We start from the raw sequence: 64,783 nt of genomic DNA, 5'->3' as shown, positions 1-64,783 counted from the left end.
AAGTGGAGGTACCGGAGTTCAAACCCCGGTCATGGCATCCGGCCTAACAATTTCGGCATTTTGCCAGTTGAGCTATAACTTGTGGATAAATAAGTCTTTTTTTATAAAGAAAATTAAATAAGTTTTTGATCGCTATGAATATTTTATTTTTCATTTTTGGAATCTCAATTTCAATTACATTCGTTGGAATCTCTCTTAGAAGCACTCCTTCTGCTAAAGGTCTTCCTCGATAGCGGAAGGAGGGGATGGGCAGGGCGGATCTACATCATGTTCATGTGTGCCTATAGCTACACATGATTTTTTTTTTTTAAAAATATATTTTTTTTAGCAACGGAAATAGTGACTGAAAATTCAGTCGATGAGGTAAAAATTGGTCTCTAATTTGTTTAACGACATAAATAGTGATAGAAAATTCAGTTGTTAAAGTATAAAATATTAAAAATCGATCGTTATTTTGATTTCTATTTATTTAGCCACACTTGAAATGCATTCCTAGATCCGTCCCTAGGGATGGGTGAATGGTTGAGGATGATACGTCAACCTATGAGTACGAGCACGAAAGGGAGAGTCCCTAAACTAATGTGAAGAGTTTTCTTCAAGGAACAGATAGTTGATGGTCTGCATGCCACTAGACCTTGTCCTCTACACATGAATCAAGGGAGTTTCATATTATTATTCTTCTTCTAAAAAAGAAAGAATTCTTGCTTTCTTTTAGCCTAGAAACGTGTTTGGAGAACAAACAATTAGCAAGAAAATTCAGAAAACCATAAAAGATGGAATATGAATGTGAAAATTACCCTTTTTGGCAGCTTAAGAGGTTTGAATCCAGGTGTTAGGCTTGGTATACCAATATTATACAAACCTCTTAAGTTTTTTTTTGTTTTTTTTTTTTATCTATACCGTTATACAATAAGCAATTCCAAATTTAGTTATTGGTAACTATTTTTTTGTCCAACTTTTTCTTTCAAAAGTTACCCTTATTAACTCAATTCATTTTACAATTTTAATATAAACCTAAACCATAATTGGGAAATGGGAACTCAAAAACTAATTGTTCTATTTTAGTTGAACATTTATCTATCACAAACTTGTCCTTCCAATTTTAAATATAAGCAAAACTCAAATGTATTAAGTTTATTTATTTTTTAAATTGTGGAAGGGAAAATTTTATTTTTTTAAACTGATACTAAAGATTTTTTTACAACCATCTTGAGGTGATTTGAACTATGCACCATTGTACCATAATGTTGCATAGTCAAACTCTTATCATTGAACTAACACGTGAAATGTTAATGTATTAAGTTCAAAGTTAGATCAAATACGCTTGACTCTTTGCTTATATAGTTGAGCAATGCTAAATCCCACGAAGGAATTTCTATGCGAAACACGAAATAGCAGTATTTCATATCAATCTCTTTCTTTTTTGTTTAAACAAAAAAAAATTAAATTAGTGTTTGGCGGAAAACATGGGTGGGTTTGTGATATTCTTGGTTTTCGTTGATCAAGCTTTTGTGGGAACAAGCATAATCCTATATAGTTTATTTTTTTTACAATGCTTTTCTTAACAGAGTATTATATACACGCAATTGCAAAGATTAATTCCTTGAGTAAGGCAGAACCACAATATATGATGAAAATCTCTCTCAGGAGATTTAATATTATGCATTCCCATTTGGAAGGCTCTATACATTACAATGCTTATATTTAATTTTAGAGTTAGATATTTTTTTCTTTCAAACTGAAACTTAAATTGTAACCAAAAATAAAAAATTCAAACTTAAATTTAAAATCCGATGAATTTAATGTTGAGGTGAAGTTTCAATAAATTTGGATAATATAGATTTTTTTTTTTTGTACAAAAGAGGGTCAAAACCCAAAGAGAAAGAAAACTAAGAAATTAAAAGGACGTTCCTAGGCATGCAAGCCCCGGAAATATAATCAAACAAAAGACTCTGAAGCTCACTAGGGGGATTCTCCATAATATGAAGATCTAGAGAATCCATCGAAATGTTGTAATTAGCAAGCCAATCTGCACTTCTGTTGCCTTCACGCCAAGTATGGGTAATTTTGACCGTCCAACTCAAACTCAAAAGCTGTCGAATACGCTTGACCAAGGTAGGAGTCGTTCCACCAAAATTGCAAATTTGGATAATATAGATATGATAAAACATAAATAAACAAATTAAATTAGATATTATACAATAATATGTTTTTTTCTAAGAAACTAAAATAGAATATATTACCACAAACCATGAAGTCTTCCAAGCACAAGAAACGTCAAAAAACATACTACTATGGACAATAGTAGCAATTACATAAAAAAAAAATTGGAAAAAAATCACAAACCGAAGGAAACAAGTTGGTCACTAAACAAAAGCTAAGCATATTAGGGGATTAAGCCATCAAAAGTGTTAGTCAAAAGCGAAGGCAATATATTTCGCTTTCAACCATCAAAAGATTGTAAATTAATTTTGTCAAAAAATGTAATGTTTCCTCCTTATGCTTGAAAATTCTAGAATTTCTTTCTTTCCATATAACCCAAACGGTTGATAGCCAAATTAATTGTAGAATTGAGGTAAAATTTTTTGAGAACCCACCTAAACAATTGAATTGAAGTCAACGATCCAAAATACGCGTTGGAGTAACCGTGACAAAATCTGGCCAACGAGAAACAAAAGACCAAACTTAAAAAAAAAAAAAAATCATACTTTAAAAACAAATGATTCACATCATCTTGATAAGCACAACTGCCCACCCACAATTGCTCTTCATTATGAAGAACTCGTCTCCTTACTAAATTATATGTTGTAGAAATGGGATAACGGAGAATTCACCATGCAAAAAGGCACACTTAGGAATGCCAGATAATACTATTGTTCTCTGGAATATTAACATAACACGTCGAGAGCAAGTAGAAATAAACACTACTAACTTTATATTTTTTTAGACGCATGTAAATACCTAATCCATCCCTCTTCCATGTTAGCTTGCAAAACAATAGAATTTAACAAGGCACAACACTCTCCCATATGTTCTTCCTCTCTAGCCAATAACCTCCTCCTCCACTTCCACGTCTCTCCCCCCTTACCCTAACCTAAAACACACATTTATGGCCTCCGCCACCAACTTCTTCTTAGCTGGAACAAATAGGTGACTGAACCTACCTTTAAAGCCCCTCCTTCCAACCACGAATATCTCCAAAACAACGTCGAAGATCCATTCCCCACCTCACGAACTATGCTGTCTTCAATCAATCTCTCCGCCCCTTCACCCACACCTTCTCCTATGACTTTCATATTATTCCACCAAATAGAATTCATCATCCCACCATCACTAATCCTTCCCCCCAGGGGCGGTTCTAAGGCCCGGCGACCCCGGGCACTCGGCCGGGCTCCGGGCCAAATTTTTTGCAATTTCTTGTGTAAATCTCTATGAATTTCTTATATAAACCCCTATAAATTGGGCAATTTCTTTACATTTTTTATTATTTGCTTGCAATTTCTTATGTACACCCTATAAATGTGTTGCAAATTTTTTTTTGCCCGGACTTTAGAATATTCCTGGCTCCGCCACTGCTTCCCCCTTCCTCCCATATCGAGCAGCTAAAACCTTATACCATAAACACACGTTCCTCCTTCAACCTCGAGCACCATTTACCAAGCAAAGCCAAATTAAACTCCCTTATTCTTCTCATCCCTAATCTTTCATTCTCCTTTTCAAACAAGTGATTTCCCATTTAATCAACGTAATTACGATAACATATATAGTTAAAAACAAATAAAGAATAAAAGAAAAGAATAAACATATAGGCGGTCAATGCACTATGCTAGTCAAAGAATAAAGTTTGTTTCAAAGTGAATAATTAGAATTAGAGTAAATAAAAAGGATTTGTTTTAAAATTGGATAAAATTTGAAGTATTTTACTTTAAAAAAAATTAGAAAATCATATTTTTAAATTTCAAAAGATAAAATTATCATTTTTAATTTAAAAATAAAATTGTATTAAACGAATTATTTAATAACAAAATAATATATAAATTAGATTAATTTATTTTGAAGGAGAAATAATATAAATAAGACGTTTGAGGGAGTTTTGACACTATTGACTTGTTTCCTCTGTCCCTCGATTTATCTTTGCAGCTGAACGCGTGAACTCCGTTTCCAGCATAGAGGTAACAACACTCTTTCACTTTGTCTCTTCGATTCGTTCTTGCGTTTTGTACGATGATGTTTCCTCGTCTTTTATTCCTTAATCTTCATGCTTTGACTTGTTTTGAATTGTTTTCAATCGGTGATTGCGATCCAATTTGTGGATTTATTTGGTTTTGCAATCGATTTTTCTTGTTACATTCCTAGATCTGGTGATTTTATATTGAGATTATGAAAAATTGTTTGAAAACTCATGATATTGTGATGTTTTAGTTCTGTTATTATGGATCTGTTTAAGACTATTATAAGATTCTTAATGCTCATCTATTTGGTTTAAGGGTTGTGATTTTGTGTCATAGGAGTGTTAATTGTGTGTAATTGTTACAAATTTTGTTTTGGATTTTTTTTTTATTGTTTGTGGATTTCTCTGATTTGAATTGTTTCTTGTATTTATTTGTTTTGATTTTGATTAAGTTTGAATTGTGATTTCCGATTTTCATGAATGGCCCTGTATGCTTTTGTTGTAATTCATATGAAAATATTATGTTTGTTGATCGAGTTTTATTTAATTTTGTTTAGTGCATGAGCAATGATGTTTCTGAATATCTCTTATTGATGGATCATTTTTAGGGTTTGTAATTGTTTAGTTGAATAGGAGAAAAACAGAGTGGTGCACCAATTAATTAAAATTTTATGGTTTGTTTGTTTATTTTCGGATACTGTTAGGGTTAGGGCACCTTTGCAGTAGATAGGATAAGGCTTTACCGATCTTAAAAATTGTTAGTTTTTCTAACTTGAGATTGATTGTTATGTTGGAGGAACGATTAGTTATTAAAACTGATATTTTCCTGCCAAAACTACTTATCATCTGTTGCTCATATGATTATGTTGTGCATTACATTTTCATTGTTTTGAGAGTCTGCAAAGTGTTTTTAGGTATTTGCATTTGGTTTTTAGTTTAACATTTCAAATGCATGTGTTTCAGAAAATGGCTTCAGGCGGAGCAGCTCCTCAAAGAGGAAGTGCAGCAGCGACTGCAAGCATGAGAAGAAGGAAGACACCCGGTGGCGGGGCATCTGGAGGAGCTGCAGGGACTATGCTTCAGTTTTACACTGATGATGCCCCTGGACTCAAGATATCCCCAAATGTGGTTCTTGTGATGAGCATTGGCTTTATAGCATTTGTTGCCATCCTTCATGTGATTGGTAAGTTGTACTTGCGTAAGGAGGCTTAGAGAATACAATATGAAGTTAGGTTCGTTTTGGGGATAATTTTTTTTTAACAGTATGTTTTGAGGATTTTAATATATACACAATGTTATGAATTCAGATTATCTGTTACTTGATACAATCATTCTTCTGGGAATTTATTTCTTCTTTTTTATGGTACAATGTTATGACCAAGGTTTTGAACTAGCTGCGACGTATTTGGTAACTATGAAATAGCCTAAAAATTGGTTGTAGCATGGATACATGAGTCCATATTAGAATAATATAAGGCAAAATTACTCGTGCGGTCCCTTAACTTAAATTTAAATAACGATTTGGTCCTTATCTTTTTGTCATGTTATTTTGGTCCTTCACCTTTGATTGCTTATGGATTTTCAAGCTTTAAATCTATGATTTTATATCCCTACGATCTCTGGGTCATAAATAAATATTATAACCCCAAAAGAAAATCATAGATATGAAGCTTGAAAATCCATATTTAGTCATGAGCGTAGAACCAAAATGACATAGACAAAAAGATAAGGACGAAATCGTTATTTGAAATTAAGCTAAACTCATGAGTAAGTTCATCAACAGTAATCCATATTGTAGTCAATCACAACCATTTTAATGATGATAGCTCCAGACAAACCACTTTGCAGTATGGGATACAATAATCCAACTATCGAATAACGAGGATATTCTTTTGGAATATTTGAAGTCATGTCAGACTAACTGTACAATAAATTTTAGTACAAAGAAAAATACACATGAAATGGGAACTACTGAGATAATTATATGACTAATATTACCCTCTATTAATGCATATGAAAGAAGAGGCGTAAACATGTTTTCATATTTCACCATCATTGTTTAGCTCTTCCATATGACAGTGAAGAGGGAAGACATACATAGTTTGATGCGTATACGAACATCATATTTAAAATCAGGTAAATGAAAATATAAGAAACATGTGTGCATTATTAGGGTCAGTATACATTTCAAAATAGATGTATATCGGTAATCCATTATTTTCTTTGATTTGTGCTTACATTTCATGCATACCCTCAAAATTTGTTTCCAACCATGTTAACGAGTGTGTTGCTCTGACCAACAAAACCCAAGTAATGAAGAAAATGAAAACATTCGAGCATGAAATTGAAAACAACCTAAGCGGAGGTATGTTACTTCAGTTCTACTACTTTTGTGTGTTTAGAAATTGTGCATAAGCTTGTTTCTTGTTTGTTCATGAGAAGGTGGTTTACAACACACACAACGAATCAATACCAAATAGAGTTGTAATGAAGAAATTAAATTACATCACCAATTCAAAAAATAACATACTATGTTCATTGCTCAAAGATAGTCCACATGAGAATATTGCCTAACTATTGGCGGTGGCAATGCAGCAGGAGGGGGTCTAGTTTTGCACAAGACACCTTACAAGAGTGTGGACTTTGTGACGTTCTGGTTTGAAATTTTGACCTTCATTTTTGGGGCCTCTCTCCATTGTCATTAGTAGCAAATATGCATCTGGTAGTGAGAATATTTATCATATGAAAAAAAAGTTAAAAGAAAATTGAGACAAAATAGAATAGAATAGTTTAGAAGTTCAAACTAGACAAAGTAAAATTTTCTTGCAACTTTTTAGTAGAAAAATTTCTAGACTCGCGGACATGGTTCTCAAGCTTCATGATACGGTACCAGCCTTGTTGGATGAAAGACTTCAACAACAATTAAGCAACATTCAATCTTATTTTTTATGCTGTCTCTCTAAGATTTCAGGTCTCTTCAATTTATGTTAACTGAATTGTCCTATGTAATGGATTGAAATCAATGAAAAGAGAGTAACCAAGAAAAAAAAATCAATGAAAAGAGCTAGAGAATTAAACAGTGTCTTTTATATATATTTTTACCATAGAATTATTAGGAGATTTGATCCCTTCTCGAGTTGGGTCACGTTGCATTAGAGTAAGTAAGTACTGTATTATTGATGCTTTCATTTCTATTGATGCCTCCCAAACCTTTCCAGAAAATGGAAGAAACCATTGGCGCAATTCAATCTCAGCTGAAACAACTCCATGTTCACATGAATGCCTCCCAATCATCACAAAACTTTATCAGTAATGGATGGTGATACCGCATATCTTGAAATAGACTAGCGGGTCAATATGCTGGTAAAATTTAACTTCATATTTTAAAAAATACGGCATTATATGACATCCTATTTTAATTCTATTTTTTAATATTTAAATATGCCAAAAATTAGTGCATGCTAGTAAGGAATAAAGACCTAAAAGATTTTTTGTGACATGCAATGTAATATTTATATAAATTTATAAATAAATCACTTCTAAACAAGCCTTAGTCTTGTCTTTTGTCAAAAAAAAAAACAACTTAGTTTTGCCTATTAAAAAAAATCCAATACAGTATGAGCCTCACATAAGCTTGTTTGTTTGGCTTTTCAGTACCAAGAAGTGATTCTAGAACCCTCAAAAGTGAAAAATTGAGTTTTCAATGGTGTTTGGTTTGACTTTTAAAAATTGCTTCTATCCTCCAAAAGCAATTATCCTTGAAGCTACATATCCTAGCTTTTGGCTTTCCTAGAATCAATTCTACATTAAATTTTATATTTTGATTATTACAACCTATTATTTTCCTTTATTGCCCTTTATCAATTCTCCTTCTTTTTGCTTTATAATTAATTTGATGAACACAATTTAATCAGAAAACTTAACAAACCAAATTAGCCCCCGAAAAATGTTTATGGTCATGAGTTACCAAATTTTGAATTTTCCTTTACGATGTCCCCATTCAGATTTACTGTATTTTTTCTTTTCCTTTTTTTTTTACGATATATTTTATCATTTTTGACAACTAACTCTAAATTATTTAACTTAAATATATTTTATCAAAAAATATAAAATATATGAACAAATATTTTGTAAAAAAAATTAGTTTAATGATGGTATTTATTATTTTAAATTAATATATAAAAAATTTATTTCTTTAAATTAAATAATATATCTACATTTAGTATCGATCTACATTTTTTTTTGAAGGAAGTATCGACCTACATATACATTCAACTATGCACATTTACCTGAATTTAACTATGTCCATTTTAGTAATTATACATTCAAAAACAATTTTGATAAAAACTATCCAAACAACATTCATTTTGTTTAATCAATTCTGCATTATTGTATTCAAACATAAATCAATTCTGTCACAATCAATTCTATCATAATCAATTATATCCAAAGCTGAACCAAACACACCGTATGTCCATTGGTCAACCTAACATATTTCCATCGCTAGAAGTACAACTATATATAAAAAGGAAAATGCTAGAGTTCCCGAAAACAATTCTCACGAGATTGTCCCGATAGTGCAAAATAACCATGTGGCCACCACCTCCTTTTTTCAATAACCCATGTATTCCAATAAAGAAAACAAATCCAACGGTTGCCAAATCTTCGGGAATCCGTCGGAATGATTTGTATCGTTCTAAATAGCATTGCTGATCTAAAAATTCACAATTGTCGAATTACATATGTGAAAATACAATATTTGGTGTATTGGCCGAACATCGATCCCACACCGAATATAATTGGATTGTATGGGCTTGGTGGTGTGAGAAGACAGACCACTTTATCATAAGAGACAATTATAAAAGGATAATGGTGTAGATTTGAGACTTTAGAGTGTATTTTTCTTAATGTCGTTGACATCCTCTCAACGCCAATCTGTGTGAGTTGGTTTATAAAGTTTTGTTCTGATTTCAAACAGGCTTCCAGTAATAGTTGGTGAAGTGGTATCATTGAATTAGTCCGTCTTTTGATCAGATGTCTAGTTTTAAAAAAGGTTAAATTAATCAAATGGTCCCTCAACTAATTACGAGTTTTCATTTTGGTCCTATAAGTCTTAAAATCGTCATTTTAGTCCCTCAACTTTTGCTCCGTTGTTCAAAAAGATCCTTCGCCGTTAACTTTAACTTTAAATGTCTAAAGTGGAACACAAAAATGTTGGTCCACCATAAACCTTATCAATTCTTTTAATTTTAACCGTTTGATCTTTTTTTTATAAAAAAGTGACGGCTGGATCATGAAGTACATTATAGCTTATGGTATACCGTCAGTAGCTTATTTTTTTTGCCAATTTCTTCATAAAAAATATTAAAAAAACCCAAAAAGAAAAAAAAAACATAAATTTTATCATTTTTCTTTCCTTTTGTTTCCATTTTCTCATTTTCAAAGAAAAAAAAAGAAACGATACCTAATCATTTTTCCATTTCTTCATCTTCTTCCCCCAACATCTTCATACAATCTTCAAGAACATTCATAAAAAAATAAAAAATAAAAACCCAGAAAATCTAAAATCTAAAATCATTCACATCTTTTTAATTCTTCCACCATTATCAATTCAGATCCAACAACATTGGCACCATTCTCATTCACATCTTTTTAATTCATAGCAACACATTGGCACTAACAGACCCAACAAGCAATAAAACTAGCATCACTATGTTTCCCAGATACTGCATACAAATTATCCATGATTACAACATGCAACACTTTTTCAGCAGCAAGTTCAGCTAATTGATTTCTCCATGATTACAACATGCACTCAGAATCGAACAATCAACGTTACTAGCTTTATTCGATTCAAACATCGATGGATCCAAACACCAATATCCAAAGCATGAGCACACAAGCAGAAACAAATAACCGACTTTCCAGATTAGTTGAAGAGATGAGACCAAGAAGAAGAGAAGAGAAGTAAATAATTGTGAATCACTTTTCCGGTGCAGTGGTCGCGCACTCCGGTGCGGTGGTCATAAACTAAGCTACTTAGGTCGCAAAATAAATTTACGAGTTTTGTTGAGGATTTCAAGAGGAAGAAGATGATGAATTTAGTTTTTCCGATTGTAGCTTGCAGTGGCCGGAAAAAAAGAGAGAAGGTGATGATTGGGGTTTTTGAAATTTCACAGATCTAGAAAATGAATGGGTGATTTTTGTAGAGGAAGAAGAGAGGAATTTAATGGTGGTTTTGGTTTGGTCATACGACCTCGGATGGCAGTTCTACGACCTCTGGAAGGGGGTAGCATGGTGGCAACAATGGTGGAGAGAAGAAAACTTCTCTCTGGTTTTGTTTTACACGAGAGAGAGAGAGAGAGAGAGAGAGGAAGAACTTTGGTGTGGTGTTGTGTTTGTTTTTGAAGAAAATAATAATCTACTGATGGTATACCATAAGCTATAATGTACTTCATGATCCAACCGTCTCTTTTTTTTTTATAAAAAAAATCGAACGGTTAAATTTAAAAGAATTAATAAGGTTTATGGTGGACCACCATTTTTGTGTTCCACTTTAGACATTTAAAGTTAAAGTTAACAGCGAAGGACTTTTTTGAATAACGGAGCAAAAGTTGAGGGACCAAAATGATAATTTTAAGACTTATAAGACCAAAATGAAAACTTGTAATTAGTTGAGGACCATTTGATTAATTTAGCCTTTAAAAAACAAAGAAAAATGACAGTTTCTTTCTCCACTGCACACTTCTCATAGGCCCTTGATTTGTCCAAATTTTAAAATCCAGACATGTAAAAAAGGAGGTGTTGTAGCTTTTTTACACGTCCATATTTTAATATTAGGAACTAACATTTGCAAAGGTCTCATACATTGGAAGGGCATGGATTTGAAAGGTTCGTCCTTAAGGCAGGAGTTTTAGAGGTTAGTGCTACGAGTAGCTCCTTGGACCCATTGATGTCTGATACTCAGTTGAGTGCTAATGAATAATGGTGTATGTTGGACCACTGAGCAGTACCTACAAATTGGCCGTTATAAATGGTGTCAGAAGAATGATCAACAAAATATTTGAATCAATGCTTCAAAAACAAAATTACAGTTGATAGCAACGTATTTGCTACTATTTCAACTATTTTTAGGTAGTATTTCAATTCAGACCTATTGATCCCAACTGAGTCAATTATTTTTGCATTGAAAATGTTATCTGCCATGACAAGTTTTTGCTAGTGTTGCGGTAAGTAAAAATATGATCTAGATCTAGTATATGATTTTAGAATGTAAGTTGTACTTAAAATATAATCACATTTAACTAGATTTATCTCCTTTTGGTACAACCACTAAAAATCAAGAAACTATTTCCAACATGAATTAATTCAATTGAATTGAGTTTTGAAACTAAAGACTCAAAATATGCTTGACCAAAAACATCACAAGAAGCAACAAAAGCATATAAAGGAACAACAAAGTAATATAGAAGCAATATTAGCAACAATGGAGAATTCGATGAAACACATGGAAGAAACTAAGTATGAACAAGTTGGTAAATGCAGCCAAAATAGGTGGCAAAAAAAGACCAAATGCTTAGGGTTAGGGGGTCCAAAGAGGAAGAAATGTCAGGATTCAATTGCCTACTTTGGAAGATGATGGATCACCAGCAAAGGATTGTGTCTTATGGCCCGCACGTGTCATAGGATGTTGTGATTAGCTAGCATATATGCTTTATATTTCTTTCAATATTCGAGTATATTGTTAAACAAAAAAAATTAAATCTTTCAAACATTTACAGGACATTTTTTTTCATGTGTTTGAATGATCTTATAATTTTCTTGCAATATAACCACTTATTCCATCCTCTTTAAAAAAAAAAAAAAAACTCCTTGCATAATTTGTAGGAGAGTTTTTTTTGTTGGAAAGCTAAAGACAAACAAAACAAAACAAAGAGAAATGAAACAAGCTCTTGGGAACCAAGTTTCCATAGTCTCACAAAGGAGGGGTGGACCAAGACATTAAAGTTAGAAGAAGCACTTATCTTAGCAAGGAAGTGTGCACATCTATTTTCTTATCGAAACATGTGAACAATGCAAACATAGCAATCTTGATGAAGGAGATTTTGATGTTTTGGATCAGAGTGTCATATTTGTGAAATCTTGGTGTTTGAACTTGTAGGATATCAACATAATGAAGAGAATATGTGCAACAAGCAATATCATGGTGATTCAGCTACCTAGCCAACAAAAGCCCATAATGTATTGCATGAAGAAAATCAGAGGATCCAGAAAGTACCCTCGAGAAACCTGAGGTCCACGTCCCGAAAGAATGACGAAGCAGACTATCAAACTCTGCTCTAATTAGTTGTTACGAATCGAAAAATCCCAAAAGTGGCCTCAAGAAATCCGAGATCCACATCTCGGAAGAATGACGAAGCAGACCACCAAACCCTGATCTAAGTAGTTGTTACGGATCGAAGAATCCTGAAAGTAGACTCGAGAAACCGGAGATCCATGTCCTGGAAGAATGACGAAGCAGACCACCAAACCCTGCTCTAATTAGTTGTTATGGATCAGAGAATTTTTCATTATAACAAAATAAAGAGTAATGCTAACAACACTCTCTACAATACTCACTCTTATTGATTTAAATCATTGTGGATTTACACTTTAAAAATTGAACTCGCACAAAGTGGTGGAACATACATTGATTTTATCCAATAAAAGAGTGAATGCTAGAGAAATTGTTCAAAATAAAATAAAATATTGGAGAGTTTTTGACATCTAAGCAAGGCAAGAAATTACCGTCCCATTTTTTTACAGAAAGGAATTACCATCCCTACATCGTATATAATTTTAATTAATTAATTACATGTTGGATATTTATTCTCTTGTAAAAAAAAGAAGTTCAACTTTCGAAACTAATTAAATTATTAAGACAGGAGACAATATAAGTTAAATATTTTCGCTTAGAAAAAATATCCGTTAAAACTGCTGATCAATGATCATATTTATTTCACTGGCATGACATGATCTATAGCACCATTATTTTATTGAGAAATTTTGAAAGAAGTTGATCCCATCTCCTTATTGTCCTTTCCTGTATATCTTTATTTGTAGGATACGTAAGTAGCTCATGTGAATCTGTTATCTCTGTCTTTCTTTGCAATTATTTTATTACATTACTTATTCAAAAACAAATTGAACTTCCAAGAGACTTGACATCGAATCCTACTTGACCAACGACGACACCAACTTACAAACAAAATTCAAGACATGAATAAATGATATTATTTTTGCATGAATTCAAAACGAGTACTATTTGTAATTGTATATGAGTTGCTTGGATGAATGTATTATCGGTGTATTTGTGAAAATATTTTTTGTTCTATTTTGTGTTGATCTTACTTGCTAACAAAGAGATAATAAACTACAATAATGAATAATATTTGAATAACATTTCATCTTCTCTCTATTACACTTTCTTTTACAAAACTTCTCTCTATTACACTTATTCACCTCAAGAGTTTCTCATACTTTTATTAACAAGTAAATATGAACTCGTATTTTAGAAAATGAAAAAAGAAACTGTTTTTACAAAATGAACCGATCTAACTGTGTTTATATAGAACAGTCGCATATCCTCTATTTTTCTATTAAAAAAAAAATTAGGGTAAGGGGTAGTGTCCAACGGAACTAAATCTTAAAAAATCTAAGTCTATCCCTTATCATGTTACCAATAGACCAAACTCTTTAGTTATTCACGAACCCTTTAATTATGACCAAAAGATGTCCAAAGACATGGAAAAACTCTAGCTTTATTATATTCTCCATGCATTAATATATTCACTTCCACATACTTTACACTAACAAAGTACTTTGTCTATTCCTTTTAATATCACATTTCAAGATTCTTTTTTCTATTTAACTATTGTGTTTAAAGTTCAATGCAACATTAATTAGTTATGAGCACCGGGCGATAAATAACAATGTGAAACTTTCACGAAACTTTCACACCATAGGATTTACATTTGGCGAAAATAATGGGTGGTGGGATGAAAAAGTGAGACTTTGCTGCACTAACTGACTGCTATTTGAAAATAACTACTCGGGATGCATTCATAATTGAAGTTTTCACTATAAATAGCAATACCAATTAATTATTTGCCAATATTTCTCTTAAATATGATTTATTGCAGAGAGGAATAGATAAAATGAGATAGTAATAAATAAATAATTGAGTTTTTTTATTATGAGCAAACTTACTTAGATTAAACAAATAAATAATAATAAGTTTGTCTTGGTATTTTATATTAAATTCATAATTTTGTACTCTTTGTGCTATAAACATAAAGAGTAATACTACATAATTATTGTTTTCAATTAAATAAAATAGTATATCATCTTTAGTTGTCTTAACCTATATAATATTATGTAACAAAAAAAAACCTATATAATATTATGTAAATAAACAAACTATGAATAATTAAGAGTAATATAGATAACATATAGAAATAAATAAGGCTTAATTGCAGTTTTGGCCCCCTATGTTTCAAGAAGTTGTGATTTTGGCCCCCTAACTAAATAAACTACAAAACCGCACCCTAAGTATTGACTTTTTTACAGTTTTGGCCCCCATACCAATTTTGACAAAGTCAATGCACACATGGACGCCACGTGTGTATTTATTTATTTTTTAAATATTTTTTAATTAAAAAAATATTTTTTATATATATTTTAATTAAAAAATTATATTTTTTTTATTTTTAATAATTAAAAAATAAATAAATACATATGTGGCATCCACAGTCAACTTTGACTTGGTCAAAATTGGCATGGGGCCAAAACTGCAAAAAAGTAAATACTTAGGGGGCGGTTTTGTAGTTTATTTAGCTAGGGGGTCAAAATTGCAACTTTTTGAAACATAGGGGGCCAAAACTGCAATTAAGTCAATAAATAAAGTAACAATATTTATTTTAAAGATACTCCATCCGTCCTAAATTATAAGTCGTTTTGAAAAAAAGTCTACTAAATTATAAGTTGTTTTACAATACAAATTAAATATTAATGTTATTTTTTCTTTTATACAATTAACTAATGATTTATATATCTTATTTCAATTCTTTATTTTATCTTTTTCATACCATTTACTCCCTCCATTCCTATATATTGAAGCACCCTTTTGATTAAAAATTTGTCTTTAAATATAAATCCATTTTCAAATTACTAGATACATTTCTTCATCAAAAAAAATTATTAGATACATTTGTTATTTTTTCTAAACACACCCCTTATTAATACTACCAATTTGTCCGAAAATATGAAAAGTCAAATTTAATACACATACAAACAAATGACAATTTGATAATATTAATACACAAAATAGACACAATAGTTGCACAAACAATTTTTTTGAGAAATGCAAATAATACAAAAGGTACTTACATAGAGAAACGGAGAGAGTATTAAAGAAATTTTTTTAAAATAACTTATACTCCCTCCGGTCCTTATTATAAGAAACTTTTTACTTTTTAGATTCATTGAGTAATTAATGTATCTTGTTATAAACATAAATTAAATACATTACTTATATAATCAACTTAAAAGTCAAAAGTTTTTTATAATAACACGAGGAGGGAGTAATATCTTTTTCGATTTGTAATTTGAGAAAGATGGAGCAGTAAATTAGATCACTATTACATTGAATATTGAAAAACTTAAAAAATTGAAAGACCAATTATGGGTACTGCAGCCTGTCTACTTTGATCACTGTGAGACAGAAGCGTGAACTTTCCACTACGAAGTTAATGGCTGCATTGGATTTGGCAGCGGAGTGCCGTTGTTGTGGTTCTTTGTCGGAAAATCTGTGCTTCTTCAAACTACATCAATGTTGACTTACAAATCATAGTTAACCACAACATGAGTGTCTAACAACTATTTTTAAGACAACTTTTTAGACAACTAAAATTTACAAAGAAAGATAAATGGTGGCACAAAAACTAAAACAATAGAGAAAAGATAAAAGAAGAATGTGAGTTTGAAAGATAAAATTGGCAAAAAAATTGTTAAAAAATGATTGTTTAAATATCATTTCTCGTTAAAACTCCCACATCCTATAATTTTGCAGGATTTGTTTTTGTTAAAAAGAATCAAACATGTTTAATAATCAATTTAAAATAAATTTGAATTTTGAATTTTTCTTAAATTTGATGAAAATGTTCAACTTGGAAATAATGATTTGATAATTGATACCTTATCAAGAGTGGACCTAGATTGTCTAACTTGGAGACAATTATGTGGTTGAAGACGGCGGCTACTCTACGAAGGAGTTAGCGCGCCAAAAACATGTCTCGAGTTACTTCTTTTGTCCTAAAATAAGTGATATTGTTGATTGTTTCACATATGTCAACGTAAATTTTTGATATATCTTTAGTTATGTATTAATAAAAAATATAAAATTAAATAGTTTGAAAACTAATCCAACAACATCTTATATGCTATAATTTGATTTTATATAATAGTAGAAAAATATCATCAAAATATATTATTTAGATAATGCACATTATCAAAAGAGTTCACTTATTCTGAGACAGAATGAGTAACTTTTATCGGGTGGAGTTCAAAGTTTCTCAAATGAAAATCCTTTCTGAACTAATTAGGAGACAATTGTTTACAAATCATGATGTGATTGTTGTCATATATGGTCCTGATAAGATAGATAAATGTAGAAGATATAACAAGTTAAATTATTTTGTGAAAAAAGAAATTAAACTTATGTCTTAATTATTGGCTGTTGATCATCACTACTATTTTAAAACACTATTCCAGAAGGACATAGTCAGTAAAATAGGAAAATACTTGGATGTCATATTATCATTGATCTTTGGTGTCATTGGTACCATTAGTTCATTTGAGATGAGTGACAATGAAAAATGAATAATTAAAATAAATTATTTAAATGAGAGATAATGAGTAGTTAAGAGAGAGATAAGTAATAAAAAAAAAAAGAGAGATAAAAACAATAGTACCAACCAATGACACCAAAAGCCAAATAGCACCCAAATGCTACCCATGAAAATATATGTGAGTGGTGGTGGTACCCAAAATTAATGGCGAGTAGATGTGTTTGCTTTTATTTTATATTTTATTTTCTTTTATGCTATTAGATGTGTATTTTTTTTTTTTTTTTGAAGCAATTAGATGTGTATTTTGTTGATGGTTATATGTTGAGATCTTTCATTATTAATTGTGACTTGAATTCTAGTTTAAAGTTCAGCAATTTGTAAAGATGTTGGTGATTTTTCTTGACTTTATACAAATTGTTCAATCAATAAAATGTTAAAATTGATTGGCTGAACATCGTGACCCGAGTTGAATCGAAATCCTTCAAAAAATTTAGGTTACTATTGTCGCTCTATTTATCAAAAAAATGTAAGAAGGAAACAATGAGCATTTTGTTCATAAATTACTTAGAATCTCAAATATCAAGTTATAAAAAATAAATAAAAAAGAATAACAAATATCAAATATCAAATGATTTTTTTTTGGATGAAGTGAAACTGAAAGCCAACTATAAATTCTAATGTAGATAACCCATAGAAGTCAAACCTTTTATCAAACGTTTAACCTCTGGATTTTTTTTTATCATTTCTTACATACTCAGCGAAAAAGATGGCTGGTTGATCATATTTTATTTGTGAAAGAATTTGGTGAGAATTGACTCAAGTTACTGCATTATTTTTTGTTTGTACTATTAATTTATTGCCTGCTTACATAAAATATTATGACCAAAATGTCGAATTAGGCCTTAAAGAGTAGGCTCTCATGAATGAATACTGTTATGATCATAATTTTACATTTTTCATCTCAAATAGGCCATATAGTAAACATTGTACTATTTGGCATATCTACACATTTACTATTTATAATTTCATTATTCTAAATAGAGGAGTGTTATTTGAACACCAATTTGCTTGACAACTAAATGGACAACCACATTTTTATCAAAAAAAGTATGTATTGGCACAAATATCAAAGTAATAGAGAGAGAAAGTTGTCACAAAAGTTTTTAAAAAATGATTGTACAAATATCATTTCTCTTCTAAATAATTAGTAATAGTATGATGCAGTGCAATCACTGCTATTTTCATTTTTGGAAAAATGTGGATTACAATGTAATTCACGGGACCCTTTTGCTTAACTAAAAACCTACCCCCCTATCATCAAAATTTAATGGCAAAACACCAAATGATATGTATCCTTTGCCTCCATAGTCTTATTAATGACATATCACTTTCCTTTTCCTTTTAATTTACATTTTCTAATTTTGTATTATTTCTTTTTCCCTGACAAAATGCCAAATTTGTACTTAAGGTTTAAGTATATGGTCCATGGCCCATGCCAACTATAGCAATAACAAATTAGTAAGAAATAAGGGATAATAAAGTGTGACACGCATTTGCCATTCCTTAGCAGCTCAAGCAATTCGTATTTATTAACATCTATTTATGAACATACTTCTAAAATCCACAATTTTCCATTGTAACAAACTTCATACATATAGTAATAGTACCACCCCCTCACATTAATAGTTTTTTTTTTTTTACTATTATATAAAAAATAGTTTTTGATTAATTAATATTCCAGCTATACGTACCCCTCACATGGAAACAAATTTGTCGATCATACTTAATCTTTGAATTGAAATATCATGACCATATCCGTATGTAATTGTCACTCGAAGAGATCGATATCATCTTATTTTCGTGTTCATACACATCACTTTCTCCCATATCACGCTATCTATTCCATGAACAAAATTATGTGCATAAATCTTATTTTTCTTCTAAAATATGAGTTATTCGTTTGAAGATTACACAACAAGTTGACCCCATGCAACTACCCTATCCGTTTCAAGATTGTGACTATTTTAGTACTTCTGTTTTGTTTTAAAATAAAGAGTGTTTTAGAAACTAATACTCGACAATATTTATTTATGAGATTGTTTGTGTAGAATATTTATAATCTTTACATGAACAAAATTTAGGATTTGTATAGTAAGTAATTAATGGTAAACTCTTAAGAGTTTGATCTTGTAATTTCAACGTACAGAAAAATTTAAATTTCCACAAAAACAATTATAAAATAGACATTGGTATACCACCTTAATTAAAAATAATTTCTCCTTCCTCATTTTATAAAATGGTGAATACAAAGATACTTTTGTACAATTATATATTAATTAAATAAAGTGGGATAATGCATTATGTATGCAGGGGCCGGGGTTCGAACTCCGAAAACCCCACTATTTTACCTTAAAGTTGAATTTCTCCGACCGTTATGCTACTTAAAGAAAAAGAAATATATATTTAATATATATTATGGACCAAATACATATTCAATAAATCAAAAAAGTGATAAGAGGGATCATGAGTGCATTTCAAATTATAATGGTGTTGTATTCCACAACTAATGTGCATGCATTGGAAAAATATTTTGAGCTTACATGCTTTATGCATTTAGTGCCTTTTGGTTAAACCATATTGACTAAATTTTCAAAAGTCAAAAAAAAAGTTATGGTTCCCACGTTGAAAAGTTCCAAACCACAGTCAAATTTATTTACTCCACAAAGGCCAAACCAGTAATTTCAACATGCAGATTGCAGAGTAACACTTTCCAGACACACACACAAGACAATATAACCAAACAAGAAGGGTATTATAGTACTTTAACTGGTCCCCTCTATGTTGTTGTCTGAGACAATGATTTTGAGTTCAAGAATGGCTTGGCTTGCATAGTTGGCAATGTCCTTCTTCTCTTTTACCTGGATCCGTACACACTTCACCTTCTCCTATTCACTCTTTGTTCTTTCTCTTTGCCACTACTAGTTGTTAGTTAACCTGCTTCAATCCACACACCCACCTACTTTCTCTCTCTCTCTCTCTCTCTCTCTCTCTCTCTCTCTCTAATTACTCTTCCATTTATTGCTTCCCTTTGCATTCATTCACTCTACAATCCACATATTCATTGCTTTCAGAGCCAGTTATTAACAAAATAAATAAAGGGTCATCTTCTTTTTGGTTTTTGAAGATGCCTTTGGTGAGGTTGCAGGTGAAAAATGAGTTTGGTTTAGGTGGGCCTGAGCTATACAGAGATGCTAATAGAGATGACCCTAAAGCACTTCTTGATGGTGTTGCTGTTGCTGGTCTTGTTGGGATCTTGAGACAACTTGGTGATCTTGCTGAGTATGTTTTTCTTTTCAATTTCTATTTTTATTCTTTCTGTTTTTTTTCTTTTTCCCTTCATGAATTAAATAGTAGTTGGGGTGGTGAAGGATTGGGAGCTAGGAGTATGTTCTTCTTTAGGTCTTACGTACGAATCGCTCGGTGCCAACAATTTTTGTGTTAGGCCAATTCATAGAGTGTTTTGCTCTGACTTGAATTGAGCCGCACCAGTGGACGGTGGGATTGGTCTCCAAGATTAGTCAGTCCTTGGCCGGATACCGGGATTTTTCAATAGAAATTATGTGGTTTTGAGTCTTTAATGGTTTTGAGCTTTGGAGGTTGTGGATTGCTGAAACAGATGATTTTGGTAGTGATTGGATGTGGCTCTTTGGCTGAGTTCTTGTTCAGGTTTTAGTTCCATTTTCATAGGTTTTTGGGCCAAATTTCAATTAATGAGCTTACAAAATGCTCTTTGACTTTTTATTTTATTTTTGTTGAGCTTTTCTATTGGATGGACTTCACTTTACAGTTCTAGACAATTATAGGTTGTTTACAGCTATACATTGGTTACTATTTGGATAATTACTCTAATTTTGTTGGCTTCTCAACAGTCTAAGTGGTACATCAGATGCAATGGTTAAGCAGAATGAATTTGTCTAAACATGCTTTCTTGTTCTAATATCATTAACTAACTATTGATTGGTTTTTCTTCCACTTCTTCTAGAGGTTCCTCCTTTTTAACCAAAATAACTCTGTTTTCTACTGAAAAAAACAGATGTAGATAATTTAGTCCATAGTAGGTGCACTATGACTAATCTGAATGCCATTGTGAAACTTTGTTAGTTTTGCTTGATATAAATACTTGTTTAGGGTAACAACATTCCATAGATATGATGCATATTTGATATCAGAATATGATTTTGGTTGAGAAATACATGACAAGTACATCTAGAATATGTATGTAGATGTGTGAAAAAAAAATGTAGAACATAATAAATGTACATTTTGCAATGTTAGAAATTCAAACTAAGAACAAACAACTTACACATTACTTTATGAAACTACGTGATTTCAATTGAATGTTGTGTTGTAGTGCAATGTTTAACAGTACCGGGACGTGAGTCTGGGTTCGAACTCACGACACCCCACCCCCCTCATGTTTATGTCAATAGCAAAAGAAATAAATAAAAATTAAAGTATTGTGTTTGTTTAGATTTTGGTATGAAAATATAACAAAAGGAAATGATAATTATGCTACAGATATAATTGTGAAAGAAGAAAATTTTGCAGTAAAACTCTGAAGCCACAAATATGCAACAACCTGAAGAAAAAAAGAGTTGTGCATGTTGAAACGGTTGTAGGCATAGAATAGAATTTTGCATTGGAGTATACTAACTCTGAAATTAGAAAATGCTGAGCTGATATTTGCACATCGTATCAGAGAAATTGAGGATTCCTTTTTCAAATTAAAGGATGTAGGTTGTAATGGAACCTTAAAGTGTCTCTACTTTATCAAAATTAGACAGATTTTCATTTTTCCTTATTTTAAAAGTTGATTTGGGTATAAGCCACAATAGATTGGTCCAAGAGGTAAGGGGGTATGGGACTTGGGCCCCTTAAGCAAGGGGTCAGGGGTTGGATCCTTGACTCTTATATATGGAGAAAATTAGGTTAGGAGGGGAGAACCCACCTTGTTTGACCGTGGGTTCCCCGATGGAGATTAGTCACTGTTAAATAGCTGTGAAAACTTTGTATTATAACATGGTATCCAAAAAAAAATTAAAGTTGATTTGGGTACTTCACAAATAAAGAACGCCAAAAGCAGTAGTTTTGAACATGTATCAAATACAGTATGCGAATTGCGAATAAAACGTAAGTTTGGTGCTTCATGCGTCAAAAGTTCTCCAATAGTCCTATCATGCTTTTCCTAAAGTCTTCATAGCTCAAAATGTTCCTAATGGACATGCCTGAATATGTGTTTAACACGTGCACCGTTCTCTTGATTAAACATGATTACAGAATCCCTGATAATTGTGACAATTTCTCTATTCTTCTTAAAACCCTGTCCTTGTTATGAGTGATATTTAATCTAAGTAGTTTATTTTTCTTTCTATTATTTGTGTTCATGTTGAGTTTTACCAATGAAACTTTTTTGTAAATGTAGTTTTGCAGCAGAGGTGTTTCATGGTCTGCAGGAGCAAGTGACAACAACGGCTTCTAGGAGTCACAAATTGATGGTTCGTGTTCAAAATATTGAAGCTTCCCTACCTCCCTTGGAGAAGGCTGTATTGGCACAAACAAGTCACATACACTTTGCCTACACAGCTGGTATGGTTATTTTAGACAATGATCTCGTCCTGCATGTGAATTTACTGGAAATATTATTATTATGATTTTTTATGTCTGAATTTAGCGGAAATATTGTTATATATGTTATGAAAGAAGCACATTAACTCTAACCTGATTCAGAAAATATTTGAGCAAACAAGTTGAAGTAGGATATATTTGCACAAATAACATATATCTATAGATTTTAATCCAAATTATGGAATATTACATTATTAAATGGTTGTGATTTTGATATTCGGACAATATAGTTGTTTTTAATGAAAACCAGTTTTCTTTCAGGTTGTGAATGGCATCCGCGAATAAAAACTGCTCGAAATCATTTCATATACAATGACTTGCCTCCCTTTATTATGGATTCATATGAAGAATGCCGTGACCCTCCGCGAATGCACTTGCTTGATAAGTATGTTGAATTTCTTTCGATTCCCTTCCTCCCCATATGTTGTTTTCTGTTTGCGAATAGTAAGATTAGCCAAGTACGAAAGCTTAAACAGTTAATTAATTTCTTCCTCCCGCTCTGTTGTTTTTCTGTTTTAAGAATAGCAAGATTAGTTGGTTAATAAGGCTTAAACAGTTAAACAACTTCCAAATTGTTTATGGTACTCGGTTAATCCTGGTTAAATAAAGTGTCCTATAGTGGTTAATGGAATATTTTGTGTCAATCAGATTCGATACAGGTGGTCCAGGATCTTGCTTCAGGAGATATTCAGATCCAACCTTCTTCAAGAGAGTATCTGCAGATTCAGAAGAACGATACTCTGAGAAGACTGAAAAGGCTAGGAAATCCCGTAAAATCAAGGTACAATATTGATCCAAGTATTTCAGTGGGAAGAGTGTTTTTAACTAAGTTTTGTTCCCAAAAGACGCATGCATTTAATTTATTTGAAAAAAGTTATTTTTGCTTATATGAAAAATATTTGACAGAAGAGACGGTCATCGCGAAGGAACAGCGGACTTTTGAGGGGTGAACAGATGCTTGGAAATAGTGGCAGGTGTACTTTCTGTTTCCATTGTATAAGTACTTATTGCATAGTGCATTCATATTATATATTCAGAATCAACACTTACAGAGTGCATTGACTACACAGTATGCAATTTATTTCTCCCTCAATCAATGGACGGACTTCTTCGCGAACAGCCTCCACAATAGACATGACAATGAGATCAGACGTGGAAGATCGTTCAAATTCTTTTGATTCAAAGTCTGGTGCTGGCTACATTGAATGTGTTTTCCATCCAAATAATTCCATGCAGCCTGATGAGCAGGATTGTAAGGAACCATCCTCTTCAAGGTTGACACCAAAAACGGATAATCTTAAGTCAGTATCTCCTCCTAAGTCGGTATCACCTCCTATAGATGATAATATTTCGAATGATTCTTTGGAAAAGCAAATCGCCTCTTCTTCATCAGGTGTTACTTGGGATGAGAAGGAAGAGATATTGGAATCCAATAGTCAAGCCTGTGAGGCAGATAAAACTCCAGAGAGGCTTGTTGAAAAATGCGACTCGGATATGCATGTGAGTGAGGCTGTTAACATATCAAATATTGATTACAATGATATTTTATTTAATGAAGAAAGAATCCTGAAACCAGTCTTCGGAGAGATTCAAGCAGATGATATTGACAGTGAACCTGATAATGATAATTTTGTGGATGCTCTTAACTCCATCGATTCTGAATCCGAAGTTGATCTTGACTATGAAACAAAACGAGAGGTACAGCAATTCGCCTCACATGTCACTCGTGAAATCGTTGAAAATGGAGGCACTGAATCTCATTCTAATTTATTAGACAGCGATATTCCTGACTCGCTACAAGAAAATCCTCCTCTCAAGTCAGAGTTATATGCTTCTAATTTGGGATCAGAGACTACACCAGATATTCCTGATATTGAAAAAGTGACAAAAGACACTTTTTACTCGGACCAAGAAGTAATCCATGGTTTGCCTAACTCGCTGCAAGAAATTTCTCATCTCACATCAGAACCACTTACACCTGATTTTGAACCTGCGAGTCCATCAGATGTTCCTTACCGCAAAGAAACGTTTGACAATTTTCCTGACACACTACCAGAAATTGCTCCTCTTACTTCAGAGCCACATGCATCTAATTTGGGATATGTGAGCTCATCAGATGTTTCTTCTACCCAAGAAATAACCAATAATGTAGCTGATTCTCATTCCTCTGATAGTCCCATCTCTGAAAGGGATCTTCACACACATGATAATTCTGTTTTGGATCACTTAGTAGGGACTCATACCTCCATTGATTCTCCTACCGTTAGTGATGCAGTGTCAACACCCATTATAACTGATACACCATCTTCTGGCTCTAAATTACCAGATGAAAACGCAGGTAAGATCAATAATATCTTCAAATATGAAGATGCACATAAAGAGTCTTTCAGTGATAATTCGGTTAGGTTCTGGACTAATGGTGGATTATTAGGACTTGAGCCATCAAAACCTCCTGACTTTACCATGTCAAGTTCCTTAAATCAAGGGTCTTTAAGCTTGAAAAATGATATGAATGGTGGTTCACTTGGCAATTCCATACAAAAGAGCAATGATTGCGCTCACAAAGAGGGACATGAATTATCAGAAAAGGTTCCTCAACAGATTCTCAAGGAATCAAGTTCTAGATATGATGACCAGGCTTGTGCCTCTGAATATACCTCCATTGGTTCTCAGCAGAATAATGGTCACACTAAGAGAAACAATTTGGTGGAAGCCAATTCGACTGCACCTAGAACTGTTCTAACTGCCGTCGCTGACACCAAGGATTGTGCTGAACCTAATCAGGGAAATGGTGAAAACTCATCGCAGGTGTTTGGACTTGGTCATAGATTATTAATAAAAAGCTTCAACCGCAAAGTTTCTTTTGATGAAAAATCTGGACCCTATAGTTCTTTGAAATCTGTTATATTGGAGCAGAGTGAACAAAACAGCGTTGTAAGACATTTACAACAACCTGAGACAACCTTCAAAGAGAAAGTTAGTTTCAGATATCCTATAGATTCACTCCCTCCTTCACCGCCACTTGAACATATGAAAATATCCTTCCAACCTCTCAGTGGACTTGAAACCTCAAAGCTAAAACTGCAATTTCCTGATGGAGGTAACCGTCATGAAAGTATAATGGATATGTTTCCATCGTTCCAATTGGTCCCAGACTCTTCGATTCCTATGGACGATTTGGGCTCTCACTCTGATGGTGATGACACTTTCTGTAGATCATCTCCCTGTGCATCAGATGATTGCCATACCCCTCGTTCTGACTATGATTCTGATCAGTGGGAATCCGATGAAACTCCCGAAAGCAGTGACCATGGCATACACGATTCTCCTCACAGAAGTTCATCAGCTGAATCTAGCTTGAGTACCAAAGAACATGGCAGATTGTCCAATAATGACACTGACCTAAACAATGAACATATGAATGGCGTAGAACCTTCCTTATCAGGGTCTTTACTTGATTTTCCAAGTTTTGAAAATGTGAATCCTGTACATGAGAAAGAAAGTAACAGACATCATGAATGCAATAAAGATGTTACATCACATAGTCATGCAGAGCCTACTCGACCACCACCACCTCCTCCAGTTCCTCCAACACAATGGAGAGTCACAAAACCGCAGTTGGATAAGTCAAATGAGACACAAAATTCTATGTCTGAAGATGCTGAACATCTTAGTGATCAAAATCTTCCAGAATCTACTATCTTCCAACAACCTAGGCATGCCAAGGTTGAGAAAATACAACGTAATCACGATGGTTTCGAGTCTTATGACGCTATTATAAATAAGTTGAAGGAAAAGGTACTCGTTTGGTCATGCATCTTTTTTTCCTCAGATATTACATTTATTTAACTATGATTGTTAATGGAATCTAACAAAGTATTCGTCTTGTTCTGCCTTTCCTGCAGCTCGGACCACCAAAGTTGAATGTTCAGAAAGAAGCAAACCAGTTGAGAATGGGAAAAGATATAGATGAAAAAGAAGATTTCCTTTATCAAATCAGAACCAAAGTAAGTAGTCATTAAAAATATCAACGATTTAATGGTAAACATTCATTTTTCGTCCTCCAAATTGTCAAATTTTAAAATAATAAAACCTTCTTAAAAAAAAAGTTATCTCTAATAACGTTAACTTTGCATGATGATTCAAAGTTACAAATCAAGTAATCAAAGTTATTGTATCTAACTTCTGCATTGCTTTATCATTAATTGGCTCAGTCCTTCAACCTGAGGCCTACAGTAACAGGAAAGTCAAATGTCACAACGGGTCCCACTACAAACGTCAAAGTTACAGCAATTTTGGAGAAAGCAAATGCAATTCGACAGGTACTCATCGTTCTTCTTTCTCCTTAACGTTTCCGGCGTTTGCATTTGATATCTAACATTGCATCCATAATCGAGAAAATTGCAGGTTGTCGCAAGTGATGATGGTGAAGATGACGATAACTGGAGCGATACATAATTTCTTGCTGCTTTCTTTTTTTAACATTCTTTTAATTTTCATTCATGAGTAGTCATCTGTATCTTTTAGCCTTTTCAAGTGAAGTTGCATGAGGCTTTGTTGTATGTACACATGTGTGAATAAATCTTATCTATTTTTGTTATTAATAGTGTAGCAGCGGTTAGTTTACTTAATTTCATTACCTTAGTATGAACTTATGTTTCATCAGTCAATAGTCAGGTTGAGATAACAGTGTTCCTTGAATCTTTATGCCTCACTAATTTGCCTACTGTGGCAATTGATAATTTTGGGTGGCAAACATGACTCAAACTTGTACAACTGGATTCCAGGTTCAAAAGGGATCCAACCTAGCAATATCAGATTGCCAGTTGAGCTAGGGTTTACAGAATATTGAATGGGTTCAATTCGTAATATACAGATCATTAGTCCTCGATGATAATTTTATAAGAAAAGATCATGATGACGTGATTAAATAAAAATAAAAACATGATCAAATAAGCACATGGTGTGAGAAAAACATCCAAATAAAATTACCATTAAACTGAATATTGATTGCAGAATACCAAGTGCAGATCAAAAGAACCGTAACAAAAAGGAAAATAAAAGAAAAGGAAACTACTGAAAGAAAACTTTATTCATTGACAACAAACACAATTCTACAACATAGAAAACATCATGGTATTCGCATGTTCATCAGCCTTTTCAAGTAGCTTCCTCTTTAACTCAGAAATGGACTCCATAAATTCTTCAAGCTGATCACTATTCATCTCATCAATAGATTCATTCCACCAGTTACCCATATTCCAAATCTTAGTCAAATTTTCAACATCAGCAAGTTTCTGTTTTTCCATTTCCAACACCTTTAGTGCCTCCTCATATTGTTTATTGTACTCTTTGTAGGTCGAAGAATTTCCCGTTGAGTTTGAAACATCAAACTCAATGGTTCCATTGATGTAGCTATTAAGGATTTGGTCGGTGTTTGGTTCACCGAAACAGTGTAGTTTGCCAGCAGGAGAAAACACGATGATGGCTGCATGAACATCACATAAAGTGCAAAGTTCACTCGCTTTTCGGAATAAACCTTGTCTTCTTTTTGAGAAAGTGACTTGCTTGTTGGTTTCTTTTTCAAGCTTTTTGATCTCAATCTTTCTACGCCCTGTGTTTTTCTTTCTTAGGTTATCCATATTCATGGTGAAATTTGAGTACAATATATTGCATTGTGAAACTTGAAAATGATTTATTTATAGGGGAAGAACCACGTTGGTCTAATCATGCAATAATGTGAGATCCTACAATTTCTCCCCTATCTAACAGATTCTAAATCAATAAGTATTAACTCTTACATATTGCCAATATTTTTATATTCCATTTTTTCATCATTTTTAATTGAAGGTAATGAAGCTCCTACAATTTCTCCCTATCTATGTGATTCTAAATCAATTAAGTATTAACTCTTACATAATACTAAAATAATATTTAAGGCAGATTTATAATGGCTTTAGAAGAAAAAATATCGTGTCCCTTCCAACAATACCATAATTTCAAATTGTCATTAATGGCATTACTAACCAATTATGCAAAACCCCTCCTCAAAGGAAATTATGCACAATCCGAAACTTTAAAGAAAAACACAAATACAGTAAACAATATTCCTAACCATTTTTTTCCTCAAAAATAAAAAATAAAAAATCCTAACCATTTTTATAATCATTCCCTTGAAAATAACTTATTTTTATAACTATATATATATATAACAAATTAAATCTTATAAGCAAAAATTCATATTTTTTGTTCATTGAATAAATAATAAATGTGGTTTATAACATAGACCTCATATATCATTTATTGAATGAACCTAAAAAATAAAATTTTGTTTATAATAGTGACTAAATGGTGTATAAAAAACATTATTTCTAACCAATTTTATTTATTTATTTAAACTTAATCAAACAGTACTACTAACATAGTAACAAGGCAGCACTACAAGTTTACAACCGAATTAAAGAGGTTATAATTTAGTAAAAAAAAGTTGAATTTTGCAAATGATGCATTAAACGAGTAATTCAATGATGAACATAAATGATGACCCATTCCTTTTTTTGTTTAAGGTAATTGCCCAATTCTTTTAATTGGTACGATATCACCATAACAATTTTTTTGGGTGTAAATCTGATGTGCTCGTGCGCAATTTTGTACACTAAATTTTCGAGTTTTGTTGAACTTAAATGAACCGTAAATTCTTTCTAAGGGTCCGTTTAGTTCTAAAGAAGGGATTGATTATAATGGAGGAAAGGGCAAAGGAGGTGTTTTGATTAAATTAATGTTGGCTTGGGAGGAGGAGAGTGTGAGGGAGTGTTCACTATTATTGGATCACTTTATTTTACAGGTTAATACTATTGATAAATGGAGTTGAACTCTTGACACTGTACATGGTTATTTGGTGCGGGAGGCATATCGCTTCATTACTAGTCATGGGATCATTTAGACAGGAGTTCCGTTGACAAGGTTTGGCACAGTTACATACCATCCAAGGTGTCTCTGTTTGTGTGGCGCCTCCTTCGCAATCGACTTCTGACTCGAGGCAATTTGTTAAGAAGAAATATTCTCCACGCAAATAATGTTATGTGCGTGATTGGTTGTGATGTTCCCGAAACAACAAGTCATTTATTTTTACGGTGCGATAATTCATTAATTTTATGGTCATTGGTAGCAACTTGGTTAGGCTTGTCTTTGGTTTATTCTAATGATTTACGACAGCACCACATCCAGTTTTGTTTTATGGCGGGTTTTCCTCGGTGTACACACTCATATTATACAGCTATTTGGTATGCTTGTGTTTGGTTGATATGGAAAGACAGAAACAAACGTATTTTCCAAAACGAGGCAACACATTCTGTCAATCTTTTGGACAAAGTCAAATGTAATTCTTTTTTGTTGATGAAAGCAAAGAGTACTTCATTTAGTTACAGTTATTATGACTGATGTACTCGTCCGCTCCTTTGTATGGGAGTGCATCAGTAGTTTTTTGTTATTTTTGTTGACGGTGTCGGTTCCTTTGGCACCGGGTTGTTTGTAAATACTTAGCGGTGTCGCACTCTTTGCACATCTTGTGCAGGGTGTTTCATGCGCAATTTTAATATATCTCATTTTAGCTTGTGCAAAAAAAAAAAAAAAAAATTAATGTTTGGTTCAAAAGAAAGGTCCTTAAAAAAAAAGAAGAGATTTTAATTAATTTTTTTTTTTTTTGTCAAGTAGTTTAGAGGCTAGAATTCATCTTTTTCAAGATGAATAAGTGGGGTGTCCTAGGTTCGAACCCCGACCTGCATATAACAATGCATGTCTCTATCAACTGGCTAGAATTAAAAATATGTTTTATTCACGAGAGGAGAGGAAGAATTTCAAAATTAATGTATCTTTTTACCCTTAAAATTAACTAATTTACAAAGGGAGGTTCGACAATCGATCTTACTCAATAAAATAAAAATTCTACATAGTCTAGAAGTCCTAGCTCAACTGGCAAATGCCAAAATTGCAAGGCCGGACGTTGTGACCCGGGTTCGAACCCGGGACCTCACAGTTGTGTGTGAGTTTATTTTCAGTGGATTACCACTTCATCTAAGACCAAAAAAAAAAAAAAAAAAAATTCTACATAAATATATAAAAATGATAAATATAATTTACAGAGATACGATAAATGAGTTAAGGAGGGGTTTTGCTCTATTCTCCTCCCCTTATTCTTATAAATTGAACCAAACACGTCGAGTTAAAAATATCCCCTCCCCACCCCTCAAAAAACATTCAACCAAACAGACCCTAAGGAGTTTAACGCTCATGCATGCTCAATACTGAATTCGAATCTAGGACCTTAGTTAAACTAAAAGAGACTTGTGTTATCTCATCAACACGCTCTTGATTATAACCATAACAATTTAAAGCAATTCACAACTTCAATCTATCATTAATTTAATATCTTATCATCATTAGTTTTTTTTTTTCGTTTGTTTTTGTGTTTTTGTCGTCTAGCACGACTTTGTTTATTTTGATTTTCCGTCTTTGTGCGGTGTATTTTTTATTTTACATCTTAGTTCGGTGTTTATTTTATTTAGGTTGAAAAAATAGTTTTGATCAAGTGCATATTCAATCAACGACTTATGTATCGTCAACATAGGTTCGAAAACATGAATATTTCGGTGACTTGAATATTTGAAGGCTCATGTACTCTTTGTATTATGCTAATAACATAGATGTTGTGAATTTGTTCGCATATGCATCCTTTTGGTTTTTAGCTACTTTGAGTTTGTATTATATCGATGTACTTTATCATTTTGAATGAATGAATATCATCTATTTTTGTAAAAAAAAAAAAAAACTAACATTAAATATTATCAAAATGAAAAAATAAAGGGTTAAATATGTTTTTGATCCCTATAAATATACCAACTTTTCGTTTTAGTGCCTTTAAAATTTTCCTTCAACTTTTAGTCCCTATAAAATTTTCAATCACTACTTTTGGTCCCTATTTTTAATTTATTTTTTGTACTTTTTTAATGAAATTGTGTAGAAATGTGTAAAATATTCTAAAAATATTTCAAAAAAAAAAATAGAATTTAACAAAACACAAATTGAATATTAATTTTTATCCTTAAAACATAAAAATACATATTAAATTCATGTTTGGTTATAAGATTCTAACTTTTTTTTGGGAGATATTGTTATTATATTATGAATTTTCCTGCAAAATTTTATTCAAAAATATGAATTTTCCATAAGAGTTTACTTTAAAGAAGGGACCAAAAGTGAAGATGAAAATTTTTTGAGGACTAAAAGTTGAAGAAATTTTTTAGAACGACTAAAACAAAAAGTTGACATATTTATAGGACCAAAAACATATTTAACCCAAAAATAAACTAGCATTATAGTAGTTTTTGATTTTGAATTAGAAAGATTGGATAAATTAAAATTAAGACATTTTTTTTTTATAAACTTAAGATATATTAAAATAAATGAAAAATAACAAAAACTACTGGCACAAAATCTAGCGCAAAAATAGAAAAATTGGTAAGCGAGTGTAAAGCGAAAAAGAAATGTATAGAAAAAGAACGAATTCGTATAAGAAAAGAATTGAACTTGTAATGCATTTTTGCGTCTGTCTCTTCATCCACATTTTTACCACCCACCCATGCTCACCAATTACTACCCTCTATTAACAACTCCATATCTCACTCTTATATCACACAAGATGAATCAGATGCACTTCCATTCCAGTGATACATCCCTTTTCACACTAAAATGAATCTGATGATGTTCATTCTTCGGCCTTTAGTATTAATAAGGGGTATATTAAAATTTAAAATAATAATAATAAATATATTTTGAAATCAACATTATATTTATAAGGACACATTTTTAATGGTATCCCAGTATAATTTAAGTCAGCATCCCTTTTGCAGATATGTACCGTCAAAACGAAGCAAACGTTAAATTACAGTCAAACACCATGCAACCTCGACTTCATGCAACGAACTTCATGCTCTTATCACAACATCATAATGATAAACACTCAAAGGTGTCAACAGAGTAGCCTTCTTGTATGCACACCGCAAATTCCTAGCTTATATCTGCTTCTCTTCACTGCAAAACATAACTTTTGTTAAGTTAAAACTAAAACCCAAATACCAACTGTTAAGTCGGTACACATAGTGTTAGAACACCAAAAGAATACAGATATGAAAATACAAAACTAGATTTGGTCACAGAGTTCGGTCAATTATGCCTACCTATGCATTTTCACCTCCAACAGCTCCTGAAGATTCCACCTTATGTTCCTCATCTGTTAAAAAACGAGGTAAGTAATATTATTCACTTGAAAATTATAAAGAAAATAGCCAAGTTTTAAAATAACAGCAAAATAGGAATAAAGTTTACTGGAAACCATGATGAAAATGTTAACACTGCAAAAAAGATCGCTTAATTGTTGGCTAAAATGAGTAAAATATAGAATGCCCCTCGCTTGTTCTGTTGTTCAGAGATTTTAATCTTTCTATACAGCAGAGCTAAACCTCTTCCATAATATTTAAAAAATGTTTCCTAAGATGCTTCGAGCTTAGAATAAGAAAGTACATCAGAAACTGAGGCATTTGATTTTGAACACGTTAAGGATACAATGAATGACACGCCACTACCAGTTACATAAACAAATTGCATGATTATCAGCTTCCTACAACAACTCAAATCAAAATAAAGCTAGAAGGAATAAATATTCTGGAGTTTTGATCAAACATCGGGACAAATCAAGATCTAGTTCCCTAAAGTTGTTACCATCTCTACTTTTGGACACTGCTATGAGACATGATAAAGAAAGAATCTTTATCAGGTCAGTAAGACAATGTACATATTGTGTTACCCATAACACAGTCATGGAGGGGCCACCTGAACTAACATGTCATCAACATAAACTTCTTTTAGCTAAATAGGCATCTAAAAAAGTCTTAGCATTGTCTATTTAAAAAACAGCATGTTCTAGCTTGGGGTAGGGCCATTGGCCCCCGTCGGTTGGTTTGACCTATTTTCATCCTTAATTCTATCAAATAAAGATAAATGATTTGGATTTACTTCATTCACATTTCAGATCGAGTCCAGCTAACATACTAGAAAAGAATACTAATTTCAATTAATAATTACCTCCATCTTCAGGGATGTCAGAAGTCCACAATGTGAGGTTGTCCCTTAGAAGCTGCATAATCAATGTGCTGTCTTTGTAAGACTCCTCATTAAGAGTATCCAACTCAGAGATTGCTTCATCAAATGCCTGCTTAGCAAGGTGACATGCCCTGAAATATGAGGAGTGTCATGCTAAAAATATCACCGAAGTTTCAGGATAGTTCAAATTTCATAATAACAATAATATGCATACCTTTCAGGAGAGTTCAAAATTTCATAATAAAAGACAGAGAAGTTCAAAGCCAAGCCCAATCGAATGGGATGCGTGGGAGGTAACTCCCCTTCTGCTGCAGTGGAAGCAGTCTGCAATATTTATGAATTATCAGATTAACAGGACTTGGCGGAAAACTACTTCTGACTACTCAAAACTCAACAGCCAACTTCACATTGGTTGATGCCTTGATTCAAATGAGTGTTACAATGGGTAACTGAAAATCTTATCAGAGATCATAGGTAGTTATAGGATAAATATAAAGGTATAATGAATGTCATATTTGAAGAATAAGCACTACCCCCTCTTGCTTTCCCACTCCTTCTTTTCTTCTCCACATGAAACACATTAAAGTGAGTGTTTACTTTACTCTAACATTATCATTTATTTGCCATAAAACAAACTACCAATCATCATTCCACCTTGTCTCCTATCTAACAAGTTCTCAAAGCTCATATCACCTATGACAAGTACCGGCTCACAAATAATAGCTTCAAGTTAGAATCAATTCTAGAGACAAATTCAATTCTAAACAATATCACATAAACATGTTAAAATCAATTTTATGTGTTTGGAATCACTTTTGGCTCTTCCTAAACCGTTTGGTTCTGAGGTGACAAAAATTAATTTTAAATGAATTGATTCTATAAAACTGATTCATAATAAAAGTGAGTTAATTTTTGTTTTTGTTTTGAATCAGCCAAGTTTGTACAAGAAGCACAACAACTCGCGGACAGAACGATGAAAGATAAAAGTACAAGAGGTGCCTAAAATAGGCATAACACCTAAAAACACAAACACCCAACACAACTATCCCAACACACCCAAAACAAAAACCACATGCTACCAAAGCTAATTGTGAGGCTTAAGTATACAAAAAGTAATTTATGATATGATACGTTCATGTAAAAGTGGATTGAACAATGAATTCAAGGCTAAAAATCAATTGTAGAGACAAAAGCTCCAAATATTATTATGAATCAGTTGTACACCTCTAAAATCAATTTTATCTCCTCCAAAAGTGAAACCAAGCATACAAGACTTGTGAATTAAAGAAGCCAAGGGAAACAAAAAACAATTATCCATCCTCAGTTAAGATAGACATGCCAAGCAACTACATATCCACAACACACATGATTACCATCATAGGCAGAAAACATTAAGTCCATTTTAAACCGCAAAGATATCAAAAGTTCTGAATACAAGCAGACCTGATATGCTTCCATGGAATGATCAGCAGCCTCTTTTCGTTCATCACCGTTCTTAAATTCCGCCAAATACCGATAATAATCCCCTTTCATTTTATAGAAAAAGACACTAGATTCACCAGCAGAGGACGACGGAATAAGATGATCATCAATAATAGACATGATATCGCTGCATATATTGGATAATTCAGATTCCACCTTGTGTCTATACTCCTTTATCCTCTTCACATTCACATCATACCCTTTAGATTCTTCCTTATGCTCAATTGAGGATAGAATCCTCCATGAAGCCCTATGAGCACCCACTACGTTCTTGTAGCCAACTGATAGAAGGTTTCTCTCTTCCACTGTCAACTCAACATCTAGCTTCGCCACATTCTTCATTGCTTCCACCATTTCTATCAACCAAAACAGTAAAAGTTTACAACTTTATCAATATAATTGAGAAAAATCGAAAACCCAGTTTCAATTTCTTTCTCAATTCCAAAAAACAATGAAAAAAAAGTGAACTTTATGTGAAGAAATGGAAGTTTAGAAAATGGGTTACCTTCATAGCGTTCAGCTTGTTCAGCGAGCTTGGCGATGTAGACGAAGTTTTCACGTTCCTTGGTTGAAGCCATGGAAATTCTGCTAACTTTCTCTCTCTTCTCTTACTACCTTTCTCTCTCTTGAATTTCGAAAATTCCTAAGGTTTGAACTTTGAATGGGAGGGACAATGAGACAAGACAAGCTACGCACGACGGAACGTGTTCGTCGTGGGGGAGGACTCAATCCCACGCGCTATACGGAGAGTGGAAGTCACATTTTGGCGGTTTGGTAGTAAAGAGTTGGGAAGTGATGTTCACGGCAGTGTTGTTAGTGAGAATAGAGTCGAGGCATTTTGATGGTGTTTCGTAAGCATTGGAATTTCAAAGTTATTTTTTTCTTTTGCGTTTGGTAAGCTTTGAAATTTCGAAGTTACTTTTTTCTTACAAGAAAGTCATTCTATTTTATTTATTTTAATGGTTAATATGTTTTTATCCCTGTAATTTAAAAGAGTTTCGGTTTATTCTGTAAAAAAAAAATTTAGATTCTATTTTTGAAATATGAAAATTCTTTCAAAAACGCTCCTGGCCCCATCTAACACACTTCATTTGCTGACGTGGCATGCCACTGTGTATTTAATTCAGTTTTTATTTTTTTTAACCTCACATGTGTGTAATTCTTTTACACATCATTAATTCCCTTTTTAAATTAAAATCATTTTAAAAATTGAAAATCAATTTTTAATGAAAATTTAGGAAAAACTATTTTCCAAGAATTTTATTTTTTGTATAATAAAATTTTCGAGAAAAAATCTGAATTTTTATAAAAAATTGTATCCAAATTTTTAAAAATTAAAATATTTTCCAGAATATTTTTTTGTTGAAAAACCATTTTTCTAAATTTTTTTTTTAAATTTCAAATTTTTGCTTTTTTTATTACGAAAAATATTTTTCAGACTTTTTAAAAATCTTTTAATTTCGAAAAAAATTTGAATTATATTTTCTGATTTTTTTCTCTCGTTATTTAAATTTCGATAAAAAATCTTATTGCTTTTTTGATTTTTTTTCCTTGCATTCTGGCATTCACTTTTCATCAATTTCTAGGTTTTTTTTTTCTTCGAAATTTTGGCATTCAGAAGAACACAACTATCAAGAAAAAACGATAAGAATTTTCTTTTGAAAATTATAAAATTAGAAAAAAAAATCAGAAATCGGAAATTTTACAAGGACAGAATCCAAAAAGAAAATTTTACAAGGAAAAAACCGAAAATGACCTATATTACAGAGGGTAAAACACTATTAACTCTTTAATATATGTTTGATGTCATTTTGACATGAACAATTCATTATTATATGTAGAGGTTATGTTTGAACTTCATATATTTTATTTATTTACTTTAAAAAATAAAATATGATCATTGGAATACTTAACCTAAAAAAAATGATGATTTTAAAAAATATAGAATTGGTTTCAAAATATTTGATTTACCTAGAGTAGTTTGTTTCTAGAATTAATTTTATTTGAAGTTAGAAATTATAATTTTTGATTTTAGAGTTAATTTTACAGTCAAATTTATTATTCAATCACTTTTACAATGTATTTGAACATATCGTATTACCTTTAACTTAACTTTAAACATAATCAATTTTTTTTCATTGTAGAGCCAGATATTATAATAGTAAGCGTTTATTATATAAATATTTATGCGTAAGTATTTCGGTAATAAATTATAAAATAAATTTAAATTGCATTTATATAAGTATATGTTAGGTTTCATTTTTGGAGGTGTCAAAATTAATTGTAGATATATAATTTATTTTGACCTGTTTCTATGTTTTTCATGAAGTAAAAGGCAATTACCCTATAAAATTGTAAATTTCGTTAATTATCTCTCGAAATTAACAAAACTTCAATTACCTCCCCTGAAATTTCACAACGTTAATCAATTTACCCCCTCCATCAAATTTTTCTGTTAGTGAACATGACATTTTGCAAATACCGCCCTTAAGTTTTGCACTTATGTGCAAAATGTCCCCGACTTAAAATTTTATATTTTTTTTCTTAAAGGCAAACAATTAACAGTTAAATATTAATTTTGAAGTTTGAAAAAACTATATGCATATATTCATCAAAATAGGCTTGTACATGTTTGCTTTTCCATATATATTTAAAAAATTGTGTAAGGGAAAAATGTGTATTTTTTTAAAGTGACAATAACGGTTATTTTTACAACTATCCTGAGAGAATTCACACTCATCACTTTGAGTTTACCGGGCTTAGGCTTAACATGAGTAGCAATAAGGAGAAACAAAGTCACAATTAAGGAGTGTGCACCACCTTCACAAGACAAGAACAAGAATAGTATTGGGAACTAATTTTCCTGGACAAAACATGACAAAAAGCCTTTTTTTCATTTTAATACTAAAACAAGTCAAGAACTTTGGAGCATAACTCATACTTCATATAATAATATAAAGGTTTTTCATTTCCCAAATAGTTCACATACTCTAAGATTTAAGGTCTATGCATTTTCCTTGAATATGACTTGCAATGTGAAAAAGAAAAGACCAAACCTCAAATTAGTTCCTATTTTTAAGATGGTATCATTCATTCACTTCTCCAGATTAAATTTAATAAATCAATCGTCAAGGAAATCAATATGTTACATTTCTATCCTATTTTCCCCAAATAAATAAATAAAAAAGAACATCAATAGTTCTCATTACACAAAAAAAATATAAATTTTCAAGTTTCGGGGCATTTTGCACATAAGTGCAAAATTTCATGGGATATTTGCAAAACGTTATGTTCAGTTGTTCACTAACAGAGAAAATTTTGACGGAAGGGATAAATTGATCAATGTTGTACAATTTTTGGGATAACTGAAGTTCTGTTAATTTTAGGGAGATAATTGACGAAACTTACAATTTCAGGAAGTAATCGCTTATAAAATTACTTATAATAATCCTCCACACGATTGGCTAGAAATGTTGATACGGGAATAAAGGTTAACACGTCCAATATACGTGGATCTGACGTTGTGGATACATATGACGTTGATCTCAAAGACAATGATGTGGCACTTAACCATGAAAATTATCATTATCATTTAAAAGTCACTTGACATGTCAAGATCAGAACAATCAGAACAATTCATACAGTCAGGTTCAAGAATGAAGAAACTCAAATGTGTATCCTACTTCTTCCAAATGCAAAAAGAAATCGTTCCATGCCAGTCATCTTGATCCACAAAACAAACAAAAAAAATGTTCTTGGTGTGATAATGAATCATTCTACAAAGTTGCATAATAATTACAATTAAGTAAAACTGCAATATGCTTTCATTATATGTTTTTCTGCTGTAAACTCGTATCGTATGCTTTCATGACGAAATGTTGTAAATATATTGGTGACACCTGAATTTTTCATCATGTACTGTGCAGTTTAGTCACGTCCCAGGCATAGTGAAATTATATACACTAGTTACAAGCTAGCAACCAATATTGACGATGTTTCTTGTTGTCTTAAGCTGTCGGCCACATGAGCAATTACTCCTACACCAGCATTGTGAAACCATTCATTTTTCACCTGAAATTGAGAAGTTCTTGTGTCAAAAACTCATCAATGATACTGTCATCATCTGAGAGATCAAGAAGGATACTGACATGAATGTTGTTATGAGCAAAGAAAGGCCAAAATGATGAGTGAAAGCTGACATCAACTTTTCTCCATCCCAACTGTTGTAATCCCTGAATCATCTCCTCTGTTAAGATGATACATAGTGGCTTTAGTGGAACAACAGTACAATACAGATAATTCGTAATTCTTAAGCTACTCTAAGCAAATATGTCACCTTCGACGATTTCATGATATTCCACAGTTTTCTGGGTATCAGGCGCATTTTGAGCTGCTTCCTTTGCTTTCACTGCTTCTGGAGGAAACTGAGGGCCATCTGAAGGGACTGCAGGGCAATATTCAACATCAACCACGTGCTGGTATCCATCTAAAGATTGGCGAGGAGGCTGCTGCTAATACAATAAAAAATGTTAGTACCCTAGTAACATATAAGCATTCTCGCATTTCCATTTTTATATTAACAATTTCGCCTCCAAATTTTCATATGGAATCTTCCCTGAACACGGATGCCATCATTGTCTCTTTCCCAACATTTAACAAATCTTCATCCAAGTTTACAACACATAACCCGGCACTGACCAACAAGATGCCATAAATAGCACCACTGACAATATTTTTGTTCCAGTATTAATTTATTTGATCCATCATTTGTTTATTTAACTAATTTTAAAGGATTTCTGGCGACATCCGAGAACACTAGTAATGCAATTATGCAAGTATTAATACAGATACAACTTACAAACGCTACCACATGCATTCTTGGACACATGCTTTCATTTTATGCCAACAGACAGTGACCCTGCAGTGATAGGGCTTTTCGCTTTGAATTTCAATATGTAATTACGGAGGGTCACTGGAGATTAGGCGACCAATGAACTGGGTTAACATAGTGTCCATTATTAACCCTTCTTGATAGAAGGACTACCTAGCTCGGGTACACAGATGATTGTCTTCAAAAGAGAATGAAAGTTATCCATGGAGGTGTACGCTAATACGGTTTGTGCAGGGTGGATTGTTGACAGAGGGTCTACCTCAGGGTACTAAATGTTTTTGGGAGGAAATATGGTGGAGTAAAAGCAAAATGTAGTTGCAAGGTGAGTGCAAAGGCATAATTTTGAGCTATGCTCACAGGGTCTATGACGTGTTATGGATGAAGAATTGAAAATCAAACTTGATGACCTAATTATAAATTACAAGGATCCGATGACGCTATTCTGAAATAATAATTTTGTCAGTAGAATTGCACACAACCCAGTACAACATTATAGAACCAAGCACATAGAGATAGACCAGCACTTCATCATAGAGAAATTATATAGTGGTCTTATACTATAATCTACATCTCTTGTGGACTTCAATTGACAGACACCAGTGGACTTACCACCACAAAGCAGATCCAAGACTAGTTTGAGGAGTGTTGTAAATATGTAACTAGTTTAGGATAGAATATTTATGTACATGTTTTTCTGCTTTTCATTGCACTTGTTAACAACTTAGAATGTTAATGATAAATTTAAGACAAGTAATTAGACTACAAGTGCAAGACACTAACAGTATCATTTTTTTTATGAACATAACTTTAACAATGTCATGAAGTCAAGCGTATAACTCTAAGCATCTTACGTATGTTAAATACTGGAGATTAATAACAAGTGACAAGACAGCCCAAAGGGAGAAATCATCATATTCACCTTACTGAGCTCCATTTCCCTCCTTATCGAGGATGTGCGCCACCCAACCATATCTATATTAAGTTAAAGAAATTACCAAAATTGAGGAAGAGAGTGCCAAAAGTTATCATTGATATACCTAGCAGGTTGTAGAACAAAGAAAACATACTGAGAGGATACGATCGTACGAAACATTAGCATAAACAATGCGGCATTTAAATGCTCCAAGTGCAGATCTACAGTAACACTAGATCTTGTAAGTAAAGGATTACTTAATTGAAAAAGTGGAATACAAAGTACGCACAAATAGATTCCTTTGCTTACAGAAACTTTCGATCTTCACAATCAGAGGCCATTCTCAACAGAAGAGGCGGTCTGTTGGGTTTACCATCGGTAAGGAACAACTGACTACCAGTCCGACCAACAAATAAAGGAGCCATAGGTGCAGCAAGCTTTTCTAGTATTGGGACGCCCAACAGAAATGGAAGCTGGAAAATATGCACATTAAACAGTCAAAACTCTTATTTCCAGTAAATTTTTGGTATAAATTGAGAAATATGAAGAGTTTCAACAAAGGTTTGACTCGGTGTCATCAACATCATTTTCAAGACTCTGGCATCAGACTTATCCAGTATAATTTAAATTTTGTTAGGGTCTGTTTGTGGATAATGTACATCCTGATTGAAATTTCTATAATTATTGGAGCTGCTAGTGAAGGGAAGCCTAAGCACAACGGTTGAAGTTGCTGCCATGTGACAAGAAGTTCATTAGATCAGTCTCCAGCATATGCTTTGCAAATGCAAGGTAATGCAGCCTATAATAGATCCGCAATTGGTCCATATTGGCAGTATTATGTAAGCTCCAAACCGTGAATCATCAACACAGAGATCCAAGACAGTTTGAATATTACCAAATGTAAGACACATAGCCAACATAAACAACACTCATTTACAACTACAATTTATATATGGCAAAAAAACCATAGGCACATATTTATATGGTCCAGAACAGACCTGCCTTTTTCCCCTTACACCAAGATGTGGAGATGCTAAAGTAATAAAATTGATTGGCTCCAACCCAGCAATCATCCCTCCTTTCGTAAAGCTTGTACTTTGAGAATTGCCTGCCATGCTGTGTGCAAGATCACCAAGTTGGTCCTTATTATAGGTATCATGTGAATAAAGGACAGCAATTGCATATCTAGCAAATAAGCCTCCTAAAGAGTGGGCCAGAAAGGAGATTCTTTTCAGACTCTCTGTCTTTTTGACAACTTGCAATACCTGTTTTGATAAAAGGAAATAATCATACAGCATGAAACAATTCAGAAGAAACTTAAAAGAATCAGAACTGAAATTGGGTGTCCAAACATTGAACACACAAATCTGCATATGTCATGACTTTACTTCATCAGCTAATCGCTTTCCTGCTCCATCAATCCCAGTAAACGTCTTAGTATAAGCATTTGATGAACTTACTGCAGAGATCAAAGTTTCAGCCAGACAATTAATTTTACGTTCATTGAAGAGGCACTGAAGTAATTCCAAAGAAAAATTCCACAACATTAAGACAACTATTGTTATTTTAAACAGCTTAGGATCTCTACTTTCCAAACAACACAAATAGACTTTCCAATGCATTAACTCAGGAAAAAAAAGTTAAAGACAAAGGAAGAAGAATCAGCACAAGAGCAAGAATTTGATTTCGCAGGCCAAATCATAACTACCAGAAAAAGTTGAATTACTGACTGAAATTAAAGACAAAAAAATGGAATTCATGTCTAACTCCTCCATTAAATGTTACAGATGTACAAATTTGTTATGTCTCAAATTTCCGTGTTACCTTATATCCATGCTTTAAAAATAAAATAAAAATAAAATCACTGTAGAGTAGTCTTATCCAACATAACATAGAGAACCACAAGTGAGAAATGTACTAACCATAAATTAGAAAGTTCTTTCCAAGGCGCTTTTTCAACTCTGCTTCTGCATAAGTCCAGTCCGCTGTGCTGTATCAGTAAAAACATCAGTACAGCTTTGTAAAACTAAGCGAAAGAGAAAAAGTAACAACTGAAAATACAGTAACAAACAGAAAAGAAATAGGTGAATGAATATTATTGAATTATGAGATAGTGGTGAACAATCTGCAACTGCAGCCCAGAGCATAAGCTCCTCAGTAAGAAGAAAAGGTTTCTCTCACTGCCTAACTGTAAAGGTTCTAACAAACTCATTCATGATCCCTCTACACCCCTCACACACACTCTCTTATTGAGGGATATTCTAACTAACTGCCAGCTCACCACCCCCCTTTGCCCCCACTTACTTACTTCTTTTTCCATCTATCAACCCTCCAAACTTTGGGCTTCTCCTTATTTCCCACCAACACATCACCTTCTACTGGGTCAGGCCCATACAGACTCCTATCCCTAAACTACAGAACAACGACCAAATGACCAACAGAAATAAATGGATGTACGTATGGCGCATATCCATTGCCCTAAAGTTTGACTTTTCGCGCTTTCATCTGCTAAATTGCGAGCCTATATTACTTTTATAAAATGAATCAGATTTACGATTCACAAATAAACTGGAAAGGGTACCAACTATTCATAAACAGTATCGCAGCCATTACTCTTTTCAGTTAAACTTTAATATAATGAAGACAGTAACTACCACCACCAGTAAAAGTTTTTATGCATACTAATCTCATCTTTCAGTTTTCACCCACAATACAGCACAACAATTTGAGCAACTTATTATTTTCTTAATATAACTATAAAAATACCTAGCCAAGATGCCATGAACAAGAACAAGGAGATGGTCTGGGTCATTCCTAGAATTTCCCATGCTAGAAATAGAGTTTCCATTAGTGGTAGAACTCATAGCTTGAGCTCTAAGGCCCTGGTGTCTCTGTCCACTGTTTGTACCTGCCAAAGTTCAACTGCCAGCCTTAATGAAAGCCAAATGTTATTCATACTTGGATTATTAAGCCAGTATGGTCGTTCATTCGTAATCATATTTGGACTATTAAACTAGTTGTTACTAGGCTTGCGCTAGTACTAGTACAGAAAAATGATCGTCAAAGAAAGAGGATGGAGGAAGCAAGCCAGGGAGGCCATAACTGTAAAAAAGCGTTTCTCAATGCACAATGTTGCCACTACTCTAGGATCACTGGAGCACTATATGCACACCACTACTCCAGGGTCAGTGGAGCACTATATGCACAAAATCCCACACTTGTGATTGGATACTAGAACCTGTAGCGACTCGTGACTTCAATCCTACTATAGGCCCAACGACTATGGATCACCACCAAGGCATATATCTACTGATAGATAGAAATTTTACACTGGCGTAATAGTTTCTGTGCGATTGGGATCATGGGTATGAGTTGTCGAATCAAACTCCTGCAAATGCAAGGTAAGACTGCACCTACAGTAGATTTTGTCTTTTCTTTATAGATATGCAAAGGGTTTCACCATTTCTTGGACCCACTATGATGGGATCTCTACAGCACTGGGTTGCCCTTCATATATGGCGCTTAACTTTACAATCATTTCTACAGGGAAATAAGTGATTTCATATTGACTAGTGCTTGACCACCAAAACTGTTAGGTTTACTGTTTCAAAACTGAAAAAACATATGCCTGCACCAAAAGTATCTATGGTTCTTTTTTGGGGTAAATGACATACATTTGTTTGTAGCGATATGTACGTTCCTAACAGAAATCCAATCATACCTAGAGATATGGGATTTCCAATTGCATGATAAAAATGACACATCAAGACCCAAAAATCAAGAGATATATCAACAAACTCTAAAAATCAGAGAGTTACACTTGATTTTGATAAACTTCCTTCTGTTGCATTTATCAAGTCTAAAGCACCATCATGTGGTTGATTTGACTATTCAAAAATTGAAAAATCTAAAGCATCTCAATTCTACATAGTACAAATGGAAACTGTATTTCTCTACTCCATTAAAGTATGTAAGATATCGATAGAAAACAAAGAACAAAGAAAGAATTGGAGTTAGTTTACACTCCTGAAAAGTTGAAAATACACATACACACAAAAGGCCGACATTATCAATAGTTTCAATTGCTAAGCTTCATAGCAGTGGGGTTTAAAGGTTTGATAGGGTTGATTGCTGAGCTTTATTATAGCAGGGTTAATAAATTTGATCAATAAGCTTAGCACTAAGAGGCTATTTAGCAAAGATTTTCATATACTTACTTCGTTTTAGTTTTAGGCTTTGTTTAGTAAAGAATAGCGAATAACTTATAAACTAGTTTTTAGCGGATGAGGTTATAGTGGGTAGCTGATAAGCTAATTTATAGCTAATAGTTGATAATCTAGTTGATTGAATTTGCAGTGTTTGGTAAAATTAGCGGTTGAACTAGTTTATAAATATGAAATGACATAAAAATAATATATTTAATTTTTTTCAATTATGAATACAAGGGTAAAATTGAAATAAATAATGATAAGCTATATAACCTACTTGAATTAGCTTATAAAAAAACGTTACAAGCTTGTAAAAATAAGCTATAAGCTCATAAGAAAGTGATGGTTACCAGACATGTCTTTTTTAATTAAATGAGCTTATAAGCCATAAGTCATAAGTTATAAGCTCAAAAGTGAGACTTGCTCAAAAGTATAGTTTATCAAATTTTGTATGAGTATGTGCATTGCATCCTTTGATTGCTTAAATTACTGAATTTGTCAATTACTTGTTTCAATCCGTAAGAGTCTAATAATCAATAGGTATTGCATTAAAATCATCAAAAACCCCATGAATTCATAGAATATTAGAATTTGCAAAATGAAAGCCCTTTGGATTGACATTGTTGTAATCCATTAACATGCCTAAAACAGAAAAGCTACCACTAAGAATAATAAAATGAAAAAGGAAGAAAAAAAAATCACCATTGAAATTTGAATTAATCGGAAAATAAACTGCAACAAAATCCGTAAACAGAATACATTGAAAATAAGAAAAGGTATGAATAGAAATAGAAAGGAAGAAAATACCAGAAGGAAAAGTGAGACCGGAATTGGATGAAGAAGAAGGGGAAGAAGATGAGGGTAGAATCGGGTTTTGTTGAGAAGCGGTTTTGTTGTTGTTGTTGATGAAATTGGAAATTGGAGATGAATAAGAACAACGCGCGTGAAAGAACGGAGACGTTGCCATGAAGTGTATGTATATGTGTTTATATAGCTATAGATAGATAGATAGAGATAGAGATAGAGATAGAGATGGTTGTAAATATATCCTGAATTCTCTCTCTCTCTCTTTTCAAAGCAAAGTGTCTGTTGCTTATGCTTAATGACCAAATCACGATACAATCATGGAATGGAACTCAGAAGTACCAATCCAATCCAAAGATGATAATAAAACAAAAATTATTTGTATTGTCTTCCCATAAAGTTCATTCATTTATCCCAAGAAAACAATTGCGATATGATCCATGATTTGAAGTATATACATACGACCATCAAAGACTGACGTAAGCACGCGCCAAACCACTAAATATTTTTTCTTTCATTGCCTATTTTTTTTATTATATTATGATTATGATATGTTATTGATACTATGTTTTCACGGCGTAATATCCATATAAAAACTCGCGGGTGCTTTTTTAATTATATATGATTAATGTAATTTTCTTTTTCTTTTTCTAATATGATTAATGTTATTTTAATGTTGAGAATATTTTATATATATATATATATATATAAAAACAAGCTTAATAAATTTCATTCCAAATAAGAGTTTGGATATTCGTTGGAATGTTATAATGAATATAGAAATTAGCTATAAATAGAGCTGTCCTTGCTAATTTATGGACAATCGTTGATGATGCTTCAAAATTTGATATGTTGTTGATGTTTCCATGTATATTGTCCACCACTGTTTTCAAGTCCACCTCTATCCATATATGTCATTAGTAAATCCAGATCTTCTGTATCAACTTCTATTAATATTATGAACCTCTACGTTTTGCCTAAAAGAGACGCTCTTTGATCAACTTGAATACAAATATCAATACCGACATGGTTCAGAGCACTAGAAAACGATGCATTCAAATTGCATTTATATCTTCTCGCATGTGGTTTCTGCTATCGAATATTCATTACTAGAAAATTTCCATTTTCGGATGGAAATTTTAAACATAATTGATTTCGTCTCAACAGATAGTTGCGGACAAAATAGGAACCTAAAGAATTCTTTTGCAAGAGCCACATAAAGAGATTTCAGCGAGAAAACACCACATTGACCATGAACCCAAATCCATTTGTCTTCACAAGTACTAACTCTCTCCTCCTCAAGTTTTGCAATCAAGTCTTCAAAAAGGGGTCGTTTCCATTCAAAAAGATCCCAAATCCAAGACCCATGCACAAATGATCCCATATCAAGAATTCTTTGGTGTTTGCTGTCTTAATTTTAGATAACTTTAGTTTTATAATTTGATTATTTAAATTTTTAATAATATTTCAATTAATCTTTGTTTTCTAATATAAATTTGGTTTAAATGTGAATTAAGACCTTGCAATATAATTATAGCGTTTATTTTTTGGTTTAAATGGATCCCCTATTTAAAAAATATATATGAAGTTTTGGTCCCCATTTTTAAAAATCTGATTTTTGGTTCCCCTGTTTTACCTTTTTCCCTTAAATTTTTATCACTCATCTTATTTTTGTGTCACTTTATGATGAGGTATATTTATTGGGTCTTGGGCACTGATTAAGGAATCCAAAAATAGAAAAAAAAATTTGAAAATATAAACTGTTATTTTGATTAATTAATTATTACACCACTTTTTAATAAAATTTTGCCTCTTTTAACTGCTTAACTAATATCCAAGAGGCATTGGTTAATATTCTCTATATTTATTTATGACATGACAACATTTATTATTTACTCGAAATTAATTGGGAGAGACGTTTGAAGTAAGATGCTTTATTTCAATATGTCATGATGAAATAGAAAATTGGTTAACCACGGTTCAAAACATAACAAATAATTAATAAAGTCTAACTAATTAAAGTTTTGCAATCCTTTAGTATCATCCCAAAACATGATTTGAATTTTGAGCAAATGACATTGCCTTGATCACATTCAAAGAATAACACTGAAAATCAACCGAAGCCTCTAGTGAAATAAAACAAGTTAAAAAGAATGATTTGATGATCAATACATGATGGTCAACATCAACTTCAAGTATCGCTAAAGAGAAAGCTATACAGAACAAACATAAGCTTTTCCCACTAGTATACCCCCAAAAAATGATAGTAAACTAAAACTCCACACTGCATCATAAATAGTAAATACCCTGATGTTATTCACATCATAATCCTTCTAAGGAGAAGCATTTTTTTGACAAATTGTTTGAAATCAGTGAATCATGTTCGTATATTAATTTATTTTTATGTTAATAAATTTGATTAGAAGTATTCATTAGTTTTTTTTTAATGGAAAACTGATATTTCATACATTTGTATAAAGAATTTAGCATGAAATTAGAGGTCAAAACAGTACCTTCAGGCACACATCCTCTATCCAAACTAAATCAAAATTTGCCAAAGCAAATTTAGCTCATACATTTTCTAATAAGATAGCCACTATAATAAAGAATCTAAACATAACAAAAGAACTAAAGTTTAAACTTAAAGCTTGGCAATACCTCTAATACCGTCACAAAATATGAGTTGAGAGTGTGACATACAAACATTAACTTATTTACATTCGAGGAATCTATATCAATTTGAATATTCAGAAACATAATTGATCCAGCAAAATAGACATGTTTTCAATAAGCAACTTCACTACTACATGGCAATCACCTAACATTTTTCTGCCATTTACGAAATTGGTCGACGAAGAAACATGTCATCTGCCATGAGCAATATATAAACTTGAAAATATCCTCAAATGTAAGTTATAAATTAACAACAACCACAACAACAGTAGTATTAATAGTAGCAGCAATGCACGAGTAGTTAGAAAAACAAAACAAAGGTAAGAGAATAATACCACGACAGGAGGAAACATTCTGGCACAATAGAGAGAGGGAAGTTATTTAGAGAGTGAGAGATCATGGGATACCTATGTTGTTAAAATCGAATAGCGAAAACTGAAAACCGCTATAGCATGATATTTAAAGAAGTTGAAGTAACATTACTTCACAAAGTAGCGGGTATTGATTCCAGACCAACAGTATATATACTTGAAGAACTCAACAGTTCGACGTTGAGATACTAACAACGGAACGGCTCTTACTAAAGTAATAGCAGCAGCATGACAAAAAGACGGACCCCTTTCAACATAAAAGAAGAAGTTAAAACCCTTATAGTAAGTTAAAACGATAAAAGATGCATTGCATAAGAAATGCAAATGACTCATACAAAGAAAATCAATAAAACATATCCTATTTAATGGACTAAGGTTCCATTTGTGCGAGTGTTTATTTGATGAAAAAGGGAAATTCAAAAGTTCCTACTCAGAAGCTAAAATACTCATTAAAACCCTAATTGAGATGAATAACGTGATCTTAAAAACTCACATGAATAATTCAAATCGAGCAGTGATGGATGAATACAGCCTGAGTAACATATAGCTAATAAGCCCTGTATGATTGGGGAAGAAATGAGAAGAAGAAAAATGAAAACCTTGTACAAGGCCGCAATAGTAAAACCGTCGTTCTTGAGCATGATCAATGAATGTGAGAATGGGAGAGAGAAGCGCAATTAGTTTCAATAGAGAATTATGTTCATAAATAGTAGTTAGATAGTTTTTTTTTTAAATATAGAAGATTTTTTTTTTTTTTTTAAGGAGAAGATTAATTTTTTAGAAGCCTATTTAATTAAAAAAGCTAAGATGTTTATGGACCATAAAAAAATCTTTTAGGTCTATACTTCTATTTGTGTACCAAGTTGTGATTCTGGATATTTCAAAAGCTTATATAGTTCAACACTTATATATCAAGATTTCTCATTTATAGATCACTAATTTTCTTCTGATTGGAAATGTGATATACTGCAAAAAAGATTGTATTCTCACTGTTTGCTACATAATTCTTGTTCAGGTGCATTTATTATAGCTGTATTCTTTGCAGCAGCTTGCAGTTTTCCAGTTGAATATGTGATGACTGATGCTGAAGGAAAATATCCATACACCGGCTATCTTGACTGTGCTGTCAAAACCTTCCAAGCAGGAGGACCATTCAATTTTTTTACTGGATTCTCTCTCATTTGTGCCAAGATTTTTCGTTTTCATCTATCATTCTTTCGCGTTTTTATATTCGTTATTCTATCCAGCAACGGAGGAGGGAAGTCACGTGTGTAATACTCTAGGGAATTGGGGGGCTTCGTGATAATTGGAGTTTGATTACTTTAGTGCCGTTTTCTTTCTTTAATTTGGTGGTAATTGTTTCTATTCAAAAATACTTTCAGTTTCATTAATTCGACAAGATTTTTGGAGAGACATACTACCTATATAAGTGACGACGTAAATATTTTTTTGTTAATAACGAATGTTAGTAAGTAGTTGTTAATAAAATTTTCTTCTTTGTTTGAATTTGAACATATGACCTTCAATTTTTGTATCGTTAATCTTAAATCAGTTTGAGTTACCCAACCTATAAACAATATTTAAGATTTTTGGCCCAACATTTCTTATGCTCGTTATGATTCTTTGCGTTTTGAATAAATTTTGTCTTTGCCTCTTAAAAAAACAATATTTAATGTAGTATTTTGATCCATGACAATTTTTAGTATTTTGGTCCACGACAATTTTTGGGCCGCCCAACTTGATCCCAACAAAAAATAATACAAAACTAGTTTTGATATTTTAAAATTGGTGCCGTTTAATTAGGGAAAGGCTGGTTTTTCCCCACCATGGGAAAGTTAGTTTTTAACCATTAGATTAAATAGGGTACACAATTTTATCATGGTCTCTCAACATCAAATTTTTCCCACATCATCTTCCACCACCATCATCACCACCACCACCACCACCAAAACACTTTGTCTTCTTCAACCTTGTTGTCTTCCACCTCACTATCTTCAACTCAGACTACAATTGACCCACCATTACCAAATCACAGTGCAGTAAAATCACCACTGATGAAATATAATAACAGAAATCTGACTGTGTAGAAAACATCAATCACAGAGACCGCTGCCAAATCTCTCCCTCTCTCCTTTGTTAATTCAGAAGTTCTCTAACATAAAAAATGCCCCCCCTGTTGGTTTCAAACACAGTTGAAGAAAATTCACCCATATTCAATTTTTGCCCTTATTTTTGTTGAGATTTTTAGTTCATGATTCATAAGCGGTCTTTCGAAGTTGTGTTCTTAATGTAAAAGGAAATATTGTAAGCCATTATGTTTTTTTTCTTCTTTTTGAATTAATTTTTGATTTGTGTTGTTGTAGATTTACATGGCAGTGAATTGAAAATTTATTAGATTTAGAGAATAAATAAATTTAATTATTGTCTGTGATTTAGCCCTCTTTTGCAATTCAAGGAGAATTGAAGAGTTACTATGAAAGCTTGGACAAAAATAGTGACGTTGTGCTGGTGGTGGGTGAGTGACCATGGAGGAGAGAGTGATGGTAGAAGAAATAAGTCAGTGTTCTTCTTGTACAAAGAAAAAGTCATTGTTCTTTTTTTGTAACGAGTATTTTTTTTTTTTTTGACAAATTTTTTTGAAACGAGTTGTTTTGTTGACTAATATATGTATTTTTATAAAAATGTTCAAGATTAATTTGAATAGTTTTTATTAAGATAATAAATTGGGCCAAAAAAAATAAATTAAATTGGGCTATGAAAAAATGGAGAGATTAATTTAGGTATGGCTATTTGCTTGTCCTATATATAGAGCTGTAAAATAACTACTTTTTTTAGTTTCTTGATTTTGCTCTCAGTCGGCCGCAATTGTCGCATCCACACTATGGTAAACCAGTTTGCAAAGGTTTTCTTATTTTATTTCTTCCATTGTTTCTCTCTACGATCTTGTTTTATTTTTCTATTAATCTTGCTGTATTTGCGATTTTGTGATGTTGTTTTCAATACATTTTATTGTTTTTTTTTCCGACAAAATATATTTTATTATTTTATTTGTCTAGCCATGGATGTGCTAGTGGAATTTATATTTGGTTGCTTTGGTTTAAAAATTATTATGGCCGTCTCTGTACGCAGTTGTTGTGGCAGCGTTTGGGAGTATAAATAAAACACCATAGTCGTCAAGAAGAAAAATCACAGCAGAGGTTTCTAGTTCTAGAGGATGAAGATTAAGTTTGTGGACTTTACGGTTACTATAAATCCTTTCTAGGGATGCGGTTGTTACAAATCCATTTTAGGGTTAACATTTTGGCAATTGCTCTTTATATGTCCTTCAAATTGTTTAACACCTTTGAAGTAAGTACATCATAGTTACAACCCGATTAATAAGCAAGGACTGTAACTCCCAAATAATTTGGTGCGATCGTATTTTAAGACTCGATAAATTAGATGGACTTTTGAATAATATAAAGGTCTAAAGAGCAACCGTTTATCATTTTAACCACTTAAAACCTTGTTAATTTGCATCTTAATGTTAATTTAATGTTTTTAGATCTAAATAAAAAGTACATACTTGTTGATTTAGGTTGAATTTTTTTGATTGGTGTACATTAACAAGTACAAAGAGAGTACTTGTTTTATTTTTTTGGTTATTAATTGATGAGTACTTTATTGAATTACTTCATTCATGCAGTGTCCATTAGCAGCTATTTTACTAGCTAGGGTTGCTTGCAGCTCTCATTGCTAGATATCGGCTGTATGCATCTGTCACCGCTGGACTTGGACGGTTTCTGTGAGTTGTTATGACCGAATTATTCATCACAGTTGGAATTTTTATTTTTATTTTGGAATTGGATTCACTTTTGTTAACAATTATTTTACGACGCTTTTACTAAAAAAAACATTTTTTAGCGCAATTTCTTTAGCTTTCCTCAAACACCGTTGTTTTATTCTGATGTGGGGCTTTTGAATTTTTCTTTTTCTTCAAGTAAGCACACATGGAACCTTAATCCTTTATAGCGGATTTGTTTCAAGATACTTTGTATATTTCTAAAAATAAAATGATAAAATAAATATGCATTGTTTGTTAATCCTTGCAATTAGGGGGTCGTTTAAAAATTGGTCTCTGTATTCGTTAATCCTTGCAAACTAGTCTTGCAATCATTAATCATTTAAAATTTCGTCCTTTGACCAACTTAAGCACTGCCACGTCACTAATACGATGACGTGACAATCACTACCACACATGAAATTTCAATTTTGCCCTTAAGAAGATGACAAAATATTGAAGAAATAATTGGAAACTCAGGGGTAAAATTGGAATTTCATATATGACAGTGATTGCCACGTCATCAAATTAGTGACATGGCAGTGATTAAGTGGGGAGAGGGACGAAATTTTAAATGATTAAACAATTCAAGGATAAATTGTCAGGATTAGTGATTATAAGACCAATTTTTAAATGACCCCTAATTGCATGATGAAATACATATTTAAGCCTAAATTTATTAAATTTTATTCTTTAGTACAAAAGATGTCTAAGAAAGAAAAACATCCCCAAAGAAAAGGGTGATTTTTTTTTTCCAAGAAGATAAGAATAGATTCAAGTGTAGCTACTCATTAACCTCTCTTTGATAATGGTTCCAAGGAATATACAAATATTAACAAAACATTTTTCTTTAAAATGCTAGAAATACAACTTTACTCTTTATATTCCCATAAAGTTAGTTATTCTCGGAATAAATTTAGTAAAGTTTGAAACAAGGGCACCCTTTGAAAAGGGTGGCATGTTTTATTTGTTTTCTTTTCAATGTTTGTGTGAGTCCTTTCCATTCTTTTGCGATGCATCTTCTATCGTTTTAACATAATGGTTTTAATGTTTTTCAGAACCTTGACAAAAATAAAGCATCTAAAATGTTTTTCAGAACTTTGGCAGAGGCAAATAAAGTATCTAAGGATGGTAAGGGTTGAGTGCTTGCAAATTATTTAATAAATGCATTACTTTCTCTTTTTTTGGTTTGAACTCTTAACCTCAAAGTCCTTAATCTTTAACCCAAACCAATTGAGCTATCCAACCCTCCATGAGATTAAGGTTATATCCGGTTATTTAATATGAATAGTTCTAGTACTAGAAAAGCTTTACTATTTTTTTGCACAATCAGCTAGTTTGATAGAATGACTTTGACAAATATTACTCTATATAGGTTTGTGGAAAGTCAATTCATATATGGTGTGTGATTGCTACAATTATTTTAATTTTTTTGAGAGTGTCTCTTTGATTTATTGGATCGATTAACTTTGAAGTGGTTTTTTATTTTATTTTAACCTACCTTTTTGTTTTCTCAAACTTTAGTTTAAAGAATTGAACACTGTACACACATCAAAAGTTCGAGCATGCTAATAAGATCTGATTGCCCTAGCTTATATATTTTGCACCATATGCTGACCTGTTAAAGGTTAATTGCAGTAAGCTGGTTATTCACAATGCAAATAATTAAAACTTATCCTTAATCCAACTATCAATTCATTGTTCTTTGAAACGTTGAATCCCGTTCTTTATCTTGCAATATCCATGGGATGGCACTATACTCATGTAAAAACTCTTTACGTATACCCAAGAGACTACATATTTATAGTTATTTACTTTTTTTGTTTCTATTAGTGCTCTTGAACTTTTTCCGTTGCTTTTTGTTTAAATTATTTGCATTCTAAGTTTGGATATTTCAAAAGCTTATTCAACACTTATATATCAAGATTTCTCATTTATTGAACACTAATTTTCTTGTGACTTGTAATGTGATTTTCCATTTTAATTATGTACATTAGTTAAGCTACATATGTGGAAGTCTCTTTTTATTATACTGCAAGAAGATTTTACTCTCACCATTTGGTTATTTATCTCTTTGTAGGTGCAATTAGTGTATATGTATGTTCTGAAGCAGCTTGCAGTTTTTCATCTGAGTATGTGATGACTCATATTCAGAAGATGAAACCTCGTGCTGAAGGAAAATATCCATATGACTTTATTGACTGTGTTAACAAAGTCTTCAAAGCAATTTATGGTTTGCTCGTATTATTATTTACTATGCTCTTTGTAAGTTTTGTCTATGGTGGTGGTTTTTGTATGGTACTTTACTATCGTAGCACTCCAGGGGCTAGAACACCTACTGTCATATGTCCCCCGTGTTAATTGGATTTGGGGTTACCTTAGTCCAACTTTCGCAAATTCTATGGTATACCCAACAATTTGCATGTACCGATACATCAAATTATTAAATTAATAATTAAATGAGTTGTTTTTTTGAAGAAAAAGAACTGTTTTTTATCATTGACAATTCCAATAATTAAATTATATTTACAAAAAGCGTTGACGAAATAAAATTTACTTTTTTTGAATTTTTGTTACATATAACAAAGAATATTGATTATTTTTTATATGAAAATGTTAAAAATTTAATATAATTTTTATAAACAATGAAATGATGTTTTTCTTATAAAATGATGTGTTCTAAAATATAAATATTTATAAATAACTCTTTATTTCATAAAATAATCGTTAAATATAAATTTTTGAAGTAGGAGTACCGATACACCTTAATTTATGAGATGTACCGTAGAAATCACCCTTTAATTATATAACATTCGACCCTTATATTTAGACATCCATAATTCTCAAACACCAATTCAACATCTCATTTTTTCTATTTCTTTTGTTGCTAATAACATCTCATTTTCTTCCTTTAATAAAAGATAAACATCTAATTTCTCGTTATCTCTTTCTTTTTATTGCATTACTCTCTCTATTTATATCTCTTTTTATTGCATTACTCTCTCTATTTATATCTCTTCCTTTAATATTTAATGTTACTATTTAGAATAGGAGTTGAACACTTTGGTAATGTGCAACAATTTTTTGACTTTAGAGCATTAAAAAGTAATTGTAATTTTTCATTGGTCGATAAAAATTAAAAAGAACATAAGAATGTATAGTATAAAAGATGAAGATCAAGTGAAGTGTATGAAAGATGAAGAGGGTAAAATTATTATTTAGGAAAGAGATATAAAGCATAGATGGAAGATGTATTTCCACAACTTATTTAACGAAGGTTATGTGATCTTACTATACTCTAACAACCCATATATTAGATAGGAGAACCAAAACTATAACTACCATCGTCAGATTCAAGAACATGAGGTAAAATAAACGTTGAAAAGGAGGAGTGATGACATGATAACATACCTATTAAAGGGTGGAAAATTCTAAGAGACAAAGAAATTGAGTGGCTTATTTGTTATTTTTTTTAAAAGAAATGATATGGTCAAAGCAAATGCCGGATTAGCGGAGAAAAACACTTTAATTTTGTTCATAAGAACAAGTGGGATATACAAAATTGGATATAGGGGAATTAAACATGAGTCATACCATAAAATTCTATAAAATAAAATAAAAAAAAGAGTTATTGAACAGAGACTAAAAAAGGAGACTCATGTTACTAATAACCAATATGGTTTTATCTCTGAGAAGTCGAGTATGAAATCGATATACTTACTACGATGTGTGATGGAGCGATAGACGATGGAAATAAAACCAATTATTTATAATATTACTAAAATTGTAAAAATTATAAAATACAAAAAATTATGATGCATGTTTAACACGACTCTCCACATATATTTAATTTGTTGATTTGGTGTTAACTTTGTGGAATTCAATAGACATCCGCTTCAAATATCAATAATTGAAGTAAAACAAAAAAAAAATCGCGGATAAATCGAGTAAAGAACATACAAAATTGTAAGGAATACCACGGTACTTAATAATTGTACAACTAAACCGAAAAGAAATAAGAAAGAAAAATAAAACAAATAGCAAGAACAATATTTTCTTAGTGTAAAAATTGACATGTGATTTAAACTATTATTACTTTTTTTTTAATGATAAATGTTATTAATTATTTGTTAGATTAATATTTACTTCTTCATTCGGATTTGAACCGAGGACCTCTAATTATCCTTGGAGTGATTGAAAAAATTATTACTTATTTTAGTGACTTAGTAATTAGTTGTTAGATTAGCATTTACTTATTTTAGTGACAAATGTTAAGAATATTTGCTTTTGATATACACCATAAATGGTCTCATGTTCTTAAAATGACGTTTCACACGCATAATGAACAATCGGTACAATAAGATGATGATCGTGACATCGAGGACGTAGTGAGGTATAACGAGGAAGCGTCAACCACTTTTCTCGCGTGGTTTGAAACAAATCGTCGGTATGTAGGCTGTCGCAGTCTGACCTATGCTGAATTTCCAACAAGATTTATTTATGTCAAGAAAGACAAACAGTGGCAGCCACGTAAACTAGGAAATCAAATTGGAAGGTTTCATTACACGCGGCCTGATATAGGGGAGCTGTACTACATGAGGATAATGTTGACCGTTCAGAAGGGTTGCATGGGATATATTTACATAAAAACAGTTAATGGACATACCTATGACACGTTCCAAGAAGCATGCTATGCTTTAGGATTACTTGATGACGACATAGAGTTTATAGATGGTATTACGGAAAATGGTGAGTTTGGTTCGGGTCAACAATTACGTTGGTTGTTTGTGCATCTCTTAACCACTAGCACAATGATGAGCCCTAATATTGTATGGGATGCGACATGGCAGTTGCTGTCCGATGGTATCTTATTTGAACGTAGGAGGCATCTAAATATTCCGGGTAATATTTATTGCACTTATTTCGAAATCTATGTACCATTTTGTTTTGGGTAAGATCTGATTTTTGCATTTTTTTTTCTTTGATTAAAAAGGCATAGTTTAGAAAATGGTTGACATATTCATGCTCAAAGTATTGTATGTCTGTCTCGATAAATATATTTATCTATGTAAGTACTAATAATAAACAGATACACTTAAATATTTTTGTTTTGATGAGAAAGAATTTATACAACAACCTATAGAATACAGAGCTTTAAGTAAGAAACAAGTTTAAAAACTTAATTTAAGAAGAGCTTAATACATAAATCACGTATAATTGGTCTGTTAATGGTTTCAGAGTTCATGCATCATTTCAACACACTAACCAATAACATAGAATGAGTTGGAAAATGAAAGTTAAAAGGTGCGCCACCATTCTTTTTATAACTTTTTGAAAGGTTCTTTGCATATTTATTTGACATCTAGAGTTTTACATATATTTATATGGCTTAGGTCTTATCATATTTCTAGACCATATATTCAAGTGAAGAAAATATAATTTTGGGCCCTATGATACTGAATTAACTGATATATGTCTCTCACACGGGTAAGAAAGATAAAATCAAGCTACCGAAGACAAGACACACACACAATATATATATATATATATATAGAGGATGTATCTTATGAGAATGACTATTTTATATGAGAATGATGAGAATGATTATGGACTATTAGATTAAAAATAGATGGCTTATATTAAAAGATCCATTAAATGAGTACGGTGGGTATCAGACAGTCAAATTTCCCCCACTTCCTTTGCACTGTTTCCATCTCTTATTTCTCTATCCCCTAAAAAAAAAAAAAAAATATCTGGTTTCTCAATAGAATTCATGGATCTGTGCAGAAAAAACCATTGTATTTACCAATTCATAGCTAGTAATGCTAAACAGCATGCTTTGTTTCACTTGACAAAAAACAAAACAAAAAAAAGCTTCGTTTCATCACTGTAACATGAAAGGATCAAAATACAAGATCTATACTCATTAATTTCAAAATTGAGATCTGGAACTATAAATTCAGAATTGAGATATGAATCAGTGATAAGAACATATTTAAAGATGAGTTTGTCAGCAGGTTGTAATAAGAGAGATGGGACAAGGATGCCGTGAATGGAGAGACGCGGCTGCGCCGCCGTTAGTGGAGAGCCGCGGCTGCGCCGCCGTGGGTAGAAAGAGAGAGACGCGGTGGAAGATAGAGAGGCAGAGGGACAAAGACGTATGAAGAAGAAGGCATCTGTTTAGGAGAATTAACAAAATAAGGAGAGGTGTATGTAGTTTTAAATTTGATTTTTAAATCTCAATCATCTATTTTTAATCTAATGGTCCATAATCATTCTCATCATTCTCGCATAAAATAGTCATTCTCATAAGATACATCCTCTATATATATATATATATATATATATATATATATATATATATATATATATATATATATATATATATATATATCTTTTATGTAGATCAATCCATCCTTGTAAGTTGTTAATCGTTTGCAATTAGTCCCTCCCGTTACAAAAACGTTGTGGTGGCAGACGGAGACACACGTGGCGAATGGTGAGTTGGCAAAGCATGCTTATGTGTCAAGAGAGCTAATGAGTGGCTAAAAAGGAGGGACGAAAACCAAAAATGTAAAATTGCAGAGGGATGAAATTAAAAAGACGTAAAAAAAATTCATTCCTCTCCCTCCGTTTTTTCTTCTTCATCTCCAACTCCAATTAAAACTCCATTTCTCTTCGCTTCAAGATTCAATTTCCCAGAAATTCCAAACCCTAGATTCCAAATTTCAATCCCTTGAATCACGCCACAAAGAAACCTTAGAGAAAGCTGGGAGTCTTTTGGATTTGTGGAAGGAACAATTGGATCGAGAACCGGAGAAGGGTGCTACCGAAATGGTGATGTTCAATTGGGGTTGGAGATGAAGAAGAAAAAAAAAACAGAGGGAGAAGGATGAACAAAATTTACGTTTTTCTTAATTTCATCTCTGCAATTTTGCGTTTATAGTTTTGGTCCCTCCTTTCTAGCCACGTGTGTCTCTGTCTGCCACCACAACGTTTTTGTAATGGGAATTAACGGGAGAGACTAATTGCAAACGGTTAACAACTTACGAGGATGGTTTTGAAGAAGAAGAAAAAAAAGATACAGGGATGAATTGCGAAAACCACGCGAACTTATAAGGACGTTTTGCATATTTAAACCAAAAATTTATAATGTGAATCATTTTGACAAATTGTTCGAAATCAGTGAATCATGTTTATGTATTAATTTATTTTTATGTTAAAACATTTGATTAGAAATATTGATTTGTTTTTTAACATTCATTGTAGAAAGAATTTTGCATGAAATCAGAGGTCAAAGCAGAAACAGTATCTTGAGGCACACATCCTCTATCCAAACTAAATCAGCATTTGCCAAAGCAAATTTAGCTAATAAATTATCTAATAGGATAGCCAATGGTCACTATAATAATCTAAACATAACAAAAGAACTGAAATCCAAACTTAAACTTTGCAATCCTCTAATACCATCCCAAAATATTATTTGGGCAGTGAGATATAGAAATTGACCAGCAACTTATAGCATAAACACTTATCATAATAAGCATTTTTGTATAAGTTTGCATAGACTATTTCTATAGCAAAAGATAAAACTAAGTTAATTGTTTTTTTATATAAGTTGTTTCCATAAGCTATCTTAAAGAACTTATGAAAATATGTTGAAAAAAGTTTATGAAAAATGCTACAAGCTGTTTTCATAAGTTCTCTCAAACAGCCTCGCAAAACTTATGTCAATAGATAAGCTCAATTAAGTTAGAATATTCAAAACCAAAGTCTATCCAGCAAATTAGACAAATTTTCCATAAGCAACTTCACTGCTACTTGGCAATAACCTGCAACTTTTCTACCGTCGCAAAAGGTTGTTGATGGCTATACATGCCATCTGCAACGAGCAATATAAAAACTTGAGAATACCCTCAAATATAAATTATAAAATTAATAACAACAACATTCTCAAATATAAATTAGGCCAAGTGTATTATGGGCCTTTAAGTCTAACATTTGTACCGAATTAGTCTTTTTAACTTTAAATTGGTCATTTATGTCGGCAAAAGTGAACAAGCAGACCTATAATGTTTTCTTATAATAAATTGATCCTTTTTTCATCCAACTTTGGTAAAAAGTGCTTACATGATCATTTAACATTGATGTCAAAAGTTCAAAGAGTGTTTATGATACCAAACATGATTTCTTATTGTTTCCTAATTCAATCTTAATTTTACAGATAAATATTTTAAAATGCATTTAGCCTATAAATTATAAATTAATAGAAGCAACAACAAAATAGCAGTTTGAAACTAAAAAAACTACAAGGACTAATTCGGTATGAACGTTAAACTTAAATGACGCTAAGATACATTTTTCCTATAAATTATAAACTAATGGCAGCAAACAACAATAATAGCAGTAGAGTTAGAAAAACAAAACAAAGGTAAAAGAATAATACCATGACACCAATAGAAATCCTGACACAATAGAGAGGGAATCCAGTGTAAAATTTCAAAATTCCTCCTGCTTTGTAGGTTTTGACAGCGCAATCAAGAAAGCCGGTGTATGGATATTTCCCTTCAGCATCAGGTTGCATATTCTGAATCTGAATCATCACATATTCAACTGGTAAACTGCAAGCAGCTGCATAAATAATAGATACAAAAATTGCACCTGAACAAAATATCCAATAGCAAATTAGGGTCTAGTAAAGGAAGAACTCATGGAAAGCAGGTAGAATGAAACAGAGCATCAAACAAAGTTCAAGAGACAAATTGCAAGAGCACTAATGAAACAAAAGCGTATAAAAAAAGGTGAAAGACTCATTTAATAAAAATTGGAACATTGAGCTCCAGAAAGAGGATATAAATTAAGCCGCCATAAAGTTAAGATATATTTTTTGTTTAGTTGAACACCTCAGCCTGCATGAATATTTCAACTCATTCAACCTTACACAAAATGGTATTGGTTTGAACTAGTATATTTTTTCTATTAAAAAACTTCTAATCAAATAGTTCTAGCAATTTTGGCTTACTAAATACATATCATAATACCTATAATATACACGAATCTAGCTTACTGACAGCATATCTACGTTGTGGGGGAGAGACAATTAGGTAATCCACCAATCAGCTAGTAAATAAAATTCCGTTCCCATACACTAATTAATCCCTTATATTTACCCATTACTTAGGGATGGCATTTGAAAAAACCCGCCCCGTTTGTTTTAAATTATTTTTTACCCTTATATTTGGTAATCATATTACTCTTATACCGTTCTTTTGTTTTAATAATCTTGCAACTGAGCAGAATTTTTTTAAATGTGACATTATGATATGTAGAAGATGCTCTGTGCTGTAATGATTTTTGAAGCTTTTGTTATTAGATATATTTTGTTGCTGTGAAAAAAAGAAAAGAAAAAAAAAAAATATATATATATATATATATATATTTTACCACAGTTGCAGGTGGGGGTTGGGGTGGGGCTGGGGAACCCGTCCCCACTGAGGGCAGGTTTGGGTGTGAATTTTCTATCCCGACGAGTTTGGGGGCTGGGTACAATGAAGCGGGGGCGGGAAAGGGTATACTAAAACTCGTTCTCGCCCCGCTCTGTTGCCATGTCTACCCATTACTCTATCCATATTCATGGATGAGAAATCGAATCACATCCCTGACGGGTTTGCGTATCCCCCCATCCCCGTGTGGCATAATTTAAAAAAAAAAAATTAAAAAAAAAAGTATTTTTCAGCCCTGGAGCAATGTTGTATTACATTATCCAGCAAAGAGATGATGGCGATCGATGACTATGCAGATGGAGATGTGAGAGAGAGAGAGAGAGAGAGAGAGAGAGAGAGAGAGAGAGAGATCGAGGGTGTGAGACGTGGAAAGAGAAGATAGAGAAATCAGATAAGTGAATGTAGTGAAATGATTTAGGTTTGAGTTTCTATTTATATAAAGGGGTAATAGATTGATTTTCAACATTCATGATGGGTTTGGGTATCATGCCTAGCTAGTAAGTTACTTAGCGAGTGAGAGATCATTGGATATACTATGTTTGTTAATATTGGATAGCCAAACCCGAAACAAGCAATACATAAATCCTAACAACCTACGAATACAAAAGCAAAGGGACAGAACAGGTTGAGGTAAGATTACTTACACAAAGCAGTATCTGTTAATTCGAGACCAATAGTATCCTTGAAGAACTCAACAGTTGGACGATAGGAAAAATACAGTGCAACGACTTTTACTGCATTAAGAGCTTTATCATGCCAAAAAGGCAGACCCTGCATCAAGTGATTCAGGTTGGACACCAGTTTGAAACATACCGAAACAAAGGATAAATAACATAACCAGAACCAAAGCCAGCCTAAAATATCAAAATAAACAATCGACAAAGCAAATCGAGGATGATTAAGAAAGCAAAGCAAGTAGGTAAGAATTGAAAAAACCTTGTCGGCGGCAGCAGCAACACCCTTATTCATAGACACGGTGGATGGGAAAATCGCTTTCAAAAGAAAATCAATAATCTTCGATACTCTCGGCACCACGGCACTCTTTTTATATATACAGGGTTTTGCTATAAAACATAATCACACCTTTTAAATTGGACATAATAAAACCCCCAGATTTTCCTCTTAAAATATATGTGAAGACAAAAGGGTAGAATTGTAATCTAAATTATTAAAATATTCTTACTTTCCCTTTGCAAATGCATCTACTTCTTCACTGCGGTTTCTTCTTCCGCTAAACTCGGCTGCATGCAATCAACTCCACTGCGTCTACTTCCCTTTGCCATACACCCAATCAATTTTTTTTACATCAAAGTGAAGTACCCTCTTGCTCCTCTCTCTCAAGTTCTTGTTCAAAAGAGCACCTTGTCATCAATCCTCTTCCTATTGCTATAAAGTTGTTTACTTCAAAAGCTATTCCTTTGTTTTGAAATAAGCATTACTTCCTCCATCACTAAACTTATCCTATATCAAAAATTACTTACACTTGAATAGAAGACAGCGAGCATAGATTTAAAACTCAGACCGGACCTACCGTGAACCGATGGAGTAACCGGTTCAAATTGATTATTGAATCGGCTATGTTGTCAGTCTGGTGCGAACCGGCCAAACCTGATGACCCTGCAGTTTGTGGAAACCAGTCGAGTTAATGCTTCAGTTTGACCGCACTGCTAGTTATTTAAAAGGGTTTGTCTAACATGTGCAATATTGAAATTGTTAAAGTAACTAAAAGAAATAACTTTTCATTGAAAACAAACAATTATTAATTAAATATGTTGAAAATTGGCTTCAAATTTGTGGTTTGGAAGAACAGAGGAATCGTGTCGCGATTTGGCAATCGTGACACGATCGGAGATGCCGTGAGCCAAGTTTGTTGGAAGCAAAATCGTGGCACGATCTTGGGAAATCGTGACACGATTCAGAAACTTGCTGGTTAAGTATCTATGATAAGGACTGGTCAACCTGGGGACCGTTGCAGATCGTGACACGATCTAGGGAAATCGTGGCACGATTTCTTCAGGGCAGGACTAGTATTTAAAGTGTTCTTGTGCTTTTTTGGAGATAACCTTAAGAGAGCTTAAGAGAGAAAACTTGGAGATCAAAGATGGGGATCCTTTGGGGTGTGTTCCTTTGATGAGAGTGTTTCTTAGGTTGGGAAAACAACATTGTAATCACCTTGGGATTATGGGTTCATAGTGTGAGGGTGGGAAAATACCAAAGG

The 64,783-nt window shown here is 32.5% G+C and overlaps 6 protein-coding genes across 7 annotated transcripts; 2 read left to right on the top strand and 4 right to left on the bottom strand.

The window, feature by feature from the left end:
- The first annotated feature begins 4,067 nt into the window (after positions 1–4,067).
- LOC11413802 (protein transport protein Sec61 subunit beta) lies at positions 4,068–5,540 on the top strand. Its single transcript, XM_003629720.4, has 2 exons — positions 4,068–4,172; positions 5,135–5,540. The coding sequence occupies exon 2, from the start codon at positions 5,138–5,140 to the stop codon at positions 5,381–5,383; it is 246 nt and encodes an 81-aa protein (XP_003629768.1). The 5' UTR covers positions 4,068–4,172; positions 5,135–5,137; the 3' UTR covers positions 5,384–5,540.
- A 14,337-nt stretch (positions 5,541–19,877) lies between these two features.
- On the top strand, positions 19,878–27,444 carry LOC11406151 (SCAR-like protein 2). The gene is made up of 9 exons (XM_003629717.4): positions 19,878–20,397; positions 22,541–22,704; positions 23,005–23,128; positions 23,392–23,524; positions 23,650–23,717; positions 23,814–26,541; positions 26,649–26,750; positions 26,958–27,065; positions 27,151–27,444. The coding sequence occupies exons 1-9, from the start codon at positions 20,243–20,245 to the stop codon at positions 27,199–27,201; spliced, it is 3,633 nt and encodes a 1,210-aa protein (XP_003629765.1). The 5' UTR covers positions 19,878–20,242; the 3' UTR covers positions 27,202–27,444.
- Positions 27,445–27,709: 265 nt separating this feature from the next.
- On the bottom strand, positions 27,710–28,469 carry LOC11411373 (agamous-like MADS-box protein AGL62). Its single transcript, XM_003629716.3, has one exon. It carries the CDS (start codon positions 28,389–28,391, stop codon positions 27,858–27,860), a length of 534 nt encoding a protein of 177 aa, XP_003629764.1. The 5' UTR covers positions 28,392–28,469; the 3' UTR covers positions 27,710–27,857.
- Positions 28,470–32,541: 4,072 nt separating this feature from the next.
- Positions 32,542–36,120, bottom strand: LOC11406150 (14-3-3-like protein C). Its single transcript, XM_003629715.4, has 6 exons — positions 35,888–36,120; positions 35,344–35,738; positions 34,115–34,224; positions 33,883–34,031; positions 32,979–33,031; positions 32,542–32,832 (listed from the first exon to the last, which is right to left on the bottom strand). Exons 1-5 carry the CDS (start codon positions 35,958–35,960, stop codon positions 32,979–32,981), a joined length of 780 nt encoding a protein of 259 aa, XP_003629763.2. The 5' UTR covers positions 35,961–36,120; the 3' UTR covers positions 32,542–32,832.
- Positions 36,121–38,942: 2,822 nt separating this feature from the next.
- Positions 38,943–46,634, bottom strand: LOC11406685 (uncharacterized). Of its 2 annotated transcripts, none has more exons than XM_024772120.2 (11): positions 46,202–46,634; positions 43,953–44,094; positions 43,109–43,176; positions 42,575–42,645; positions 42,185–42,451; positions 41,496–41,659; positions 41,352–41,407; positions 41,193–41,245; positions 39,719–39,887; positions 39,531–39,628; positions 38,943–39,453 (listed from the first exon to the last, which is right to left on the bottom strand). In XM_024772120.2, the coding sequence occupies exons 1-11, from the start codon at positions 46,359–46,361 to the stop codon at positions 39,349–39,351; spliced, it is 1,353 nt and encodes a 450-aa protein (XP_024627888.1). In that variant the 5' UTR covers positions 46,362–46,634; the 3' UTR covers positions 38,943–39,348. The 2 variants fall into 2 exon arrangements, with proteins under 2 accessions (XP_024627888.1, XP_003629762.1); XM_003629714.4 differs by having other exon boundaries at positions 39,719–39,890; positions 46,202–46,633.
- Positions 46,635–60,425: 13,791 nt separating this feature from the next.
- Positions 60,426–63,958, bottom strand: LOC11419042 (mitochondrial dicarboxylate/tricarboxylate transporter DTC). Its single transcript, XM_024772516.2, has 5 exons — positions 63,749–63,958; positions 63,502–63,629; positions 63,210–63,336; positions 61,509–61,723; positions 60,426–60,944 (listed from the first exon to the last, which is right to left on the bottom strand). Exons 1-5 carry the CDS (start codon positions 63,765–63,767, stop codon positions 60,906–60,908), a joined length of 528 nt encoding a protein of 175 aa, XP_024628284.1. The 5' UTR covers positions 63,768–63,958; the 3' UTR covers positions 60,426–60,905.
- Positions 63,959–64,783: the final 825 nt, after the last annotated feature.

The sequence above is a fragment of the Medicago truncatula genome, chromosome 8, assembly GCF_003473485.1.
Source record: "Medicago truncatula cultivar Jemalong A17 chromosome 8, MtrunA17r5.0-ANR, whole genome shotgun sequence".
Classification (NCBI taxonomy): domain Eukaryota; kingdom Viridiplantae; phylum Streptophyta; class Magnoliopsida; order Fabales; family Fabaceae; genus Medicago; species Medicago truncatula.
The sequence above is the reverse complement of the archived record's forward strand: the minus strand, read 5'-3'. Positions and strand labels throughout refer to the sequence as shown.

Excerpts from the sequence above, each read along its gene's own strand:
- LOC11411373 (XM_003629716.3), bottom strand. The coding sequence starts at position 28,391 with ATGAATATGGATAACCTAAGAAAGAAAAACACAGGGCGTAGAAAGATT.
- LOC11406151 (XM_003629717.4), top strand. The coding sequence starts at position 20,243 with ATGCCTTTGGTGAGGTTGCAGGTGAAAAATGAGTTTGGTTTAGGTGGG. Across the intron at positions 23,525-23,649 it reads GGAAATCCCGTAAAATCAAG|AAGAGACGGTCATCGCGAAG; the intron begins GTACAATATTGA and ends AATATTTGACAG. Across the intron at positions 23,718-23,813 it reads ATGCTTGGAAATAGTGGCAG|TATGCAATTTATTTCTCCCT; the intron begins GTGTACTTTCTG and ends TTGACTACACAG.
- LOC11413802 (XM_003629720.4), top strand. The coding sequence starts at position 5,138 with ATGGCTTCAGGCGGAGCAGCTCCTCAAAGAGGAAGTGCAGCAGCGACT.
- LOC11419042 (XM_024772516.2), bottom strand. Across the intron at positions 61,724-63,209 it reads ATTAACAGATACTGCTTTGT|GTGCAATTTTTGTATCTATT; the intron begins GTAAGTAATCTT and ends TATTTTGTTCAG. Across the intron at positions 60,945-61,508 it reads GGATTTCTATTGGTGTCATG|ATGGCATGTATAGCCATCAA; the intron begins GTATTATTCTTT and ends TGCTCGTTGCAG.
- LOC11406150 (XM_003629715.4), bottom strand. The coding sequence starts at position 35,960 with ATGGCTTCAACCAAGGAACGTGAAAACTTCGTCTACATCGCCAAGCTC. Across the intron at positions 34,225-35,343 it reads ATTCCATGGAAGCATATCAG|ACTGCTTCCACTGCAGCAGA; the intron begins GTCTGCTTGTAT and ends TAAATATTGCAG. Across the intron at positions 33,032-33,882 it reads TGACATCCCTGAAGATGGAG|ATGAGGAACATAAGGTGGAA; the intron begins GTAATTATTAAT and ends GTTTTTTAACAG.
- LOC11406685 (XM_003629714.4), bottom strand. The coding sequence starts at position 46,361 with ATGGCAACGTCTCCGTTCTTTCACGCGCGTTGTTCTTATTCATCTCCA. Across the intron at positions 44,095-46,201 it reads CGGTCTCACTTTTCCTTCTG|GTACAAACAGTGGACAGAGA; the intron begins GTATTTTCTTCC and ends GAACTTTGGCAG. Across the intron at positions 42,646-43,108 it reads AAAGAACTTTCTAATTTATG|TAAGTTCATCAAATGCTTAT; the intron begins GTTAGTACATTT and ends TGATCTCTGCAG.